The sequence below is a fragment of the Haemaphysalis longicornis genome, unplaced genomic scaffold, assembly GCF_048455015.1.
Source record: "Haemaphysalis longicornis isolate Haplotype H1 unplaced genomic scaffold, Haemaphysalis longicornis Haplotype H1 scaffold_6, whole genome shotgun sequence".
NCBI classification, from domain to species: Eukaryota; Metazoa; Arthropoda; class Arachnida; order Ixodida; family Ixodidae; genus Haemaphysalis; species Haemaphysalis longicornis.
This window is the reverse complement of record NW_027526407.1, coordinates 88695545-88747426: the sequence shown is the minus strand read 5'-3', so window position 1 is coordinate 88747426 and position 51882 is coordinate 88695545. Positions and strand designations below refer to the sequence as shown.

At 47.4% G+C, this 51882-nt stretch overlaps 1 protein-coding gene and 1 long non-coding RNA gene across 2 annotated transcripts in view; both read right to left on the bottom strand.

Annotated features, from left to right (window-relative positions):
* Positions 1-12027: 12027 nt before the first annotated feature.
* LOC144141748 (uncharacterized) lies at positions 12028-29282 on the bottom strand. Its single transcript, XR_013316687.1, has 3 exons — positions 29099-29282; positions 12188-12342; positions 12028-12112 (listed from the first exon to the last, which is right to left on the bottom strand). It is a non-coding gene; the product is annotated as an uncharacterized LOC144141748 (long non-coding RNA).
* An 18996-nt stretch (positions 29283-48278) lies between these two features.
* LOC144143616 (arylsulfatase B-like) overlaps positions 48279-51882 on the bottom strand; it is an 18914-nt gene continuing 15310 nt past the window's right edge. Inside the window, exons 9-10 of the mRNA XM_077675454.1 lie at positions 50370-50574; positions 48279-48481 (exon numbers count right to left, since the gene is read on the bottom strand). Coding sequence (XP_077531580.1) covers positions 48335-48481; positions 50370-50574 — 352 coding nt within the window. The 3' untranslated portion in view covers positions 48279-48334. The remainder of the gene's footprint in view (positions 48482-50369; positions 50575-51882) is intronic.

Here is a 51882-nt window from a genome sequence, read left to right as displayed (position 1 = left end):
GTCAAAACTGCAGCGGTAACAAAATTCACTTCGCTTCTGAACTATACAGAGTTGGGCGGTATAGTCTACAGTCGGTCTGAGTTCTCCAGTCAAAGCGTTTGCCTGTATTTACAAACAAGTGAAGCATGTGGAAGGAGACGCCAGTATGCCTGTATGCTCGGTGATCGTGCTTCAGCGCACTGAACCACATAGCTCATGCGAAGAAATGAACTGTATCAAATGCGTATGTGCAACTCCGAAACTGAAACCGAACCCAGTTTACTGGGAACTACATTGGCGCTGTAACACAGAGCAGTTAGCTCCCCCTCCGCGTCCCCCATAGCTTTCTCTTTATTGCTACAGAAAATTGTCCGTGAGTATAGGCTTTGGAGTGTTCAATGTGAACCCTTCTATTGCTGAACCTGCCTTCCGCATAGTAAAAGCTCTAGGGGGGGGGGGAACTGTAGTTCATTTTCTGTTCAGACCGTTGAGAAGAATGAATGGGTATAGAGAGTACTAAGCCGGCGCACAGATTTTTCTTTACTATAAGTCTACAAATGTTAGCACAACCAAAAGAATGACGGAGTGCTTAAGTGCTGCTTTCGTGCTACTCTTAAGTGCTCCTTTCGTGCTTATTCTCTGGCACCATCTATTACGCGCACCTATTGTAAACACCGCGTGGTCGCCGTCTTTATAATTTCTTAGCGCATTTACAAGTAGTAGCCCTGCCTACTGATCGGTAACAAACTTTTATGAAAACAGGAAGAGCTATACTTGTGTACTTGGGTAAAATAGGGAACACAAAAACGACATTCGTACAGCATTTTCTGGTATTTTATTTACGCATTTGTTGTTTCGTTTTGCTGCGCTTGTAACTGTTGTTGCTTCTTCCGTTGCAGCTCCATGGCAACTGATAAAGGCATTTCCGGCAGGCTGGTGCAATTGCCACTAAAGAGATCAATTTTGTCCCCTGGGCACTGTTCTCTATAAACTTTATCGCAATCAGGGGACAGCTCACACTCTACGGTGCTCCTTGTGCGTAGCAGCTGGCAACCTATTGTGGAATAATAGCCGAAATCAGTTGCACATTCGGAGAAGCTTCACTAAAGAAAAACATGCAGCCCTTTTGCTATGCTCTTGCAGTGGAAAGACCATGGAACCTGTATTGTTGGATAACTATATTAGGGTTATGTATGGTAACTTATACTGATACATTAAAGAGGCATGAACATGCCTTCCTGAGAATAAGGTATAAACTTCTTCTGACATCATTTGTTTCAAGCTCGTTCCGATAAATTAGGAGCTACCGTAGCTTTCTGTAACCCCTCCGTAGGCGACACGTATTGAGAGCAAACGGGCTTTGGGTAACGTTAACAACTTCACTCTGATTTAATTATGACGAGTACATAAAACTCGGCGTAGTGCTAGAGTTGCCTTAGCGGCCAGTTTCAGTACAATTTTTTCCTAGATACGTACAATAAACAAAATGCTACAAATCATTTTGCACTAGCTACGCAGCGAGAACGCGAGATTATTTGTAGACGCAATCCCGTAGAGGCACGAAATTTTGATCAGAACCTAGCGCAAGACACTTGGGCTCTAATATTACATGATCGACTGCGTTTTTATGAACCGGCAATTTGACAGCCCGATTTATTTCAATTAAATTTGCTTTGAACTTCATATTTACATGTCACTGCCAATGCTCACAACAACAGCACTGTGTGGTTTGACGTCCGCACACGCCATATGGCAGCAAGGGCGAGAAATGAGCTTGGGCGCTATAGACTAGGTCGGCAGGCTATCTCACGAGGGCACTTACACATTGCCCACTTACCACTCACTCATGAGTGGTGAGTGAGCCTCGCCATCGTTTCGGACCCCCGTGTGTGAGTGGGAGTGATTGCGAGCCCCATGCACACTGAGTGCGAGCGCCCCTCTTGGCGAGCCCCACTCACCACTCGCGAGGGCGAGGGCCACTCGCCGTGAGCCCCGTTCAATACTCACGAGTAAACTCGCGCTACTCGCGCCATTTGCGGGGCTTACCGCGGTGAGCCTCTACTATTGCGCTTGCACTCGTTGGCTATTCATCGCCGGGGCCACTCGCTGTGATGGTTGTTAATGGCGGGATTGTTTTTAGCTTCGGAAAGATGTCGTAACTGAGCTCCTGTTACGGGGAACCCTAGAATTAATTCTGTGGTGGCGTGTTGATTTAGGAATATGATTTGGATGGCCCCCTCACGCCGTAATGCACTAATACTGTTCCGTTTCATGACTCATGGAGGGTCTGCTGCGCGCACTCGTGCGTGAGGGGAGACGACGAGTGGTGAGCGTGAGCACGAGTGAGTGCGAGTGGTCACGGAGTGTGGTGAGCGTGAGCGCGACTGGGTGAGAGTGGTGGAGGGCGCCTAGTGTTCGTGAGTCCGAGAGAGTGCGAGTGGTGAGGGCGACTGGTGAGCGTGAGCGTGAGTGAGTGGTGAGGAAAACTACATTTTTCTGTGTGTGTGTGAGTGAGTGACGCCCAGTATTGCCGAGGTATGCTATAGATAAGGCCTTGTTGCTTTTCCATACGTAATGGGCCGCTGCTGAAGCGCTTCACGCGCTCGTTTCTGATCGCGGAGTGCCAATTATGAAGTTATAACGCGAGAAAAGTGGACTTGTACAGACATATGTTGAGTCCACCTAGCGTGGTTGTCTGTGCGCAAATAGAGATACTATACGGATATACATTCTCACCAGTACGCGCGCTGTTACGATTCCGCCAGCCTCTACCATTTTCACGCATGCTTCAAATTGCGGAGTGCTCCATTGCTGTGTAAGAAAGTCTCCTCGGACAGATTACAGCTTGCCGGGCGCGTGGGCGCCACACTGTCGGTGACTCAAACGCGGCGGCTGCCAACAGATCTTCATGTCACGACTACGAATTACGGGAAAAATCGCGCTCATGATAATTACCAACTTCCAGTAAGCAGTGATTTGCGTGACACTAAGTATTGAATTTCTTTTTTTTTCTTATTGTCGTGCGCAGCATGCAATTCTTCAGCTCGCTTTATAGTTTTCTTTGTCGTTGCGGGCTTGATGTCCCTGTCTTTCTTTCTGCTCATTGCTACATGTGGATCTCCTTTAGGTACCAATTGCTCTAGGGTGTGTAAGAAATCGCGCTTGAGATTTTATTGCTTGCAGCTTAACGCACGCCCCCCGTAAGACCAGTCGCTGCTTCTAGGAAAGAGAACATGTTCCAAAGCTTGTGAGTGAGGGGTAAGGCTACATCACCATTCAGTACCGCTTATGGTATTCTCTCTGACAGGTCGTGCATGTTATAAAATTTATTGGATAGGTTGTGTGAAATTATTACTTTAACTACGTTTTACGCGCAAGAATTTCTGTGTATGTATAAAATTTAGCTCAAAAATTTCATCGCTTCATTTCCAAAAAAAAAGAATTTGTTTGAAGCTTGTCAGATAATTCAGTTAACTAATTTTAAAAAGTGGGCAAAATGCATAACAGCGGAAACCGACATTTCAAATTCCACATGAACGCATAGTTTGAACTCCTCATGAACAATTTGTATTTGTTATGCGTAATGAAAACAAAACTTCTGACAGCTATGATTAGACGTTCATCTTAAGCGCACAAAAAACACACAGACACAGAATTCGACAACGACCAGTGCTACTTAGAGTCGCTTCTAATCAAAAACAGTTATACGCTCCTTATTGCAGCTTACGTGTTGTGCAGCACGACGGCCCAGAGGTATCCAAGATAAGTGAAAGCTTTATGGGGGCCAATAATGCCAGTATTGTCCTGCACACAAGCAGATAACACCGCCTCTGGTTCATCAGCTGCGTGTTAAATACTAACACAGGGGAAAGCAAGCTGAGCCAAGAGTTTGACACGTCGTCGTTCTTCGCTCCTTCCCTTTTGGTGGTTTTCACTTGTATTAGCCATGGAACGGTTGGCCAGCTTGCTGTGATACTCTACAAATACCCCTGGCGCTTCACCGACCGATCAGTCACGACGCCCGAGGCGCTGATATGGCCCTCGGGCCAGAGTTGCATCATCGTCGCCGAGTAGGCCTATCACCGCCGGCACCGGCGGCCATAGAGCTAGGCGCGCCGTGGTTGCTATGGCAACAAAAGGGCTGCGCTCGCTCTGCATAGACGCAACACTGCAACGCGACAGCAAGAAGAATAAAGCGACTGCTGTTCACCATCTTGCTGCGCCCGGATCCGATGGAGGAAGAACCAACTGCAGTAAAGGTAATGGTGGTCCAACTGGCTCTATAAAGGCGATCATGTGAACAACCATTTAGAGCGCCTGCTACGTCGACTCAGGACACATTTGCGCATAAACGTGACAGCGAATCTGCAGTTCGTGTGGTGACGCCCGGAGTACCGCCGCTGGACAGAGTGGATATTAAACTACGGTAGTGCTTTATAGTCACGATTCTGTCTAACAGTGTCCTCCAAGCAACCCTGGATTCCTGCTTCCAAGCCAATGGATTTCAAGGGATTGCCATTCACCGTCTTACTAACACCATCTACGTGTGGGTGCGTTCACTAGCAGATGTTGACCGTCTTTGCGGCTTGAAGGGAATACTCCTGCTTGCCCGTACTGCAGTGGGCGCTCAAGCGTACCTGATTTCTGGATCCGACCTTCGCAGATATGTAGTTTTCGGGTCGAGCCGGACAAGTCACCAGGGCCCGCCGGAGCACGTCCACGCACGTTTTCACCGGCTCCACCGCCCATCCAAAGCAAGTGGTGTACCCTCTCCCGTTTCTGCAGCTGTCACTGCAGGACACCCTACTCGTGAAAAAAAAATCCCGCCATCTCCACGAAGTGAATGATGATGAGAGGGGCGAAGCTAAAATGCTTATCGGTGAAACCGTGAAACACTGTTATAGGTCTTCTTGACGACGCGCACCATCTGGATGAGTGAAGTACATAAGGCGCGTTCGTAGCCATGCTCGCGTCTGGGTTTGTAGCGCAGTGGGAATCCCGCCACGTACCTCTCGTCGCGGCCAGAGAGTCATGGGATCAAAACCGGGCGCCGCCGCGTCAAGACCACCACTCCTCGCTCGCAAAGCTTGAAACTTCCCACCGCTCCGTTGACAAGCCCGTCGACGACGACGATGTTTGTGGTGATTATGTAGGGCTTGTTTGGGACGATGAGAATCTCCATGGGTAAGTTGGCGAATTCGGTGTATAACATTTTAGCCACCTTGGCCGTCGCCTTCTGCCGAGCGTCTTGTGTCGCGTACCCCCGGTACGTGTCTTGAGCTCGCAGGCGACGAACGACAACCTCTAATTCTTCCTCTCCTTCTTGTTGGGTAGCAACGAACGCGTTGGACGTTTTAACCTATTCGGCCAATCTTTGGTTGGCCAATCCCTAGGGGGATCCTGCCGCAATCATCATCGTGGTGCCGTGCAGCAACGAGCAGCAACGAGGAACGGGACGGAACCCGAGCAAGGGGAGCTTCGCCCCTAAAAGATATTATTCTGCGCTCCACGCGTGCTCTCCTCCCGTCGCGTGGGTCTGACCTCCCTGGCGGCTTAACTCGCCGTGAAGAGGTCGTGCTTCGGCGGATCCGCCTGGGCTTCGCACTGACGCCTGCTGTGCGAGCAACGTGGACTTATAGTCTTGCAGATCTCTCCCCTACCTGAGGCGACATTGGAACACTTACTAGGGACGTGTCCAGGGCTGCAACCAGCCCGAGCTCGACACATGGGGGCCACAGGACATCGCCCAGGCCGCACTCCCGATATTCATCCGTGGACACACGCCTGCCTTTACAAGAAGCTGTTGGAATTCATTTCCGAAACTGAACTCTATAGTTTCCTGTAGTTAACTCGCAACACATTGTGTTTGTTTTTTCTTTCTGTGTCGTACTTTGTGTTTGTTTTTTCTTTCTATGTCCTGTTTTGTACATTGCTTCCCTGTCATGCCCTGTGGCAAAATGGCGCGATAAAAAATGCTACCACGAGCCCGAAGCAAATGTTTGTCGTAATTTGTTTATCCCCATTGCACCAAATGAGTCCACAAAATAATTTGAGCGGGCAACGCAGCACCTTCCCTGAAACGCTAGCAATCGCAGCGGGCATTTTCAAAGCACTCCACGCCAACTCCCATGCCAACATGGCTGGGCAAAGGTAACAACAATAATCACGCTCCTTTTTTGTAATTTTATTATTCGTTATTTTTCCAGCTTACCCGTTGAGCAGCACGTTATGCTGGAAATTTTTCAGGGAATGTACAAATGGAACGCTCGGCCGCAGTGCATGTAATAGTGTCTCCGCTGCTAGAGCTGCTGGCGAGATACGCATTGTCTGTACGTGAGCAGCGAAATTGTGTGAAAACATGCCCTGACATATCTACCAAAACCGTTGGCGACGAACTCACACTAGACGAAGCATCATTGAAACCGGACGCGCTTCGCAAAGGTACGTGACGCCAACGTCACAGCCAACGTGGCTCTCTGAAATGCGACGCACATACTTTTATCGTTCCTACTTCTGTACAGCACGGAATCTTGATTCAATTGGGGACGTAACAGGTCGTCGCTTTAAAATAAATTCTAAACACTCATCCGGGAGCTGGGCTTTAAGTGCGCTTGTTGAGGTGTAGCTTACACAAGAAATTTGGCACTTGCCTTGTCCACCGCCCTCAAGGTCCTCAATCAAGATGAGACAAGTTTTGTTTGGATCGATGAACATAAGCTTGCGAAGAACATAAGGGTAACCTAGTAGTGGAAGAAAAACAATTTCAGAACGTCATGTAAAATTCTGCGACGAATAATTTCTTTTAAAGGGCAGTCGCTTGAAAACTGGTGTACAAATTAGAATATTTAGACTCTTCTGCAAATCGAACCATCTCATTGTTACAACCACTTACGTTTACGCTAATACTGAACAATAAATTACGTGTTACGTACACAATGCCATCAAAAGGACTCATGATATTTTTTCAGGCGCAACAAAGCACTTTCTAAAGATCAGCTGCTACTGGTACTTTCCACGAAATCTTCTTTGGTCGATGCCTTCATCCGCAGTAAAATGGTGAGTCGGGACACTTTCGGGCTGTTCCCGTTCCATAAACAAATTAGTTTGCGGGAACCGCAGAACAAATGTTTAACTTTGACCCTCGCTTAGCTCCCAGCTACAGAGATTGTTCCCAAGAATTCATCCTAAAGTGTAAACAGTGAACTCCCGTTGAGACGAACTCGGTTAAGACGAATCCTTGCTTATGCCAAACAACGTGGGAACGTTTGTTTTGTTTGCTATACAACCAATGCGAAACATCCACTTTAGACGAACACCCTTGCACGTACTCTTCGGTTAAGACGAGCAACTTTCGGGGTGACCACCACCACTGGCGATTCTGGATAGCGAACATGGCAGTCTTGGTGGGGTGCGGAGGGGCATTCACGTGACCAAAGGGAAAGAAAAGTAAAGAAAACCATTGCCGAAGCGAATTCGCGCCACGAAAGAAGTGAGGGAGCGAGAAAAAATACAGGAGTGTAAAGCTACCACTACCCCGCAACCTTCCCGACTGTGCACTTTCAGAGCTCCTGGCTCTCTTAGATCACATCTTGCTGTTGGCGAACTGCCGGCGTCTTGTACACATTCCAAAATCATTTTGATCCCTAAACCAGGCAAACCACACACTCTTACAAATCTTCGCCCTATCTTGCTTACGTCTCGTGTTGGTAAATTGCTTGAGCGTATGTATGGCATTGTCGCGTCTTGAATGGCACCTTTCTCACACCTCTGGCCTCCCTTTTACCCCGAACTAGATTCCGACATTACATATCCACTCAGGATACCCTCCTCCGTATGTCGCACGACGTTTACGGCTTTCGTAGCTCCTCTCAGCTCCGTGGCACCGTTGCTCTCGACATTCATAAGGTCTTCGATAAGTTCAGCACACTGCCATTATCACTAACTTAGCCAAAATTAACTGCGGATCTCGCATGTATACCTACATCCGCTCCTTTCTCTCTAACCATACCGCTTCTTTCTCTATCACAGGCTCTACCTATCCCCCCACATTCTATATATCAGCTGGTACACCTCAAGGCTCCATCTTGTTACCCACACTTTTAAAAATCGCTTTAGCTTCACTTCGTCTACTCTGAGATGACATCCCCCTTCTCTCCTACTCTGTATACGCGAATGCATGACGCTCTCGTCAACCAAGGGCAGCCCAGGTCAACTGGAGAACACTCTTCAGCCAGCGTGTGACGTCATCCAAGGCTATGTCACATCTGTCGGCCTCTCTATTTCCCCTTTGAAATCCGCTCTCCTCGTAGTCAGCAAGAAAGCGTTGGGTGGCCCCGGACCGCTTTCTTCCTCAGGTACAAATTTTTGGCAGCCGCTTACCACACACTGACAGCCCCCGGGTCCTCGGTCTCACCTTACATTATGCCGGAAGCTCTCTACCGACTCTGCGGACACTTCACAATCAGATCACTCAGCTTTCCCATCTCCTCCGCCGGGTTGCCAACCGAAGAGCTGGACTGCAAGAACATGACCTGCTCCGCATTTGCTTTGCTATGTCCCGTATACTGTATACATTCCGTATTTGCAACCCTCACCATCTCAGCTATCGTTCCTCGGGGCCTCCTTCTGTACAATTTACCACATCGCTGTGGGAGTACCCTCCTCAGCGCCACCCTTCTGGAACTCGGGATGCAGAATACCCTCGAACGCCAGAAGTCTACTGCCCAAGGCCGTGCTATTCTTAACTACCACACTTCGCAACTACCCCTCATACCACCGGAACTCCCTTCTTGGGCCACTTTCGCTAATTTACGGGTAGAGCTTTGCTCCGTCACATGAATCCTGATCGACACCCTGCTCGTCGTGCACTGCGCGTTCAGGCCCTCTCCAAACGATTTCATTATCTGCTCTCCCGTGGTTCCATCGTTTACTTTACTGATGCCAGCGACACCCCCTCAAACTCAACGGGCACGGCTTCATTTCTCCAACTCTTTTCTTTAGACACTGCTACGGTTTCCTTTCTTTCCCCACCTGATTCGACCTACCTCGAAGATTACGCCATTGCCCTTGCATAGAGCACGCTACACTGACTGTCCCTACCACCACGCCAGTATATATCTTCTCCGACTGTCAGTCCGCCCTTGGTAATTTCGCTCACCATGAGACCCACCCACACACCACTCAATTCGTCACTTCGATACTTGCTTGGAATCCTCGTCCACGTTTCACACTTTTTCGGATTTCTGGCCACGCTGGAAGCTGCGGAAACGCCCTAGCAAACGCACTTCTTCGAGCACCTTTCCGGGGTCCGCCCATGTCCTACCCACCCCCCAGTTGCCGTCTAACTCGTGAGGCTGCGTGCCTCATTCGGCAGGCTCAAACCTCATCGCTCCCCTCCCATCACATTCTTCACCGCATTTATCGGCGCCCTGACCATCCTTCCTGTCCCACCTGTTCTTCCTACCCATCCATCCCGCATCCTTATTGGAACAGCACCCCACCATCTCTTGCCCCACCCCTCGTCTCCATCACTTCGTGAGAGCTCTGGCTGTCTCCCGCGTCGACGGTAAACATCCAGGCTGCCCAGGAAGCCTTCTATGAACATGTGCACCGGATCAGCACGGGAATCCTCCAGTACTACGTGGACCCGGTAAATTGAAGACTCAAACCAGGACCCGGATTTAGGTCCTGCCTAAAAGAAAAGTTTGTTCTCTCTCTCTCTCTCTTTCTCTCTCTCTCTCTCTCTCTCTCTCTCTCTCTCCGTATCCGCTGTGTTGTCGCTTGATGTAGCGGACGTACGCTCTCCGTCGCCGCTTGGACTGGATAAAACCGGCAAGAGCACTTGAAAAGAAATGTTGCACCTTGAAATAATTTTTTTTCTCTATTGTAATATACTTCATTCACTATCTTGAAGCAAGATATTTGCATGCACTTGGGTGTGTTGCCGATTCTTATTTTTTTGGGAGGGCTTCTGATAAGGCGAATTTCTGGTAAGACGAACAAATTATCATTGTCCCTTCGAGTTCGTCTTAACGGGAGTTCACTGCATATGCCTTGTCGAGCCGTCATCCATGTGGATTCTGGGTGCGAGCAAAATAAAGGGTCTTGTTATCTAGTTGTTTTTTCACTAATATAGTATGCTGCATGGTAAGAATGTAGTGCTTTCCGGTGATACCAGAAATTGATTTCGTACATTGTACGAAATGATGTCGTCACACATGATTTTTCTCTCGTCAAGATTTTACGACGCAATTAGCAGTTACCAACTCGTGCTACGTACGCACTACAGAGTGCCCAAAAACTCTAGGTTATATCTCCGGCTACTATGTAGCCGGCGATATAACCTAGAGTGTAATATACCTTTTTACATGGCATTTATACACTATCAAAAAGCATTTGACTAAGTACACACCGCAGATGTGCTGGAACCATTAAAAGATCAGGAATGTGCGGGCAGAATAATCCTTAACAAGCATAATGACAAATTCCCAACCCGAAAGAGTGTAAGGCAAGTAGATGCCATATCGCCAACACTGTTCACACCACGTCAGGAGGGGGTATTCAGAAAGCTTGACTAGGAAAACACGGGATTAAGGATAAACGGGGAATACTTCAGCCATTCGAGGTTTCAGACGACATAGTCTTTGAAAGTGATTCTGCAGAGCACCTGCAAAAATGCTTGAGGAACTGCAATAAAAAAACACGGCCGTGGGGCTAAAGATAAATACAGTCGAATCCACTTATAGCGATACCGCTTATAACAATATATCGGATATAACGATGGACAACGATTGCACCGTCCAATTTTGTATGCTTTCTATGGTAAAATAACCCGCTTATTACGATGCTCCCAAACCGCGATATCGGATATAGCGATTGAATCCGCTTACCGCGTGCGCCGAAAATGCGAGCTGCCGCCGGCGCTGGCGCCGGCACTCGGCGCCGACAGCACGCGACGCGCCTTGCATCCCGTCCACCCCTCAGAAAACGAGTCGACTGCGCCAAGCGAGAGGAGGAGCAGCTTTTCTTCCCGACTCCCCTCCCGGAGCCGCTGCTTTGGCCTCGTCCACGCGTCCGGCCGAACCAACGTTCGGCTGGTTCGGCCAGTTCGGCTCGTACTGCTCGCAGCTCGGAAGTTTCCCTCGCCTTTTCTGCGCGCCGAACTGAGTGCTTTTTTTTTTCTCCGCATCTGCCTCCGTTCAACGTTCCACCAGTTTCACTGTGGAGTCGGACTGAACGTTCGGACGCCATGGCCGATTCGCCTGCGGCGCTGCGGCGAGCATCTAATTGCCTGGAGCAATTAGATGCTCTCGAAAAATATGTGCGTCAGCTTCGCGTGAAGCAGTCAAAGCTGACTGACTATGGCTTTTCTGCAAACGAGTAGTTACACTACCTCACTTGCATGCTAATAAAATGTTTTGATCTCTCTTGTGGCTTTTTTTTCTCGACCCGCTTATAACGATTATCGGTTATAACGATGGGATTTTCTTGGCACTTGGATATCGTTATAAGTGGACTAGACTGTACTAACAAATCTAAATAATGATGAATAAACATGTCGAAAGCACTCTCTTTAGCATATGTAACAAAACGCTACAACAAGTAGAAGAATATAATTACATCGTACAGGTGGTAAGTGCCGACCCCAAACACAAGACAGAAATCCGGCGAAGAATAGGGATGGGCTCGTGTGCACTCGGCAAGCACTCCCAAATAATGAAAATTATTCTACAATTATCCCTCTGACAGGGAATATACTACCAGTGCATACCGCCGGTGATGGCATACGGAGCTGAACCTTGGCGTCTTACTAAACAACTAAAAAGGAAGCTTAGGTCGGCTCAACGGGCCATGGAACGAATAATGTTAGAAATGAAACTCAGGGAGCGGAAACGAGCTACCTGGATCAGGGAAAAAACTATAGGAGAAGATATCTAATTAAATAAAGAAAAAGAAATTGACTTCGGTTGCCCACGTAGTACGAAAAATGACAAGTAGACCACCAGAGTAACACAGTGGGTCCCAAAAGACTAGTAAGAAATCTACTTCACCTAAATAATATTGGTACGTTGCGGCGTTGTCCTCAGGATGCCCGGTAGTAGTCGATGTATTAAGGGTTGTGTTGTATTTCAAGCTGTGGAAAGAGAGCAAATGTTGAGTTCTAATAACCAGGAACACTGAGTTGACAACTCAGCCGTTTCTTACTTACAGTAGGGTGGGGGCGTGTTCGTATTGAAAACCTAAGGTGTATATAAAATAACCCTCGCTAATCTGAACCGCCTTTTCGGCAAAGTGGCAACGATTGTTTGTGGTTGTATTGAAATTCCTTGATGTGATGAACAACCTTTCATCTATTCCAGTCATCTGAAAGAAAACCAAGCCATCAAAAATTTGAAATCAGAACATTGTTCGTGGAAGGGAGATATTTGTTTCCTATGACCGCGGCAAGATGATAAGTTTTTCTGCGGAATAGTGGCAAAAACATATGATGTGTCTTCCTTGTCTTCTCAGTTGCTTTTTCGATGTGAAGAGCTAATTTGGAACATTACCTGGTTCCAAACAGAAGTTATAAAGCGCAGTATTTCAACCATAACACGGATTGCAAATTAATACACGGTCTCTGCGAAAAGAAAGCCAACTTCATTTGTCTTTGTATTAAGAATGACCTAAGTTGGGTGGCACAATACTGTTACAGAAAATACTGCATAGAAGTGATGTATCACATTAATTTGTGCAGCTAACATCAAATCCACCGCGGAATAGTCCTTGCAAAAGGAATACCATGCAGGGCCTCCACGCCATATTGAGCTTTACCTACATGCTTCACATCGGTTTTTTTTATTTCAGCAAGCGACGAAGTTACAAATACTACTTCCGACCTTTCTTTCGTAGTTTTAAACCCTACACCTTTCTTTCCCAAATGCTGCGGCACTTTAGCAAGTAGAATGCTACGCTACGGGGGGTTGCCTGCGTGACAAAACTAGAAAGTTTTAGCCCTCCGTCTGGTCCTCCGTTCCGTTTGTACCGTGTTGACCGTGACCGGGACGGGCACTTCCGCATTCGTTCCGGTCGGGTGGATTAGTTCCTGCGGGGTGGCCCTCGCCTAACCCGTGCAGTCGTTCGTTACGGTGGGGTGGGGGAAGGAGTATTTCTGACCGTGCCCGCTCACGCCGGCGCAGTCGGGTCCCGCTCAACACGCTACAAAGGGAAAGTACAGAGCTCACGGAGTGATAAAACTCTCTAATTACGCTGGAGCTGAAGGGTTAGCACTCACGGCTTTTTTGGCAGACAGAAACCGCAAGATATGGCTTCCGCGTAGGCGTACGCATGCATCACTGCCATACATCCTCATGGGTTGTAACAGCGATATCGAAAGGTTTTCACCGATGGTATTTCAAAATACGCCAGCTGCCCTGCGAGCTTCCAGATGTGTAATATAGTGCCAGGTGTGTGCCGGCGCGGCCAAGACATAACGTCTCGAACCGTTTGTCACGGCGTGAGCTCGTACGGCGAGTTATAGGGGGGCAAGAACGAGATGGATGCGCGTGCTGTGTTGGCGCCGTCGATTCTACGCTTTTGTTTTGAGAAGCATAAGCTCGCCTTAATAAATTCTCTCAATTCCTTTACTTTACTGGTCTCTTTCCCCTTCATCGTGGTTACGTCACAATAAATAAAAAACAGAGTGTATGTGACTGACCTGCCAAGAAGCAGCCTTGTGTTGTCTTTTTTTTTTCATTTTTTATCGTAGGTATTCTAGTCAAAGCCACTGCAAGTGATTGTAAAGGAATGCTCTTCCCCAATCAATACACTTGGTTATCCAATAACCAACTGTTTTTTCAATCAGTATAGGGTAAGGAAAACCGTCGCCAGCGCCATCCCCATTTAAAGAGTCGCGAAACATAGCCAGCGTCGGTCATTCGCCAAGAATGATCGACGCTGTTACACAAAGGGAAGAGGCAGCAACTCGTGGCAGCCGTATCGCGGTATCTAGGAAGAAGAAGAAGAAGAAGCGGCTCGTTTTCTAGCTCTGCCGACTCTCCAAAGAGCGGACTCGGTGCGACGAGGCTAGTCTTCCCGTGTGAGGATTAAAGCCTTCAGACCTCCTTATAACCACCTTAAATCACATTAAACGAAGTTGCGGTTCGAACGAAGTCATACGTGTAGGGCTAATAACTTGATGCGTTTGGAATTGAAAATACACTATAGTTTTATGTGCGAAATATAGTTGGCCCATTCAAACGCGCAAATAGGTTCGCACAGAAGGAGATACAAATGTTTAAGCCTCCATTGGAAGGTTTCATCGTGACACATAGTTATCAGGTGTGACAGCGGCGTTTGCATGTCACAAAGAAAATGAGCAAATAAAATTTTAAAACAAAAACGGCAAACATTTCACTATGCGTGTAGTTACATATTAGCAAAAACACGTCGAAATGCCTAGTGAATTGGAGTTACAGCCTGTGCTTCCATTGGTAACGTCATGGATTCCCCCGCACGGGGCACCTTGAGTAATCTTGGTGACGGTACTGGCGATACCGCGGACCCCGAGCCCCCAAACATAAGCTGGATCCAACCGTGGCGATGTGTTTATAGGTGGAGGGTTAGAAACCACGAACGGTGGCCGTCGGAGCCCAGGTCAAGCTCCGGCGGATGGGCTCCCTGTCTGTTCACCAGGCAGGGAGCTCCGGGATCTCTTTGACTACCAGGGTAAGGTCAAGGAAGAAAGTACCCCCGTCTCCCTGCTTTTTCCTATGCCATATGGATAAATCAAACCCCCCCCCCCAGACGTGATCGGCCCCCTAAAAGGGGCCGCACCGAAGTATCTTTTCCTTCTTTGCCTTCTATCTCGCTCCCAAAGCCAGATAACTACCCTCGTTTTTTGATCATGGAATCTGTGGACAAATCGAAGCCGGTTTCCTCTCAATCGGTATTTCTTGTTTCTGAATACCTTGAAGGTATCATCGGCAAAACATATGACGCCAAAAAACTCAGAACTGGTGAAGTGCTAGTTGAAGTTAAAACCAAGCAGCAATCTACAATCCTCCTGAAACAAACCCGCATGGCAGATCTGGAGATCAGGGTCACACCCCACCGCAGCCTCAACAGTTCTCAAGGTGTGATCTCTGAGGCAGATCTCCTAACCGAGACAGAGACTGATCTGCTCGAAGGCCTAAAAGAACAAGGCGTGACAGCAGTAAGGCGCATCGTCATCAGGAGAGAGAACAAAGAAATAGCCACCAAACATCTGATCCTGACTTTTGACCGCTGCACACTGCCCGAGCATGTCAACGCAGGTTTCATCCGTTGTTCTGTCCGGCCGTACATCCCGAACCCGAGGCGCTGTTTCAAGTGCCAGAGGTTCGGGCATGGTACCAACTCCTGTCGAGGCAGAACAACATGTGCCAAATGCGCCCAGCATGATCATCTCTCTGACAACTGCACTGCAACCAACTTCACCTGCCCGAATTGCCAGGGTCCACACGCAGCATACTCTCGCGCTTGTGAAAAGTTTCATCTTGAAAGAAAAATCATTAACCTTAAGATAACCGAAAACATCACCTTCCCAGAGGCGCGAAAGAGGTTCGCCTCCTTCCCTCTGGGCAGGTACGCCGACGCAGCTCGCCGGGGGGCGGAGCGGCGTTTGGTTTCGGCGGGGACCCAGTACCGCGAGTCGGACTTGGTCCCGCCTTCGCCCCCCCCTGGGTTGCCTATGGCAGCCCAACCCACCTCTGCACCGCCCGCTCACCCAGCAGCGGCTGTGGTGGCAACAACGTCTGTTGGGGATGCCGCTGCATCCATTGCTTCCTCTCCACCGGCCCAAAGCACACGCAAGGGCACGGAGATGGAGACGGAGGCAGTCGCAGCGACCCCCTCCCCCGCCTCACTGCCTGTGCCACCTGTGGTGCTCCCCACGCCTTCGGCACTGGCAGCGCAGGCAAAGAACACCCGAAAGGGTACCACGTCAAGGGGGCCCAGTCCGCTGGCCACTCCCTTGCCATCAGATGACGACATGGACGTCGAGCCCTTCCGGCTTTCATCGCAGCGGAAGGAACGGGCTGCGACGTCCAGGTCAGTAGAGAAGGTCAGAAAACCCCTTCCAAGAGTGCAAGCCCCGAAAGACCCTACATAAATAATCACACTCCAGTAGCTCTAACACATCATAATGGGAAGAGAAAACATTGTTCAATGGAACTGCAGAGGCCTTCTGAATAATCTTGACGACGTGCATGAGATTCTGCATGCCAATCAGCCAAGTTTAATGTGTGTCCAGGAAACACATCTTAATTCCAAACACACAAATTTCTTGAATAGTTACCTGGTATACAGGAAAGACAGGGATGGCTGCACACACTCTTCTGGCGGTGTGGCCATAATTGCCCGCAAATCCTTAGCATGCCACCCTGTCACCTTGAACACTGTCCTTGAGGCTGTAGCAATTCGAACAATAATATTTAATAGGTTGATAACGGTATGCTCCATATACATTCCTCCTGATGTCTCACTATCGAGCTCTGACTTCGAGGCGCTGGTTGACCAACTGCCCGAACCATACATCCTTACAGGCGACCTTAATGCTCACAACTCTCTTTGGGGCTCTTCCAGAACGGATGCCCGAGGTCGCCTGATAGAGAAATTCCTTACATCTTCTGGAGCATGCCTTTTCAACAATAAACAGCCTACATACCATAACATAGGACATAACACATACTCATGTCTTGACTTGGCTATTGGTTCTGCAATTCTCTTTCCATGTCTTGAGTGGGGAGTGGGCACTGACCCATATGGCAGTGACCATTTCCCCACTTCACTAACACATATAGGTAACGGCCCAAGCAGTTCTTCTTCCCATAATAGGTTCAATGAAGCACGAGCTAACTGGAACACATTTACAGAGACATCCAAACTACACCACACATCCATAGGACACCTACACGTTGAAGAAGCTACCCAACTCCTCACGGCGCGCATCCTCGACGCCGCCGAAAAGTCCATTCCCCACGCCTCTGGTGCCCCGCGCAACCAGCGGAGGCCGTGGTTGAATGAGGACTGTAGGCGGGCGCGAGAGGCCCAGAACAAGGCGTGGGGTGTCCTTCATCGGTACCCCACGTCGAGTAACCTCCTCTTGTTCAAACGGGCCAAGGCGTTAGGAAAACGTGTGCGCCGTGAGGCGAAACGAGAGAGTTGGCACACCTTCTTGACATCCATTAATTCATACACGGACACACACAAAGTGTGGACACGTATACGCAAGCTCAAAGGACAACAGACACACAGCCTGCCCCTGGTTAGCACAACAGGGGACACACTTGAATACCAGGCTAACACGCTTGCACAACACTTCGAACACGTGTCCAGTTCAGCACACTACACGAACACTTTCATGAAACACAAAACGTCTGTAGAAAAGAAGTCCCTGCGTGATCACAACAAGTCGCACACTTCTTACAATTGTTCTTTTTCAATTCATGAGCTGAAGTTTGCTCTCAGCACATGTAAGCCTTCAGCTCCAGGTGCAGACAAAATCACATACACCATGATACAACACCTACACCCAGACACTCTTGAAACACTCCTACATCTATACAACAACATATGGCTTTCGGGGCACGTTCCTCGCTCATGGAGGGAGGCCATAGTGGTGGCTTTCTTGAAGGAAGGAAAGGATCCTTCCTCTCCCGCCAGTTATCGTCCCATTGCCCTGACAAGCTGCCTGTGTAAGCTCTTTGAGAAGATGATAAACAGGAGACTCGTGTACTTCTTAGAGTACCATGGTCTTCTCGAGAGCTGCCAGGCAGGCTTCAGGGCGGGGCGATCTACAAATGACCAACTTGTCGCTCTTGAGTCATACATAAAGGACGCTTTCATTCACAAACAGTTTTGCACAACAGTGTTTTTTGACCTTGAGAAGGCATATGACACCGCCTGGCGCTACGGGATTCTCAGTGACCTGAAGTCATTTGGTGTCTCAGGGAACATGATGAACATTCTTGCTAGTTATTTGTCCGAAAGAACTTTTCGTGTGAGAGTTGGTAGCGCACTCTCAAGGGTTCATGTACAAGAAAACGGCGTTCCGCAAGGTGGAGTTTTAAGCTGCACTCTTTTCATAGTTAAAATGAACTCCCTTGGGAAGGCATTGCCACCTACAATTTCTTATTCCATGTATGTAGACGACGTCCAGGTATCTTTTAAATCATGCAATATGTCCATCTGTGAGCGTCAAGTCCAGCTCGCTGTCAAAAAACTTGCCAGCTGGGCAGACAAGAATGGGTTTCAACTTAATCCAGAAAAAAGCACCTGTGTTGTCTTCTCCAGGAAGCGTGGGATCCATCCGGACCCAGACATTACACTTAATGGCGTTTCGCTTCCTGTGAGGAAGGAACACAAGTTTTTAGGAGTGGTGTTGGATGAAAAACTTACATTCATACCTCACATTAAGCAATTGAAACATAAATGTCTAAAGGCTCTCAACATTCTTAAAATCTTGTCCCACCAGTCTTATGGAACGGACAAGCAACTCCTCTTACGTATTTTCACAAGCCTAGTGGGGTCCCGATTGGACTATGGAAGCGTCATTTATGGGTCTGCAACAAAAACGGCACTGAAAATGCTCGACCCAGTGCTGCATCTGGGTCTTCGCCTTGCATGTGGTGCTTTTCGCACTAGCCCAGTCGAGAGCCTCTACGCCGAGTGTGATAAATGGTCCCTATATCACCAGAGGGTTTACATGGATTTGTTGTATGCCTCGAAAATCATGGCCCTGACCAACCACCCTTTTAATTCCACCATTAATAACACATCCTCACAACAACTGTTCTTAAATCGTCCATCCATCTCTCTGCCCTTTTCACTTAGGGTAAGAGAGGAAGCCTCTGAGCATGAGGTACCCTTTTTAGACATTCACAAGACACCCATTACTGATTTTATACCACCATGGAATCTGCGCCCTGTGCTCTGTGACCTGCCTTTTACGCATCTTGATAAGAACAGGGCACCAAGAATTGCGATTCAGCAGCATTTCATGTATCTGCAGGATAAATACAGGGCTGCAGAGTTTTTCACTGATGCTTCCAAAACGTTCACTGCGGTGTCTTGTGCTGCTCATGGACCCAATTTTGAAGGAGGTAGAGCCATGAATGCAAAGACAAGTATTTTTTCGGCAGAAGCATATGGCATCTTTCTGGCTGTAAATCACATAGTTGAACATAATATTCCTAAATCTATCATCTATACAGATTCGCTGAGCGTCGTCCGTGCATTATCATCCGGAAAGTCATCGAAAAACCATGTAGTTAAGCTTCTCTTGAAATCAATTATGCTGGCGTATTCTTCAAACCTTGAGGTGACTGTGTGTTGGGTGCCAGGCCACTCTGGCATCGGCGGAAATGAACTGGCGGATGAAATGGCCGCCAATGCTGCACTCCGAAACACAGTAAACATAACAACACTTCCTTACACAGACCTCAAGCCACACATAAGACAGCAACTCCGTAAAACGTGGCAAGCAGACTGGAGCAAACAGACAGACAACAAACTACACGTAATAAAACCACACTTGGGACAATACACTACTGACTCACACAACAGGCACATTGAAGTTACCTTAGCTAGATTACGGATAGGCCATACACATGTGACGCACTCGCACCTGCTCACGGGATCTCCAAGACCCCTGTGTAGCAGGTGTGGGGAGGGCCTATCCGTAGTCCACATACTCATACAATGCAAGGAACTTGACACAACACGACACAAACACTTCAGAGAACTCTACAGACAACATATTCCCCTACACCCGTCTCTGTTTCTAGGTGACGATGCCATGGTTTCTGTAAAACGCGTTTTTAAATACTTGTCAGATGTTAAGTTTTTAAACCTCATTTCCTATCATGCGTAATCACATCTGGCCCTATACACCAGCCATCACCATCATCTTTTTTGATCTTACTATGTCCGGTTTACTCTTTTTATACCTACCTTTTGTGGTAATCACTTGTTTTCATTAAATAACTTCTCTGGCGCTCTTTGCCCTCGTCGGCCTTGCGCCATTAAACACCAACCATCATCATCATCAACGTCATGGATTCGAGCCCAGGCTATTCTTAACGTTTACAAACCGTGGTTCTTAATTAAAGTGTTCTAAATCAATTGTAGACATTATTTTCGTGAATACCGGTGGTTGGGTATGTTCCAGGTTCCTTTAGGAGCGGCGCGGAGGCCATCACTGCCTTTAACTGATGCTTCAGACCGTGCCGAAAGTGCCAGTTCTGTACTGTTGGGGAAATGGAATGTCTTCCGCTGCAGTAAGAACATCCCAGACAAGTAAAAGCAGTGTGTGTGACAGTGAAGTCAAATTTGGATCAGGAAACCAACTAGCACCTCGCGCCAGGCTTAGGCACGAGTGTCGTCGTTCACATAAAAGTAGCACTTTTATTTAGGCACACAAAAAAAAATCCCGGGCCATCTTCACTAACGTGGAACCTTGGGACGAAGCATGCAGTGTATAAGTGAATCTTGGTGCCTTGGCGTATCTGTCGACGGAGACGAAACCGCTGGTGCGTAGAGGTATAGAGCTTTGCTGTAAAAGACTCTTGTGTTCGAAGAACGAAGCTTTTTAGCGCAAGGCGTAAACGAGTGTCCCGGTGTTTTTTAGTACGCGCTACGTTCTAGCGCGAGGCGTAAACGAGTTTCCCGGCGTTTTAGTACCGTGACCACATGAAACGACGATTACGACGGCCGCTAATGTCGGTGACGTAACGAGGGGCCAAGGTGTTATCTGTCTTACAGTGCTGCACCTGGAGCTTACTCCGGGATACGCACCCATTATCGGGTGCAGAGAGGAGTCGTTAAGGCTGGCTACGCAATATTAGGCCTTACTCGCACAGCGGCATGTAAGGCTTCGCGTCTGGGGACTAGGCAGCAAGGCCCCCGTCAGACAGAAACAACGGCCTCGCTCGGGATCCCCCAGGGACGACATAAATGCTCGCTTGGCTTTAGGTGCCCCGGAACACGGCCCGGATAACCGCCCCCAACCAACTTCTCAGACCATACTCGTTCTTGACCGAGTGCGCCCTTCTTGTGTTGCGTGTCGTCGCAGGCCAAGCCCGCCTCCAGCCCTTGCGCTTTTTTTAGGCGAAATCCGTATATCTCGACATTTCAAGCACGCGCGTCGGGAGGCTCAGAAAATACGTAGCCGAAAAAAGGATGGTCTTCGAGCAGGAAAGCGTGAGCCCGAGATCGTGCGCCGTGAAAGTGAAACGGCAGTTTGTGGGGAGGGTGGAAAAAGTGCTCTAAGACAGTGCAATTGGAGGCAGTAAATGACAGTGGCTAGCGAGCGGAACGAGCTTTGGAGGGTGCTGCCCAAAAGCCTGATCAAGTTGTGACGGGCGCGATCCGAAAGTTCAACAGGAAGTTGAACATCAGGGTGATAGAAGGTCCAACATGTTCACGCATTCTCACTTCATATGAGAAAGCTCAGGCTTCGCCGTCGGTTTTTGTCTTGTGAAAAAGGTTTGCTGGAGATACAGTCATTGATTTATCTGTCGCAATTCTGAAATACGCAGTTCTTCGATATTTCGAAGCTTTCAATGGAGCTGTAGAATGGCAGCGATAAGTGAAAATTAAATATTTTTTTATCACGAAAGTGTTTTATGCCGGGGTACACAAACCTCACCGACGTCCTATCCGTCACGGAAATGACATCACCAGAAAAAGGTCAATTGGCGCAGCGGCGCTCGGTTTCGAGCCCGCGATCACTCCGGCCGCAACGGGAGGTGTGAAACGCTCTACCGACTGAGCCATGAAGTCATGCCCGGGTAGCTGTACGAACGCGCCTTATGTCCTACCCTCAAACTTTTCCATTCTGATGGTTCTGCCGTCTAGTAGATGTGACGCGAAGTAGTGCGTCATGGCGCTAATGAGCACCGATAGTTGGCGCCTCGATAGAGCAGCGTGCAGCAGCGGAAGATGCTGTTTTTATCCGTCCGCCGAACTCTGCGAACCGAGCTACGAACTCTGCCTCTCACGTTCCACAAGCTGAGCGCGTCGCAACGCAAACGCCTGACGTACACGCCACCCGCCAGCAAGTCATCACTCGCCAAGCATACCCACAAGGCTGCTGCCGACCCGCAAGTCATGCTCCTTTCACTGTAGCGTACTGGGACTTCACCAAACGATTCCCTAACAACCAGTTCGGTTTGGTTGCGTGTTTTGCGAGCGCCTGGGGTTTCAATGGTATTTACGCAATTCTCCAGCGCGTGTAATCCAGTGTCTAATGTTGATGCGTCTAATGGTGCCATACCGACGAAATATAAAATAGCGATGTGCAAGTACATATCGATGCACAATAAACATTCAACTGCTCCTGTGAAGGCACAGTTCACTTTCGTGTTTTACCGTGTCCTAGGAAAGGATCAACCACATTTTTTTTTTGGAAAGCAGCTCGAACTTCGAAGAAACAGACAACAAGAACAACTACAGACAACAAATGATGCGTACATGCCACTTACTAACAACTGCGTTTTCGCTCAAAGTGAACACGGATGTATACGTCAAAACATTCCTCACCGTGCCACGAGGTCATTCATAAAAATTATCGTGAGCTACAATTCCTTCTGGGGCCAGGCCACGGACGGTACGTTGACGCATGACATCGCAGCTTCGTCGATCGCGATGGCTTCCACAATCTCTTGCCCGAGTTTGTTTTTTAAAGCCGATAGTCTTTGGTTTTGGATAGATTTTGGTTTCTCTGTATGTGTCTCTGTTTGTCTGCCCCTCAATTCACGCGCGCGGCCAAAATTTAAGTTAAAACAATTCTTGAATGAGACGTTTAAAAGGCAAAAAACATTTCCAAACTACTAAATCTATAGAACACTTCATAATTGTAAACAATTTTCAGCAAAAAAAAACATCAAGCACATTTTAGTTAATGTGCACATACATTGCTGATATTAAGTGTTCTTGTAATCAGAAAAAAAAGTGGGCGAATGTTTTGTTATAGCACGAAAAACAACGCATTAAAACTATTTTAGCCCCAAAATACAAAACTACCTCGCGCCTGAGCCTTGTGGCCATGCCTCGAGCTCCGAGCTCAAGATTAAAAATCTCCCAACAGATGATGCGCCAGATGTGCGCATGCGCGAAAACTGAATAGAACCCAACAAACTTCCATAGAGTTTATATCGGGAGGAACAAAAGATAATAGTAGAACTGCGTGATAGGTGGGCGAGGGAGGGGAGAGGCGGTCACGTGACAGCGGCGGCAGAAAGCTCTTTCGACGACATTTTCAGTGAAGCATGTAGATACCTGGCAAGTTTTCTTGCTTTTTTTAGCCCGGATGAACTCCTTTGTTAGTCTCTTGCAGCCTTCATGTTTCTTGTGCTTTTTCTTCATGCTCGCTTTCTTTTCTGCGCTTGGAGAAGTTCACTGAACATCTCCTAGCCCAAATGTCTTCTGAATCAAGTGATGTTTCTTCTTTGTGAAGAACGACAATGATTTGCGCGCATGAATATTCTCAAGTTTCCAGAAATTATTTGATTGTTTCATACGCCCCCGAGATTCTAGGGCCGGCGACCTTTCGTAGACCTGTGACGGCTTAACTTTTGTGGTGAATTATTTTCGCCTATTTGCCAATCGCCTGAAAGTGCATGAGGTAAACTTGTTGCAAGAACCATCCGCATAATATCCCCTATTTTGAAGAAAAGCTACACAGGAATAATGAGAATACCGTACTATTGTCTATGTATCTATGTAAGCGCATCGCATCACACATGTCGCGTGGGTGCTCTGTGCAGCGAAGCGTTTGGAAACACGCTTCCCGGGGTGGGAATCCAACCTTGCTCCCTCACGTTATGAAGCCGACATTTATGCTATTGCGACATGCCAACACGGGCGACAATGGGTGAGGGGGGCTTCGCTTTCTCGAGAGGTGTTCGTTTGATTGATTGATTGATTGATTGATTGATTGATTGATTGATTGATTGATTGATTGATTGATTGATTGATTGATTGATTGATTGATTGATTGATTGATTGATTGATTGATTGATTGATTGATTGATTGTAGGGTTTAAGGAGCCGACGCAACGCAGGCGATGAGGCGCGCCGTAGTGGAGGGCTCCGGATTAATTTTGACCACCTGGGGATCTTTAACGTGCGCCGAAATCTCGTACACACGGGCGTTTTTGCTTTTCGGAGGTGTTCGATTGCTGTCGTCTGCGATGGGACTTTGACTCACAGGCAGTTCGAACTTTACCCTATGACGTTTGGACTTCGATTGCAGCGCCTTTGAAATTGGCCCTTCGTCATTTGAATTTCGCACGCAAAAAACTTTTGCATTCCAACAGAGTAGCCGTCGTAGACGAAGGGGCTTGGAATTTTTATTTTTATTTTTTACGATATTTTTTCTGTGGGTTATCTTTTTCGCCTTTTTTGTTTTTGTAGTACTCGGGTGGTACAGAAAACTGACATTTTCAGTGTTGTTATTTGATTGTTGTAACTTTACTTTGCCCACTTTTTATTTATATTCCATTAGTTTTTTTTTCTAAATACAGCTATTATAACGTATAATTGTGGTCGCTTCGCCTATTATGCATTTTTTGTTCCGATACAGGTTGATAAATTTTCGTTCTGTAAGCTTGTTGGCAAAGGATCCTCCGGTATAATAAACGGTGGAATTTCCAAACTATTAAAAAGGCAGAAAGGTAACCCTCCTTGCATTGTGAGCTTCAGCTTAGCAGGGAATAGCTGTTTTCATTTTTAAATATCAATACTTAATGCACGGTAAACAAGAAAATACATTTGAGATGATGATGATGTTGATGCTACTGCCTAGCTCTAACCTGCAGTATTCTAAAATAACGATCACACCTCTGGAGGGCCATGCACGCTGCAGCTTCGAATCACCAGCTTGGTTTCAGTGCCACGCACCGCGGCTTTCTCATTGATTAAGGCTTTAAGCAGAAGGCACCATTTTCTCGAACTTGCGGTGGCTTAGCTACCCTCTTCTTGACCGCTTTGTTGCTTAATGCTTGCCCACTTACTGGTGGGGGACATGCTTTTTTTCACCAGCCGCGTTCTTGCTCACTTTCTTGATTCCTCGCTTGTTTTATTCATTGGTCAGAGCCTCCGCAATAGGCAACAGTAAGCGAACACTGGACTGTTTTATAGTGGTTCATAGAAAGCAAAGTTTGTGCCGTACTGCGGTCCTTCAAACAATTATTCCGAAGAGTGGGTGTTGGTGGTATTGAATGCACAAAAAGAAATCTAATCTTTCTTTACACTTGTGCACTAAATTATACACTATTTGAGGCAGGTTCGGCGAGATCACGCTGTTTTTGCATTGCAGCAACCCAGAATTTCGGGAAGTAAAAATACCCAAATAAATGCCATGAGTACAAGGTTGAAAGCAGAATCTGTGTCTACACAGTGAATGTGCGGGGATTTTGATCAGCCACTCAAAGGAGAAGGAGAAGGTTCAGGACCGCCTGGAGGCGAAGGAAAAAAACGAAGACGTTGAAGCTGGCTTTGACGAACTTGCTGTCGGGCGCACTTTTGCCTTTAAAATAAACGTATTTATTTCAACTGCTAGAACCGCCAACGTGTGAGTTCACCGCTAAAATATAAGCGCTCCAATATCTGGTGCACGATTACCGTATACTTGATTAGGTTTCGGTATCATATTGCCGCTAACAATGCATTGGCTTTGTTTGCTTATGTTTTTGCTTTTACCGCCCGGCTGCGCCGGGTTGTGTTATCTCTGTCTTGAGTGAAGCGCATGTTCCATTCTTTACTTCTTATACCGCACGGATTATTTCATTTGATGGTGAGAATGTTTCGCCTTAACGCCACTAGCCTAGAACAGTCCTCTTTTATCTACAGTGTTCTCGATGTAATTCGACGGTTCGAGAAACACCCGCGCCGAAAGATAAATTCCCGCAGAGCAGACGCCGCGGCATTCTTTTCGTCAACACTCGCTGTGCACATCACTTTGTTGACTGCTGCTTCGCCGCATGTGTGTTTTTTTTAGTTGTTGGGGGGCACAAGTTCGCTGCAATAAACTTGTTTTTCTTTCAAGCCAACTGCGTCATTTTTGGCTTGGTGACAATATACGCCAAATCAAAATAAAGACGCGCTTAAAATGGTTTAGGTAAGAAGCTATTATTAATCTCTGCGTTCATGATCCCCTACAAGAGAATGCGAGGTACTGTGAGAATCATGCGGGAAACAGATGCTGCTTTCACAAAATCTGAAATGAAAAATCCCCCTAAAGATTACTTGAAAGTTAAAAGTTGCATGTAAATTGAAAAAGGATCCAGAGCACTGACACAATGCGTGTAAAACGTAGAGCGCAAAACAACGTTGACGAAATCATACCGACACATACGTCTCCTAATTCCTATCTTGATAGACAGGATGTTCGCCTACCAGAACCAGGGCCGGAGTGACGCGTTTTTTTTAATTCTGCCACGCCTGCGAAGCTTAGTGAAGGTAGAAGTTTTTAAATCGTGACCAGCGTACTACCGGGAATCCCGTGCGGACCGCTACGTTTCTGCAAAAATAGCCAAAGGTCTATGCGTTAACTCAAGCAAGCTTACATTCAACTTGTATTTGCAGTGTTTTGCAAAACACAACAAACATTTTCTGGTGTCGCAGCGCCTCTATGAGCTGTGCAGAAGTCACTAACATCTATCTTCGGTAAATACTCTTCTCGCGTACATGGGGTTAATGAATCCATTTTAACAAGAACCCACATACGCGGGCCATCCCTAGAAAAAGATTTGGTCATAGGACTTTCACGGAACCATCTTTACGACATGTTTTGTTAACTCTGACGTGCCGGTCTTCTGGGCACGGGTGCGTATATATTCAGGCGTACATAAATATTTGTGAACACAATCACGGTACCACTGGCCTTTGCAAATATTTTGCCCCGCTGATCAACGTTCTTGTTTTTCATGTGAATTCGATTACGCGGAATGCTAGTGACGATGAACCTGACCTACGGCTTCCATCTGTCTAAACTCGCTCAAACGTCATGTCAACGGCGCCCAGCTAGCAGAAAAGCATTAGCACAAGCCTTGACCAAAAACAATCGCTCATGTTGCATGCAAAATCTAGTAAGTGCAAAAAGAATTTTCAGAATTCCTTCAGTGTGCTCTTGCTGTGCAGGTTATGCCCCTTGTATACAATGGTGTCTGTAACCTGCCTTTGCATGGCTTAAGGGATCCATGGCCACCAAAAGCTTGAGAGTCAAAGACCTGAGGTTAAGAGTAACTGCACTGTAAATTCGACCACAGAAATATCTGTGTGCTTTCGTGGCCACAAGACGGGTAATCCTTAAATTACCTCATACCCTCCCAGCTTCGCGGAGTGAAGAGTATTAGAATAACGCTGTGTTGGGGTTACATTGGCATTTAAAAACGACCGGATCGGTTACGCCGCTGAGGATGTCCGCAAGAGGACGAGCGCCAGATTCTACGACTTAGCGAGAAGCCTCATGATAATGATACAGTAAAAGCTCGTTCATTCGGTTTCGGTTAATTCGAACTTCCGGTTAATTCGAACTCACGCCCTTGTCCCGGCACGGCCCTGTATATTTAAATAGGAGAAAACTCCCAATAATTCGAACGCGTCGGTTATCCAGAACGGTTAATTACAACTATATATGAACCCCTGGCTTCCATCGCTCCTGGCATGTGAAGTCGGCCCGGAGTGGTTGCAACGTGTTGCGAATCCAAGCCAAACAAAACTTAGTGGATATGCAAAACAACAAAACTGAAAAACAACAGCGTGGCGCGCGCGCTACGCTCCGGCAACAGCTTATTTCGCTTCTACAGAGGGCCCCACGCCAACGGTTCTAATGCTCCGGCGCATGCCATTATTACTTACGAAACATTATTTACAAAATCACCTGCCATAAACGTGTAGTAGCGCCTAACTCGCGATAACGAGTTCAGAGGTGGCTTCTTTGTCTTCACGCAGTGTGGCGCGATTTTCATTCACTTTAGCAGCCGCCCGCTAATTCGAACAATTTTATGGTCCCCTTCAAGTTCTAATTAACGAACTTTTACTGTACCACAACACACGCGCAATGCTCCTCCACCGTCGTTCAACCTTGGCTCGTGTTCGCGCGTAAGGCGCTAGGGTGCACCACGCCGTTTCATTGTCCCCAGGACCTGTTGGTGTTCGTGTTAACGAACACGGGACATTTACGTTCGCCCCGATACTTGGCTGAACGCAGGGAGAATACAAAACAAACCCCACGTTATTGCGGGACTGGTGGTGGTGCGTTATAATTCGAACCACATATCTTAAATAGCTACATGCATTCCGAGCTTGGTAAAATTTGTATTTAACCTTCCTGGTGTGTATGGCTGCTGGAGCGCAACATTATGCTGAAGTGACAATTTTATACTACGTATTTAAACAAGACCGAGACGGCGTTGCAATATTCTAAACAAAACAAATGAACCACAGCAAACCAGTTAAGCTTCAGTTTTTTTTTAATTGTATGAACAAGAGGTCTACGACTGAGAATGAACGGGAAAAGAAAGCATGCAAAATATCATATTACTGGTAGCCCCGACAAACTTGATAACGTTTGGTAACAAGGCAGAAACTTTTAGCAAGCAAATCTGCATCGATGTTTGTGAGAAGCAATATGTACGATTACTACAGAGTACTGCTAACTTAAGAGCAGCGCAGTGCTCTGCTACTGGCCGTAGCCATGCTTGGTTTAACAAATCTAACATATATCTTCCGCAACATAACTTTTATATTCGCCGGATGATAACATTCTTTGACATTGCTACAGTGCGAATAAGACTAAGCAAATAATGAAGTCCACGCTGCTCAGTGGCTACGGCGTTGCGCTGCTGAGCACGAGGTCGCGGGTTCGATTCCCGGCCATGGCGGCCGCTTTTCTGATGGAGGCGAAAAGCAAAAACGCCCTTTTGTACGAGATTTCGGTGCACGTTAAAGATCTCCAGGTGGTCAAAATTAATCCGGAGCCCTGCACTATACGGAGTGTCTCATCCCCTGCGCTGCGTCGGCGCGTTAAACCCTACAATCAGTCAATCAAGTGCACGCTCAATACTATAATAAAAATTTCCAAAGAAAGACCTACGTCAGCAATGTGTTGCCGGTTGAAATTTGCTGGATCATCTTCGTAAGGCGTACTTTCCCCGCAACCTTCCAAGGGTAATGTCGATGGTGATGCGTAGGGTGCGAGTATTAAAAAGCAGATCTTCAATTTTAACGACAACATTTTCCGTATCCCACGGCACAAAAAGGCGACGACAAGTACAGGCACTATCCGTTGGCTTTTTGTAGAGGCAGCACGACGTCACAAACAACTACTCAGACGGACGCATGAAATGACCTTTCAGTTTTTGGAAAGCTCGCAATTAGAGTAGGCGCGTCTTTCGTTTACCATCATGGCTGGCGGAATGCGTCCGAAGTTATCGGCGCATTGTTTTTTTGTGTGTGTGTGTTTCCTGGTAAGCACGTCTGGCAAAGTGCTCGATCAAAATGGTTGTGAACTGTGTGTTTTATCCAAGCGAGGCAAACACTCCTCGGCTCCTTTTAGTACGGCTAGTCGGAAACTCCTCCGGCGCCACCCCACGCACACGCGCAGGAAAACAGGTAGGGGAGAAGTAAAAGTAAGGGAAGATAGGTTGCTTGGGGCAGTACACGCCCTTAATCTGCTGACACTGATACATCTGAACGGCGTATTCGAGGCAGCGAAAAAAAATTCACGCATCTTCATGACGTGAATTATGACGAGTGCGCGAAGCACTGGGGATCGTTCTTACCGTAAATCACCCATGGCATTGCCCACTCGCGCATGCAAATGAGTGAGAATGCGTGTGTACAGTATATACAATTCCAATCCAATCCAATCCGATTCAATTCAATGTAATCCAATCCAATCCAATGCTCTTCGCGCATTCGCAACACTGTGTACACGGACGCCAAGGGACAAGCCACGGACAAAGCGAGGTCCAAAGGTGCTTCTCCCCTAAATGTCTCTCTGACAGCAGATCTTGAGCACGCGCCTGTGCAGGGCAACTCAAGCGAGAATGGTGGGCAGATGACCAAGTCAACGTCCTTGGTTTGCGCCCAGCTTCACTAATCATCCTTCTTTAAGAGCGAAAGGCCACTGATTTTTTTTTAAATGCAGAGCATTTCAGTAACTCACGATGTCACCCGCGTTGACGTCCGTAGTCCGCACCGTCGTTGTCCCTACTATATAAAAAAAAATACTATCCGGCGCCCGGTTTCGATCCATCGACCCTGCGGGCGGAACGCAATGTACATGGTGCTCTACCCACTGCGCCACAAAGCCGACACAAAATGGGACGCTACGAACGCGCCTTATATCGTTGACTCATTCAAATTACTGCTGACGAGCGCTCTCTCGTCAGCAGTTGCCACAAGTGCAACAACATTAACGTAACGCAAACTACTTAACGTCGTACGCCCCCGGAAATGCTCTGCATTTGATCGTGCCCCTCGCGAGGGGGATGTTTCACTGCGTCTTCTCTCGGTCGCGGGACCCATGGCGCCATCTGGCGGAGGCGCGGCACAACTCGTAGCACTTTGAAAAGATGCGGCGCCAGCCAGCTGTGTGTGTGCGTGCCGCACTTGTACAAATGGCGAGTGCATTGGCTGTCCACATAGCAAAGCATTCGTGCAAGTAAGCCGTTGCAGTCAGTCAGTCAGTCAGTCAGTTAGTTAGTTAACAACTCCGCAAGCATTTGCGTTGCTTGCTTTGTAAACAAAGCGAAACACGCAAGAATGACGAAATTTCCTTGAATCATTCAAACTACGTCAAGAAGCTGCTGATACAACGCATTCACTACCACCAACTCCCCAAACACTAAACGTTAACGCAATACACCCACCCCCTATGCGACGCATTTACTTTTTTTATTGTGTCTCGCTCTTTAACAAACAGATGTCACTGAATTCAATGTAGCTCGAAACATTCACCCCAATATACATTTCTTGGCTTATTCAAACACATTGTACAGTTTATTTTTTTCTTTGTTTTGATTATTTATTTTAAAAACAATTTGTGGCCAATGCATAAATTCCACATAGAACTAACACTTGTCAACAACAACAAAATTGCAGGTCATTTGTATGAAGGATGTGGGATTCTTCATTAGGAAAGACTAATCTCAAGGTGAAAACCAGCGGCGAGGTGGAATCACAAATATAACTTTGACCCTCTGACCTCAACAGAGCGCACACGAAGAGAAATCTTGGAAAAAGAACACCTTGGCTAATATTCATGGAAGTCTAATACATTTTCATGAAGTAAAAAGTAATTCTACTAGCAATATTTATAGCGCATTCTTGGCGGCTATATTAACTGAAAAAAAACATAGAACATGTCGAATGCAGTCAGTGTATAGTAATAAAAAATAAATATCAGAATTTACAAGCCTATACCGATTCTACGAGTCCTATTTCATACATAAGACAACACTGCGAAAAGTACCGACGTGAATCTGAAAAAACTAATCGTCATCATCAGCAGCAGCAGCCGCCTACTCCGGTCCACTGCAGGACGAAGGCATCTTCCATTGACCTCCAACAGCTCCTGTCCTGCACTGCCCGAGTACGCAGTTTATCCCAAATTTCTTTATTTCATCCCTACATCGGGTTAATGGCCTTCCCCTTCTTGCAGACGCGTCTCTTGGTATCCACTATCTTACCCTGATTTTCCATCGGTTGTCGGCATGTCTCACTACACGGCCAGTCCAAGTCCATTTCTTTTTCTTTATTTGGCTATGATATCTTCAACTCTAGTTTGTTCTCTGGTCCGCGTAGCTCGTTTCCTGCCCTTGAGTGGTACTGCTAACATTATTTGTTCCATGGCCCGTTGAACCGGTCAAAGTTTGCTTTCCTGTGTTTAGTAAGGCGCCAAGTTTCAGCTCCGTATGCCACCACCGGCAGTATGCCCTGGATGTAGATTTTTGTTTTGAGTAACGGAGGTAGCTTACATTTTCATTATTTGGGAGTACTTTCCGAGTGCTCCCCAGCCCATACCTGTTCTGCGCGGGATTTCTCTCTCGTAGTTGTGGTCAGCACTAACCATCTATCCGAGGTAGTTATATTCGTTCACTTCTAGCGTTCTTAGCATCCCTATTCCTCATTACATTAGATTTACTCATATTTATTTTTATCCCTACGGCCGTGCTTTCTGGTTGCAGTTCACCAAGCATTGTTTCCAGGTGCTCTGCATCTCATTCAGCAAGACTATGCCGTCCGCGAACCTTAAATGGTTCAAGTATTCCCCGTTTGTCCTTAACCATCCAAGTTGTGCGTAATGTTACCCTGCTCGTCTCTCAACGCATACATCCTGTCTTTTTGCGTACAGCCGATTTTAACTGTGCATTTTCGTTCTCCCCTAATTTCTGTCTACAACACAGATTAGCCAAATAAATTGGTCCCTACAAATACGAAGAGTTTTTTTTTAAGCGAAGTATGAATTGATGGGAGTATGTTTTCGTGTATTATGAACGATCGAGCCAAACCACGGAAACGTGCCGCTGCTTTCTATCCTCTATATCCTCTTCCGGGCAAAAGGCTTCCACACATACTCGGGGGCATCGGAAACACTGTCGGCATGGCATCTTGTGCTAACTGGGCCACCTTACGCGGAATTTCAAATTGTTACCTTACAAAGAAGCGTTTTTGTATACCCCTACCGTACGCTGCCATGGATATGTAAATGCGTGAAAACATTTGTGTGGTGTGTGGGCGCTCAGCAAATTCTTTTGTGGTACTTCGGAACCATCCTGACTTCTCTCTGTTTGCGAGTCAAATATATGCTTTGAAGCTTTAACGGGTTCTGACCAATTCGCATCGTTCAATAATTTGGCCCCCTCGCACGTCTTCGCAGCCTCTTCAGTTGGGAATATCTGTTAAATGTTATTGCCGAATAAAAATATTACGTGTGTACACATGCATGGGATGTTTTTTTGGCCCTTTCAGTCAACATGCAGAAAGCGGGTACTATCAAACACTTTATTGTGCACGCCAGGAATTTTTGTGATTTCCACGATTTGGAAAATTCGCTAGCTTGAGGGGCACGCGACACTTACTTTTAATTACATCGTGCTGCCAAACAGTAACTGCGCTTGCGTTCTTCATTGCACAAAGCTTTATTTTGATCGCCCGCATACGCGAAGTGAATCGCGAGAAGCACGCGGGGAAAGCAGCAAGGGATAATATTTGTGTTATGCCCAATCATTTTATTTCCGCCAACAAGGGAGAATATTTGTGTTACGCCCAACACAATCATTTTATTTGCGGCTGTTTGAAAGTGAGAAGAAACGTTTTTGGGGCGTATTTAGTCCGGTGACCATGCATATGCCTTGCTTTACCCAACCCCCTCCCCCCCACCCCACCCTTTCACCACCCCTCCAAGTATATAGGAACGGGTTTTTGTTTTGGTGAAGCATTTCACTACAGCTTTTTTATGCAGAAATGCATTATAGTCGGGGGTTGTCGTGCGTTCCTTGGCCGGCGTGCGCAGCGCGCCTGATGATGATTGTGGCATGATGCCCCTAGGGATTGGCCAACCAAACAATCCATCACGAGATAGCTTCGCGTTCAACCACCATCGTCATCTTCCTGTAGGGAAACCGCTGAAGAAGAAGAAGGAGAAGAAGACAAAGCCGCGAAGGGGAGGGCAGCGTGAGTTTTGGCTACCGTTATCCTCCTCGGCCGGCGCATCTTCCCGATCTGAACCCGGTCGAAGAGCGGCTCATCGCGCCTCGACTCCCCTTCATGAGCATCAGGCGGCTGACTCGAGGCAACGGGCAGTTTGGAATCAAGGGACAGGCGGTGAACGTGCCCATCGACGTATCGAAGGTTGTGCGGTGCCTTCCTCGCATGGTACCCGAGGACGTTGCGTTCGACGTTCACATCACGCGGAGGCTGATGAGTCCGGCAACGTACAAGCGCGGGTTGATGAAGCGCGGCAACATCCTGGCTTGGCTCAACCACCTGGAACACACCCCGCTGTATCGCGCCATCAACGTTCGGGTCGATTGGAGTCGGCTCGATCACTTCGATGACGGCGGCGAACGAGAGGAACCGCAGGAAGACGACGTCGATGATGCTGACGGTGAGTTCGAAACGATTCCCGACGACTTTGACGTGAACGATCCTCGGCAGTTGGCGGTTGCGTTCAACGCGGTCTCGAAGACGCTTCTCTATAACGAAGCGGAAATGACGGGTGTGGGAAAAGAAAAAAATAAATGATTACGCTCACACTCTCGCCTCTCTCTTCGCCATTAATCGCATCACACTCATCGGTGCACCCAATGCATTTCTGCATCCTCACAATCCCCCTCGGGGAGGTGCGGGGATTTTTTTTTATTGCCTTGGTCGTTTCCCCTGCACTTTCAGGTTTCATATACTTTGTCCTGAGCCTTTTGGTTCTTTTCCTCCATTGTGTGTCCATGCTTTTCATGTAAAGATACCGTAACACTTTGGCCTCCCATCTCTCATCATCCATATTTCTAAGTCGTTCTTCAAAACATATTTTGCTCTATTCTCTCACTTCGAAGGTTGCCCATTCCATGTCTCCCTGCACTGCCTCATTTGTTGTTTTGCTGTGTGCTCCTAATGCCAATCGACCTACGGCACTCTGATTTACTTCTAGCCCTGATTGAATCTCTGATTTGACACACACTACTGCGTTTGAAAAGGTCAGTGCTGGTACCATTACTCCCTCCCAGATTCCTCTCAGTACTTCATATCTGTTATATCCCCAAAGTTCTCTGTGCTTCATGATAGAGGCGTTTCTTCTGCCTTTCTTTCTTACATGCTCCTCATGAGTTTTTAGATACGCCTGACCTTCGTTTAACCATATTCCCAGGTATTTGTATCCCGTTACCCACGGTATTGCTGCTTTTTGAACAAATACCGAATCGTTACGGGCGTAGTCATTAAAAACTAGAACTCCCGACTTTGCTGTGCTAAACTCTAACCCCACTTCAGTGGCTTCTTCTCCGCAGATATCTGTGAGCTGTTGCAGACACTGTTTTCTATCTGCTAGTAGTACTATGTAATCTGCATATATCAGTCTCGGGATATGTTGTTCCACTTCCTGTCCTTTGCGGCTATAACATAGATTGAAACCTATTTTACTGCCTTCAAGCTTTCTTTCTAGTCTTGCCATGTACAGCATGAACAGCAATTGCGACAGAGGACAACCCTGCTTTAACCCTCTATTTGTGACTACCGGTTTCGTGCACTTTTGGTCCTCCCAGGTAATTTGCACCTCGCTCTCATTGTAAATTCCCTGCAACAGCTGTATAAAGTCCTGGCCTAACCCCTCCCGCTCAAGTATGCTCCATAGAAGTTCTCTATCTACGTTGTCGTAGGCTCCCTTTATGTCGAGAAATGCTATCCATAGTGGTCCCTCCTGAGCCATTGACACCTCTATGCATTGGGTTAGGACAAATAAATTGTCCCCTAAGCCTCTGTCTCGTCTGAAACCATTTTGTAATTCTCCCAGTATATGCTGTTCCCCTCTATCCACGCCTGTAGTTCCGCTTTTATGGCTTGCATCGCCCGCTCGTGTCCGACGCGTCTGGGTAGTACAAAAGCAGACGACCCTCGCCACCCTCCATGTGTTTTCAATTTCAAGCCAGAGCTTGTTGCTTGCACTTTATTTAATCGCGTTCTGGTGTGCTTAAATGACTGCATTCTGAATAAAACAGACCTTAAAATAGTTGAAGACGTTAAAGAAAATAACATCCGCTACAACAAACCGATTTATCTGCTTTATTTGGGGCGAGCTGTCGGGATCGTCGCGACGTGGGTCAGTATCGCCCGTCGCGTGGTCTGACTTCCTGACGATAAGTATCCTTCTTTCTTCTGGCGTACGCTCGACAAAGGAGCAGTTCGCAAGTAGCATAAACACAGAACGTTGCTCTCCTATAGCCTGAGGTAACTGCAAAAGGTTGCTTCAGCGGGAGCATGCAAGCGGACGTGAGCAACGCAGCCGGCTCCGCTGACACCACCGGCCAGGCACCGCCTCTTTGAAAACGAGTGGAAATTTTGTTTTATATTTTCGCAAATTATATGATTCTTGCTTAACATTTTACCCCGCACGATTTACGAACGGCAAGGTACATGTACACTAGCGAGCAGGAGAGGCAATAGCGTAAAATAAACAAATTAAGCGCAATTAAACGACGCAAATCAAGCACAAAATCGCACGTCTGCTGTGTGCAGAGATGTTTACTTCTATATTTACATAACATAACAAAGCCGCATACACGGTGCGCGGGCCAAAATTTACATACGATCTTCACTGACTGTGTTCATTATCTTCTACTGTAGGGGTCGGCAACCTACCGCCTGCGGGCTGAATGTCGCCCGCGGGGCTGTATTATGCTGCCCCTGGCACGTCGTCAGAACCCCCCCCCCCCCTCCCCCTGTCACTAACAACCTAAACGCCGACACGCCAGTTTAGTCTCAAATGTGGCTAGAACGCGAGACGAAGACAGAAAGGTGATTGCTTCCATTTGCCTTGCCCCCCATCTTCACACTTACCCAGAATATTGTCAAATATTACGGGCAATTCGCTTTTTTTTTTTCTCTTTGCCTTCAAAACCCCCTGCCCCTCCCACATGATTTGCCGTCCAGCCCTCTGCCGTGTCGACTTCATTCAACTCGTCAGTACACCTCAAAACGTTGCTGAACCTTATTCTAATCTATTAAGCGCGAACTGGTAATATATGATGCAAGAGGGTAATTAAGTTAAGTGAGAGCAAACAAGGAAAGCGAGCGGCCTCTCAGTTCGCCCGAGTCCCGACCACTTTGATTTACGGCCACTACTTCCAGAATCACAAAACAGATTTCACGCTCTGATGCTCGCTGCATTTCGTCACTTAGCCCCGCAATAAAACGGCAAGCTAGCGCTGCACCATGTTTTCGTAACGGTGACGCAAACCAGGAGAGTCTAATGAAAGTACACGCATAAGTGTCCAAGTGCGCAAAAGCGCGGTGCACCGCAGCAGAACATGTAGCCTGCGGTCCGCCGGACCCGCTGACGTTTACGCACGATCATCGCCGATTGCGTCACTCTTTTTTGTGTGTGTGATCAGCTGTTGTAAGAAATCCCTTGTCTCAAATAATGTTAGTTTAACAAGAAGCTCTCCCTTCAAATTGCACTTCATATGAGCATCGGCGAATCTGCGAGTGGCAGAGCACCGTCACCAACCCAGCAGTTTCGTTGACGCTGTAAACGTATTTAGCGCTGCAAAGATGTTCTCCCTAATGCCAAGTTGATCGCCGGAAGAAACCGGACGCGTCGGGGATTGGCCGGTGACGATGTCGCAAAACAATGGGTAGTATCGAGCTCATTTTGCATCTGGCAACACAAGATCCTATGGGACCCCCGCAGCTTTGTACTACCCGGAAGTACTACCCATAAGTCGGTTGAGCAGCGCTTCTTGGGCAGCTCAGAAGCCCTATTGCCTGTCTCTTTACAAAAAAATGCGCCTAGCGAGCTGCTTTAACTTGCCAACCTATCGGAACTGCCCCACGATAACGCGAGTATGGCCTTTCAGGGGCCACCCTGTCGCGGAAGTTAGCTAGGTTTGTTTTACTTGCCTTTACTTGTGTTGACACCTAGCTCGACGCGGCTACCCCCACACCGAAAAAAAATTGACCCGCATTTCCCCGACAGGAATAATGTGAAAGTGCGAATGCACGAGTTGAATTTGCGCGGTTCGGTAATGTTCGCGAAAGAGAGATCACACACACACACACACACACAACTACAAAGAAAGAAAGATGCATTTATTCACAGACACCTATTTGTGTTGTCGTTGTACTTGATTGCTAGAGCGGATCTCAGCTTTGAAATTTCGTGTCAGTACTCCTTTAAGCGGGTGCATTAGCCCTTCTCACGCCCGATTCCTGGCCAATCCCCCACGTGGGTATGTGCCATGCACAGACACCTATTTGTGTTGTCGTTGTACTTGATTGCTAGAGCGGATCTCAGCTTTGAAATTTCGTGTCAGTACTCCTTTAAGCGGGTGCATTAGCCCTTCTCACGCCCGATTCCTGGCCAATCCCCCACGTGGGTATGTGCCATGTCAGCGGCCAGGCAGCGCGCGCCCATCTCCCCCCGTTGCCAAGGAAGACGAGGAGCGCGCGCACCCGCAGCTGTTGCTATGCGGACGGCGGCGGAATGCGGACGGCGGCGGACGCTTCAGACTCGCTTAAGAAGTGCATTCGCACTTAAAAGAGAGCGTTTATATATCTAAAATTATTGGTGCTAGGGGGTTCAAGTTTGGTATAGATGTGCTCTAGAACGTTATGAAAGAGGAGTGCAAAAGGATTAGAACTTACATAAAAACTATATTACAAATATTGCAGATGCCTGTACGCATACTGATAAAACCTTCCCCTGTGTCCTTTGTACCTGGACTGGTACTCCGTGATTTTCTTGCCTGCAGCACGTACACGTTTTTTTTTTAACTTTCTCCTTTGTCTCCATTGCCACTTCGTTAAAGCGGCTGTCAATGATTTTATTCCATGTTTTGAAAGGAATCTGGCCGAAAGCGGCGATATTACTTGAGTGACGTCTTATGTGCGCACACACAAAGCCTTCACTTTGAAGAACTAGGAAAAACAGGCACGTTGCTTTTGGACAAATTTATATCCCAATTTATGTGCGCCGAGCCGCGACAGCTGTGGTATGTTGCGACTCTTATTTACAATCTTCTAAAAGCGCTTAACGTAATGAAAAATGTTTTGGAAGTGTTCCGGAGGTCTTCCAGCCCCAATGGTTTTATTATATAACAAAACAGTATTGCAATTAAAACACATTTTCAGTGCGCTAAAATTTTCAAGAAAAACGTTCCGAAAACAGAGCTTCTAGCCCTTACCAAAGCAATTACCACACTTAATCAGAACCCTTTTCCGCATAAACTTCGATCTTCAAAATATTTTCTTTAGTTCGGGAATAACGCACTGAACCTACAAAGCAGATATGCGCGCGTAGCCCGGAGCTACGCGTTACTTTGGAACACCTCTGGATTTTTAACGTTTGCGGGAATCACAACACAGATGTCCTTATTTTGGTTTTTGTTTTTGCCTCCATTTCTTAACCGCAAGCGCGACCGGGAAACGCCCTGAATTTCGACGGGTGCTCTGAGGTCGCTTTAACAATGGGATTGAAATATCAGCAACGAATAACGCGGTGTGAAAGTTAGGCAGAAATGAATGACACCTGCACGAGTTTTCACCGTAGTATAGAATGGATGGCGTTATTGTAGCAAGGAGGCGAAGAAGCCGTATGCGCATGTATACGCGAGAAAGGTTTACGAGCTGTTCTTAGGGCTTTGCACCTAAAGCAAAACTGTTATACGTCAGTCTTAATTGGACAGCTGGAAAAACGCCTCTAATGTGCACTGGCTATAAAAAGCGATGATGGGACTACAATGTACCAGGTTCATTTTTTCCTTTTCTCGGGAAATATTTTCATTTGAAGCTGTGCACAAAAACAGGTGACGTTATTTAAATAAACTTTTCGAAGAATCTGTGCCCGTAAACAAAGTCGTAGCAATTCTTAGACACTTAAAAATATGTATGAGTTCTTTTTCTAAACCCAAACTTTTCAACACCGACTGTAATCGCGGATGGAAGGTTATTGTACGCAAGGACGATAGCTTGAATGTATGTACCAACAATGTTTTGTCAAGTTATGCTCTTTTTACTGCACTACTGGATGCGATGGTGTAACCGGTTATTGTACCAGCCTTTTCAGGTCTGCTACCTGCCTATCTTGGCGCAGCCTGTGGTGAAATGTTCAGGTCTTGTAATCTACGGCCGAAATTGGCCGCATGTATGCTTGCTTCGCTGTAGATGAGGTCAAAAGGCTTCACAGTTTTTGACGCCCGTAGCACGTGCCACCTAACCCATTCTAGCCCATTTTACACCTCCCCTTCTGCTCTCCTCCTTACCTTGTATATATTCCTGCTCTCCCCTTTTTACTCCCTCCTCCAGCTGCCAACTTACTCTTTTCGTCATCCACTCTTCCTTCTCATTTATCTTATCCTCTATTGCATTATCTCTTCCCTTTGCACGTCTTCCCCCCTCCTCCTCCCTCCTCCCTTCCTTCATGTGAGGCGTTTCTTTTTTCGTAATGAGCCAGATCCAGAAACCGAAAGTAATTCAGATAAAAATGAATTCACAAGAAAAACTCGGCAACTATCCCCTAAAAAACAGGAGGCAAGAAAATAGGTGAAATAATGCCCTGCAAACGTTTACGCAGATTGTAGTTCGTATTGAAAATGAGCCAGATCCTGCTGCTCCACGGACCAAAATCAGCCGAATCCATTTGCCAAATGGGAGTTTGCTTTTGGCTTGACTCTTCAGACTGTTTCGTGGGTGTTGGAAGAAGATCACCAGCTCCGACGCGCTTCTCTTGAGCTCTGCATAGGACAAAGAATAGTTCTGTAAACGCGTTGTCAGTGCAATTTCTGCAGTACCATCGGATTGAACCATGTGAGCGGCACCCGGCGACGCTAAAATTACGCTGGTAAGCGCGACTTTACCGAATTGAGAGGCACTCTTCAGATCGTGCGGACTAAGCCTAACGCTGGCTGAGGGTCAGGCCCCACCTGGGGCAGACGACGCGGCCCCTGCGTGCGTGGGGAATAACAATCAAGACATGGCAGAAGAAGACAACCAAATGCAACACGACGACATCGAGGAAAACCAGGATTCACCGGCGGCAGGAGAGTGGATCATGAACGTCTCGAAGGCGCAACGCCGAAGAGACCGACGACAGCTAAGCCAGATCAACCGGCAGCCGCCGCCTTCCTCGCCCCAGGAAGAGAAACCAAGACCCCCAAGGACAAAGCGAGCACCCAGACCAGTGCCTCTTCCCCTGGACGATTACAAATTAGTTCTCCGGCCGCGAAACGGACTCAACGTGGGCAAGCTCGCACCGTCTGAATTGTCGCTGGCTCTGCTACAGGCCACCAACACAACGTGGCGGCAAGCAAACTTCAAACTACGGGTCGACCAGAACCAAAACACGGCAACCGTCAGCACTCCGGCCAAAGAAGTGGCGGAGAAGTTGGTCCGAGTGACCAAGATCATGATCGAAGGAACAGAACATCTTGTGGAATTGTACGGGCTAGCCCCCGACGATGCTGTGAAGGGAGTGATTCAAGGCGTGCCAAAGCGACTGACTATCCAAGAGATCAAGGAGAATATACTTCAGGACGGCTTCGAAATCTACACGGCGAGACGAATGGGAAACGACTCGACCACCGTTCTTTTAACGTTCTCGGGGCCCAAAGTGCCGCACTACATCTGGCTGTATGGAGCGGAGTATCGGTGCACACTGCACAAGAAGACCGTGGCCGTCCGCGAGATATGCCACGAAGTGGGTCACCGTAGCACTGCCTGCCCACAGCCAGGAACACGAGCTTGCCACGGGTGCGGCTTACGAGACCCGGCCCCAGACCACCCCTGCGTGGCCAAGTGCACGCTGTGCGGGGGAGATCACGTCACGGGTGCCAAGGGTTGCCCAGAACGATACCTGACGCCGTACGTCATCAGGCAGAGGCAGCGGCAGCAACAGCGCCGGACGGACTCGACTCGAGACCAGATCCCAAGCCGTGGGCAGAGGGACCGGTCGGCAACGCCAAGTAGGGGTGCGAGAAGAAGCTCCAGGGATCCCACCATGAACGGTAGCAGCCAAAGGAGGCGACAATCAAGATCAAGCTCGCGAATCAACGCAGCCGAACATAATCGCCACCACTCTCGAAGCAAGTCGGCTACCCGCCCACAAGACCAGAACGAGCCCAAACAAGTAAGCTGGGCCCAACGGGTCTCTCCCACAGCTCGTTCCCAAACTACCCCTCCAACACCCCCAACCCTACCCCAAAACCCTACTTCTTGTGTGGATTGCAAACATCTGTCTCAACTACTTGAGCAACAAAACACACTAATAGCGTCACTCAAGGCTCGCTTAGATTTACTTGAGCAAACACAGGCAACACCCAATGAAAAACGCAAGAAACCGAATCCGGCCACAACAGAGGCCCCTCCCTCTCCTCCTGTGGCGAAAACACAATCGCCTCCCCCACCTCAGATCCAAGACATGTTTTCTGAATTAGCTAGTCGGTTGACTTCCATCACCCAAGAACTCCAAAACATCCGCCAAGAAAATCAGTTGCTACAGCAAGAATTCCGGTCTCTACGTTCCGATCACACTTCCTTCCGACAGGAAATTACCACCGCCGGTAATTCAACCGATCACAATTATGAACTGGGAACCACGCGTCAAGAGAGGTCTTCTACAGGGCCCATCAGAGCCCATAGCCGAAGCGTCCCATACTAACGCACTCCCGACAACTGCATCACCGCATCTCTTCCAGATGGCCGGGACCCAGTCTAATATTACGACCATCCTTCAGTGGAACTGCCGCGGTCTTAAACAAAAAGCAGCTGCCTTAAATCAGATCATTAGCACTCTTGACCCAAAACCGGCGGTTGTCGCCTTGCAGGAGGCTAATTCATCTGTCAAACTACCTGGCTACGTCGCTTATGGTTCCATTGACACGTTCCCTACGCTTACTCTAGTGCATAAAACCATCTCAGCGATTCATCACGTCACCCCACAGCGGGGATGCAATCAAGTTCTCATCGAGCTCCTCTCCCCTTCGACTAAAACTAAGTCTAGCCTTTTCATCCTGAATGTATATTGTCGCCCTTCTAAAAAGACAGTTGATATCGCCGCCACTATAAGAGATACAAATCTCCTTGTAAATGGCAGACCATTGATCATAGCGGGCGACTTCAACGCCGCCCACCCGCAGTGGGGTTACACGTACAAAACAAAAAGAGGCGCCCTGCTGGCCCAGGCCGCAGAAGATTTCCAGCTTATCTTGCTCAATCACCCGGATTCACCCACCCGTACGGGCACAAGTACTGCCAGGGACACAACTCCCGACTTATCTTTTTTAGCCGGGAATCTCGATGTCATGTGGACTTCAACTCATGAAAATTTGGGCTCTGATCACGACATTGTTCAACTCACCATCCGGAATAGACATTACAACGCCAAAACAGGTGTGGCCCGTATTACTAATTGGGACGCTTTCCGAAAGGCTACATCCTCCCACTCAATTGACACCACTCAACCTTTTAGCGCTTGGATTGACGACCTCGTCCAAACAGTACGAACGCACACCAAAAGCATCGCCACGTCCTACCAAACACCCAGCGTCGACCCCAAGCTCCTTCACATTTGGGAAGCCCGTCGAAGCCTCACTAAGCGATGGAAACGCCAACGCCACAATCGCCGACTTCGCCATAAAATTGCCGCACTAAATCAAACTGCCACTGAATATGCCAAACAACTATCGAAAGAAAATTGGCTTCAACTATGCGGTAGTCTTCAAGGAACCCTGACCACACGTAATACTTGGCGCTTACTTAGACATCTGATCGACCCCCTAACTAGCAAGAGTGAATCCCAACGAAGCATGATTCGGACCATACATTCGTTTCAAGGTTCCCCAAAAGCCCTTCTACAAGCCTTAGCAGATCGGTACCTCAACACCAGCAAGAACTTTTCCCCGCCCTCATACACAGGACTGCCGAATGACCTACTTGACAGGGACTTTCAAATTTACGAATTGGAATCCGCTCTCTCAGAATGCAAGAAGAATAGCGCTCCTGGACCAGACCAAGTAACTTACAGGCTTCTGGCAAACCTGGACGGCAACTCCCTTGATCACCTACTTCACCACATTAACACCCACTGGTCATCTGGTCGCCTGCCTCCCCAATGGAAAACGGCGGAGATACGCTTCATACCTAAGCCCAACAAGTCACCTCATCTGGACAACTTGCGCCCGATATCCCTCACATCCTGTGTGGGTAAGCTGGTAGAACGGCTTGTACTGAGGCGTCTTCAACCATTTCTGGAGGACAGAGGCCTATTCCCCAATACCATGTATGGGTTCCGCAAACACCTCAGTACCCATGACATCCTCCTCCGTTTGAAGGAAGAAGTCTTGGCGCCGGCTACCCGTCATTCTCCGAGGGCCATCTTAGCACTTGATCTTAAAGGCGCCTTCGATAACGTTTTACATTCTGCTATTCTCTCCCGGCTCAATCAGACTGGATGTGGCCATCGCGTCTACTCCTACATTTCAGATTTTTTAACCCAACGTCAGGCTATCCTGAAAGTTGGCGACCTCACGTCGGATCCTATATTGCTTGGTGATCGAGGCACGCCGCAAGGTTCCGTATTGTCCCCACTTCTGTTCAATCTGGCCTTAATCGACTTGCCCAAACAACTGGATGCCATCCCCAAGATACATCATGCTCTATATGCAGGTGATATCACCATATGGACAGATACAGACTCTATAGGAAACATGCAAGATGCTCTCCAAGATGCCACGGACATTGTGCAGTCTTACGCATTGTCAGTGGGTCTTCAATGGCACACCTCATAAGTCAGAATTAATAATTGTGCGCAAGCACCCACCTGCTCGAACTATTGAGCCCATCTCCTTACATTTGGACGGCCAGGACATCAAACCCAGCTCTTCAATCAAAATTCTCGGTCTCACCATACAAGCAAATACGCGGAACGATCTGACTTTATCCAAATTATCCAAGACGTTCACTCAAGTTACGCACATGCTCCGACGCATCTCTAACCGCCATCGGGGCCTAAAAGAACAAGATATGATTAGACTGATTCGAGCACTTCTGATCTCTAGAGTTATCTACGTTGCTCCATACCTCTGCCTCACGAAAGGTGACTTGGACGCCCTTGACAAGTTCATACGCAAGGCATTCAAACAGGCATTGGGCCTACCTATGAACACCTCTACTCAGCTGCTTCTACAACTGGGTCTTCATAATACGGTTTCAGAATTAATTGAAGGCCACCTTGCCAGCCAACGTGTCCGGCTCACTCAAACACCTGCGGGCCTTTGGTTACTCAAACGCCTACGACTCGCGCACCCAGCATCTCCTCCTGCTCTTCTTGTCCTCCGCGAGGCTTGGAGATCTGCTGTACGGGTTCGCCCAATACCGAAGAACATGCACCCCGATCTCCACCCGGGCAGAAGACAAGCACGGAGTCAAACCCACGAGAACATCTATGGGAACCGTCTGGACGTCGCGTATACAGACGCTAGCTCGTATCCAGGCGGGCAGCACAAGGTTGCAACCGTCACCACCAAATCGTCCCTTATAACCTGTGCTTCAATTACTACGACATCCACGCATATTGCTGAGGAACTGGCCATCGCACTCGCACTTATTCACACCAAGAGCGCGGTCATCTTAACCGACTCCCAAGCTGCCTGTCGGAGCTTCTTGGCGGGGAGGGTGGCCCCACCAACTTTCCGCCTCCTCTCGCAACATCAGCCACAAAGAAACGTCGCCCTCGTCTGGACACCCGCCCACTGTACATTGACAGGCAATAATTTTGCCCATCATCAAGCCTGCGCACTCTCCTCCCAGGCCCCAGAAGAACAAGCGGAGTCCACACCACTGGTTACGTTTCAGGACGTCACACAGTACTATCGACTCGACAGGCAACGATTCCCTCAACCTCACTCCAAGCTGTCCAAATCAGAAGAAACGACTATTCGTCGCATCCAAACGAATACCTTCGTCCATCCAATTCGCTTACACCACATGTTTCCTACTCAATTTCCCGCCCAATGCACTTTTTGCTCTCAGCCTGGCACACTCGTCCACATTTTATTAGAGTGTACGCATAACCCTGACCTCCCACCCTTTCCTTCCCCCCTCCCCCTCCGTGAGCTGTGGGAGAACCTGATCACCAGCGACCACCTGGACGTCCAGCAACTACTGGCATCTAGGGCGTCGGTCGCCCGGTCGTCACTTGGATTCCCGGACTAGGGAACCACTCCTACTTTATAAGGCTCATTAAAGTTTCATACTACTACTACGTGGGTGTTTTCAGTTTTCCTTTTGTTTTTCGAAGCTGGCTTGTTCTGAATTCCGACGGCAATTAGGACGCCCGTGGAAGATTTGTCCCTGAGATGTCGATGAAGTGAAGTGACGAAATGAAACTGAGAGATGTGAAACCATGAATTCAACTCGTCTGTTCCGTCGCTACGGAGCTACTCTGGTTATATTTATTTTTTACTGCCATATTTACCATTTTAGTACTGAACTAAATAGCCGCCGCTTACAAACCCTGGCAAATCTCCTTGTCTGAGAGTACGAACCGATTCATTAAGCGGAAGAAGAATATATGAGCAGCCTTCTTTCGAAGCGTTTCGGAAATTCATGGAAAGTCAATGAAGAGCTTGCTTACTTTGTGAGTGCCTTCAGGCATGCCTAAGAAAATTATCATAGGGAGGAATTAGAAAAGAGCTGCTAATTGTGCCAAGAAAACTCACCTGTCCCCATGTATAGTTCAACTATTCTTGAAGCCCTGTTGCATATGTTTAATGAATTCTCCCCCAGAACTAAGTACGTCGCACCATTCTTGGAAGTCAATTTAAATAAAGTTTTTATACGAATACCGCATCAACTGGACCGTCTCGATTTAGTATGAGCCAAATCCAAACTGATAACCCCAATATTGCTGAAATTCACCGCTTTATTTTTATTTACTTGCGGCCATAAACTTAGCTTGATGACATGTAAAATATATCATATAATAGCTTTGAGAGCGTTGCATTTAGGTCCGGTAACAAACTTCCGCTTGTTTTTCAAATTTGCGTTCGGTGGATGCGGCTCATTTTGATAAAAAAAACACCTGATATGGTTCCTGTCCATTCTACCCCTGTTTCACACGCTCCCCTTCTCCCACTCATTGTTTCTCTGACCTCCCCTCCTATGGTACCCCTGAATTTGATGCTCCCACTCGTCCCCTTAGTGCTTAATCACCCGAGTGCACCCTTCTTTCCCGCCTCGGTCCCTGCTCTCTTTCCCCCTTTTTTTTGAGCTCTCTTTCTCTCTCCTGGCCACATGATTTATCCATGGGTCATGTGAACCACCGCCGATACATGTGTGGATGACTGGTGTGACAGCGCTGGCAGGTAACCAGAGACCACCAGTGGGTAAGCCACCAACCAGCTAGCACACCATCCTTTAACATTTCTTGCTCGTCCCGGTGGCAGCGAAAGATGAAGAGAACGAAATTCCGAAATTTGTGTGTGTACCTAGCGCGAGAGTTATCATAATCACCGTCGTCGTCATCATCATCATCATAAGCCTATCTACGCCCACAGCAGGGCAAAGGCCTCTTGCAATTACTCCGGTCCTGTGCCAACTGCAACCAATTTATCTCCGCAAACTTCTTGATCTCATCTGCCCATCTAACTTTCTGCTACCCCCTGCCACGCTTGCCTTCTCTAGGGATCTACTCTGTTACCCTTAATGACCAACGGTTATCTTGCCTTCGCATTACATGCTCTGCCCACGCCCATTCCTTCTTCTTAACTTCTACTAATATGTCCCTAACACGCGTTTGTTCCCTGACCCACTCCGCTCTCTTCTTGTCTCTTAATGTTACCTCCCATAAATACGCCAGTTAGCGCGAGAGTACTGTCTATTAAAATGTGAGCCCTGACTGGGGAGTCACAACTGGCGTCCGGTTCTCTGTACAGTATTAAAGCAGAACTGCGATAAGCTGCAAACGATTGCCTATGTGTACATGCCAAGAAAATAAAACGATTTATTTATTTATTTATTTATTTATTTATTTATTGATTTATTGGTTTATTGATTGATTGATTGCTTGATTACACTTTTCTTGTTCTGTAAGAAAGGTAAACAAATTCGTGTCTCTGATAGGATCGATCTTTTCATCAATAAATTCTGAGTTAGTCCAATTCCTCCCTGTTTTTGGAGTGTTCTGTGAGTAAAAATTGATCTCTTTCTAAGGCTACTGTATATAACTTGACTGATCAGCCTGCTTTATTTTTAATAACCCGTTTGGTTTATCGCTTGCTTAAAATACACCGACTTCTTTTCTATCAGACCCAACCCTAATTTTTTTAGGGAGTTAAAGGTAGTACAAGCCTATGCACTAACGTCTACCAACGAAGATAAGGGAGTTCGAAGCCTCATGAGGACGTCAGACACGCAATAGACACTCAGTGCGGGTACTGATTCGCGCCGTAGCAAAGGCGCGGGCAAGTACCTGACGTCGATAGCAAAGCCAAAGCGAATTTCCAGGTATAGCCGATTTACGTTTTAAATAGGTTCCAAAGACCAGGCTAATTAATACCAAGACAACGCGCCATCAGTAGTCACAATTTATTTTCGTTCTATCATAGAGACTTCGCATACGCTAGACGTATGGCCAAAGGGAATCCATGTAAGGGGCCCACGTGTAATCGAAATATCGCGGATCAGCCCTTCTCGTGGGAGGCTTGTTGAGGGGTGGTACCATGGTCTTCCGGTATTCCTCCAGCCGTTTTGCCATTTTGCGCACAATCTGAAAAGTAAATGACAGGGATTACTTATTCATTTTTTCCCACATTTGGCATCATGTCCGCCAGCAATATTTTGCAGCAGTCTGTGTGTTGCAACACTATCTTTTTGTGCGTATTTTCGTAACCGACCGTGCGCGGAGTATTTGACTTCACCCTTCGTGGTAGACAATCGTAAACCATTACTGATGAGCACTGAGGTGACGTCCAATATCAGTGAGATAACACTGCAGGGACTTTATGCATATTAATGTTTCTTACAAGTGCTTTACTATTGTGCCCCTGCTCAGATGACGTGAACGCAAAACCGGAAACTTCTGCTATATGAAAATATTTTTTTCAAGTACAGGTGGCCAGCACATCGGCTCCTCAGTCCTGTGAACTCAATGCACGCAGTACTTCCAAGCTCCCCAAGTGATACCTTTTTCAGCAAAACTCAAAGCTAACCAATAGCAGTGTTTTTGGTTTTGTACAAATTTTATTGTTGTTGCTCCCATCGGATCTCGCTACAAGAACAACAAAACATTCTTCCCTATTCTCGGATTGCATGAAAATCACGTAAGCTAGGCATAGTCCAACCGATTATAATCAACGCTTATTAATCGGCTATGGTATCGATGTGGTGATTCAAAGCAACCTTGCCGGTTCTGCGCAACAGCTGCTTTTAACAATGTTGTAACTATATACCGTTGTAATCATTTTAACTCTTCAGCTGTACAAATTTTCTTGCTGTCATCCTAATACAGCGAGCAAACTTATACTGGTGCGGTCATTCGAATGCAACAGAAGACCAGATCTCACGGTTGTATTTCCAAGCTCCCCAAGTGATATCCTGTTCAGGAAAACTCAAAGCTAACTCAGAGCTAGAAAGGCTGTGTCCTGCAGACATATAGGGAATTTTCACTACAAGTAAATGCAAGGTGTCTAAAATTTTGGTACAACATAATGGTCGAAGAATACACGAAATTTTGGTGTTTCAAGCACGCCATACAGCAACGGCATACAGGAGTAACGCTATAAGTTCTAGAAAAACTTCCTGTTGAATAGAGTATGTGAAAGTGTATTTTTTTCTTTCTCGACATATAAAACTTTTTCCACTCAAAAAGACATTTGTTAATTGATAAATGAACAGAAAAGTTTGATAGCCCACGTTTTCTAATATCAATCAACGTGACACGTAATTGACATAAACTTCCTTCAATCTTTACGAGCCTATCAATCAGGGCGCCGTCCAAAAAGTGAAAGACTAAAGGAGTGCGAGAAACAAGTTATCATTGTTTTAAATTTGCAGTTGGCTTACTTCTGAATTTATGAGCTTCACGGAACGTAGAACTAGTTGTATTGTACGTAAAACGAGGCTGTTACATTTCGCTTCACGGTGGTTCTCCAGAGTCAGATTATAATGCTGATACCGCGTAGAAAGCACCAACGTCACATCATTTGTATTAAAGTGGGCTTTATAAGTAGCCTTCATGTCGACTGAGATAAAACTGATAAAAGTTACTCAGTCATGTGAGAAGTCAAACTAGTTATCATTTACTTCGGGGTGGTTGGGGTAAAACAACCGTAAAACCGTTCCTGTGCCCTTACCCCTCCCGCAGAAGCCCGTGAATTAACCGCAGACTGGAATTTCGAATTGTTTACTAAACTCTCAACTAACTATTTAAATATGCCACGTAAATGAAACTCGGCGGAATGTTTCAGTTGCCTAGTGATTATTGTGCTTTGACTTTTTTACAAGACGCACACAATTAAGAGCTGCAGAGCCTTACCGAGAAGGTTCACTTGCTGTCCACGGCGGACGACGACACCAAAGAGTACCTTGAAAATGTCACTAGCCGATTCGCTCTAACGAGGCGTAACATCATTATGATTGTTCAGTTTATGGCTGACCTGTGGGTTCTCTTCCGCGATGTTCTCCCTCTCACAAGGGTCAGCGTGTATGTTGAAAAGGCAAGGCTCTTGAAGAGGTTTGCAGTCTTTCACTGGAACCTGGCCACATTCGGCGTGCAACTCTTCAGGAGTGACCGACGGCAACCAGCGTCCCAGCCCCCTGGCTATCCGAGCCGCTGAGCACTCCAAGTCCAAGAAGTTCTTTCTGCAAAAAGAGCATAGCGAGATGAAGGTCAAATATATGGAGCACTGCGGCATTACTTTGACTCTCTGTCTCCGTTTGGTCTGACAAGACGCAGCGGCCCGACTGTCCCACATAGCACTTTCCGCAAGGTAATTGGTAGCGTACGTCAATACAATACTGAGAGAACACAGGAGCAACTGCCAACAAATTACTCACCCAGGGAGGCTTGCCGATCATTGTCAGCATGGCCGCCAGTGACCCAGCGTTCCAGATTTCACCAAGACAAGCGTAATCGTCCGAAACAAGGAAAATATAGAAAGATAGATACTAGAAGCCTTCGCCATTGTGAAAACAGACGCTTGAGTATAAGCATGCCGTAAGTTACCCTCACAGAGAGTGAGGTAGAAGTCTTACGCACGGGCAGAGGATACGAGATGGGTTTTAACGGGTTGGCATTTTCTTGTTGTCACTCATAACTTTGATTTGCAACAGTGTCTTTTTACGTATATTAGTGTGTGTCGTGGAAAATTAATCAGTTGGTAGTTCACGCATCGTTTCGTCTTTGTATGCTCTCCCCTTCACTAAGTCTTAATACAGCGCGGTTCGAGAACATGGTGTGTCACATCTTTAGGGTTATTGTGCTTGGCGTAGTTGCTGAGTTTTCAGAACGGTGAGTCGTGGCGAGTATGATCAAGAAACGCTGAAAGTTGCCATCTCTCTTTGCGAAGGCGCCACCAGCTCCATGCGACACGCCGGAACGAAAGTTTTGTGTCTTCGCCCCCCCCCCCGCGAGGCACTTACCGGGCCCACGGGCACGAAGCGTAGGATTATCGTAGCTAGCGTAGTCGGAATAAAAAAATCCGGCGACGTACGATGCCATACGGCAGTAGCAACAGCCCCTACAAACCTGGCTGAAGGGTCAAAAAAAGAATAGGCAGAATCTGAGCTAGTTGGATCATAATTGAATGAAATACTGGTCAGCCTAAATTTAACTCAGAACACAGACAAAGACGAAAGATGTGCATCGTCTTTCGTATTTGTGTCCCAATTTAAATTTAGGCGGACCAGTATCGAGCAGTGGGAGGCCGCGCTGTGCAGTTCGGATCCTGAGGACCAGCGACAGTTGGTGGACCGGGCACGCAGAACCGCAGCCGCCGCATGGGCCCTGGACTGAGGGCTTCTCCCGCTTTCAAGCGCGAACCTCTTTCGCTTGAATAAATGTTTATCCACCACCACCACCACCAGTATTGAAGTCAAAACAAGCTTGGCTTCAAAACCCACAACCGCACTTTTTTGGAGTGTTGACTGAAATATTTGCGCGAAATTCAC